This window comes from Microtus pennsylvanicus, chromosome 6, assembly GCF_037038515.1.
Source record: "Microtus pennsylvanicus isolate mMicPen1 chromosome 6, mMicPen1.hap1, whole genome shotgun sequence".
Classification (NCBI taxonomy): domain Eukaryota; kingdom Metazoa; phylum Chordata; class Mammalia; order Rodentia; family Cricetidae; genus Microtus; species Microtus pennsylvanicus.
Window position 1 is genome coordinate 94,964,083 of NC_134584.1, and position 59,385 is coordinate 95,023,467.

The window sequence follows — 59,385 nt, forward strand, 5'->3', positions numbered from 1 at the left end:
AAAGTATGGTTAAATGGACAAGTGGAATTTTGTTTGCACCACTGATGCTGTTTATGTATTATTTTGGAGAGACAGGAGTATCTTTGGAAATTGTGAGTTATCTTTTTCTGATTGTCCAAGTATCAAATGCTTATTGTAGTAGAAAACTGGGCAGATAGATACCAAGTGGCGTAAAGGAGAAAATGAGATTAATTTAAATCTATGGCTCATTCAGTCATTCTGGTATGTCTCGGTGGGATTTCAGGTGAGGTGTTGGGCTTGAGTTTCAGGAATTTATCTGGCAGCTGGGTATGATTATGTGATTAGAAAGACAGGGGCTTAAGGTGAGCAGCAGGGGGTGATGAGAATCCCCTGGGCTGCAGGAGGATTGGCAGGGCTTCATTGGTGGTCAGAAAGGGGAGTATCAGGGCTTGGTGACCCAGGCATGGAGCAGAGGAGAGCATGACAGGCCAGCTAGAGGGATTCAGATGTTGTCATCCATCGTAAGTAAAGAGACCAGAAATAAGGACCGTGAGACCTGGGTTTCCCTTCCAGCTCTGATACCTCTGACATGTGGGACCTCAGACCGGTCTCTTGAACCTCGGAGTATGTGTGTTCTTTCTCACTGGCTTGTCACGGAGGACCTTCGATGACCCTTTGATGACAGGGAACCTGTACTCTCCAGTTCTCATCCTGAAGCCTCAGGTCCACCCTTTGCCTAATCTCCTGCTTCCTGTCTTCAGTCCCCAAGGGATCAAAGTGAACCTACCACCCTCTGGGCAGCTCTTCCTCTCCTCTCCGCATCCTCTCCACAGGATACCTGCATTGCTGGCCCTGTGTGTGAAACTTATCTGAAAAGTCCCGTGTACCGGCAGTCCATTTACTCACTCGTTCACTCATGGTATGTGCCAGGCGTTGTTTAGTGAGTTACAGGTGCCAGAGACACAGAGGTGGGTAGGGCAGACGATGCCTCTGCTCTTCTGGAGCTCAACTGTCATTCAAAGGGAAATGAAATTAATTTTTTAGTTAAGTCAGTGATCTGATGGGGGGGGCAAAGTTTTAGATGCAAGAGTTTAAGGAGTTTCTGCACTCAGACCTGAATAACTCAGATGGAAGCAAGAGCAATTGCAAAGACCCTGGGGTAGCTTTAAGCCTGGAATGTTGGAAGCATGGAAGGATAGGTGTGACTAAGCTTATCTAAATTTCTTCCTGTGTTGTCTAAGTGTCGTCCCTACATTCCTGCCTGCTGCCCTTACTGATCTGGCGTCACCAAATTCCTGTTCTCCAGTGACCACAGCCAGTCCCGGATGGCAGTAGGCTCTTTACACATTGGACTGGGAACTCCTGGGTATCAGTGACTGTCTCCTTGGCTCTCCTAGCTGGGTCTATTTAGACACAGGCAGAAGTTGGACAAATAACTCTGCGGTCCAAGCATCTCACGCTTAAACGAGACAGAAGATGCTGTCGAAATCTCAGCCCTGCTCTTTTCATCCATCCCCTTCCTTTGCTTTACCCACACCAGCCCATACCACACCAGTCTTCTCCCTCATCATATGTGTTTATTCATTGTGTTTCCTGTTTTCCTCTTGCTTCTGGGACTGAACAAACAGCTCTTTAAAGGTGTTGTCCACTTGTGGGAGACTAAAAAGGCTCCCTTGGGCACTTCAGGGCAGGAGGCATTTATAAGGACGAGTATCAGAGCTCAGCCTTACAGAATAGGGTAGCAGACTCCAAGGAGAACAGGGTCACAACCTCCAAAGCCTGCAAGCCTGCTGGTCACAAAGAGAGTCAAGAGTAAAATTCTGGGCCATGACCTTTCAACAAGCTGAGCTGGCCAAAGAAAACTGCCCAAGGGCCGGGCCCTGCCCAGCCTGTCAGCCACCAGTTGCAGGCTCATCTTAGAGCACCAAGTTCCAATTTTGCTGGTAGAGAAAACTCTCACCAAGTAGATTAAGTGGTCTGAGTGAATGACAGCGCTGGTGTCGCTAGGGTGGTGGCTGCTCTCCCTATTCTTTCCAGCCCCCCCCCCCCCCCTTTGAAGACATAGATTCCACTTCTGGGAGTTTGTTGCCCTCTTCCTTTGCTCACAGGCCAGAGCCAGGTGTCTTTGGGAACCGAGTGCGCTATTCCTGCTGAAGAGAGGCAAGAAGAGTGTGAGCCAGGTCCCCACGAGTCCTCTAGAGTCTGGCTCCCGCCACCCCGGAGCCCGTGGGAGCTGCGCCCCCGCCTCTGCCAGTCCGGGCCACGCTGTCAGTCTGCATTAGTGCTAACAGGCTCCAGACCGAGCGGGCTGGGCGCGGGGCTAATGCAATAGGCGCGTTACCTGGGGCACAGGCTACATTACCAGGTCGGCCTCCTCCGGGCGCGGCCAGAGCCAGCCAGCCCGCGTCCTGCCGGCTGCCCCGCGCCCGCAGCGCTCCCGGGGCCCCGCCTGAGTGCCACGCGGCGGAGCTCAGCCTGGGCTGGCGCCTGCGATCCCCGTGCCGCCCACCACGTGAGTGCGCCCTGCGCGCGAGACCGGTAAGTGTGGGGCTGGCTCCGAAGCACCTCTCGAGCGGCTGCACCCACTAGTGTCCCGAAGGCTCCCAGGGCTGTTGGGTTCCGCCTCCCCGAAGCAGGACAGGACCACGAGTAGCCACCGGCCCTGCCTGCAGGGCCCGCAAGAAACTTGCCATTTAGGGATGTGGGGTCGGGTGGGGGGGCGGGTAGAGGCGGAGAATGACCCAGGTAGAGTAGACAGGGTCTTTAGCCCGACCCACAGGGCGGCCCGAGGAGGTTCCCACCTATGAGTTCTGTCCCAGTCGGACGCGCGTCACAACCTCTGTCTCCAAATTTTTCCAACACATGTGCTCCCTTTTCTAGAGGAAGCCGGAGTCCGATCAGCTCACGGATCCCGACGTTCTGGGTTCCCCTGGGTGGTCTCGGTTGGAGCAAACAGACTGCAAGCCCTGGTGACCACTTTTTTCCCTATTATACAAGCAGAACTTTGGTGTGCCTCCGAAGTCCCTCTCTACAGCCGCACCCATGCTTCTGGCGCGAATGAACCCGCAGGTGCAGCCGGAGCTCGGCGGGGCGGATCCGCTGCCTGAGCAGCCCCTACGGCCCTGCAAAACCGCGGATCTGCTGGTGGTGAAGGAGCGCAACGGCGTCCAGTGCCTCCTGGCGTCCCAGGACGGTGACGCGCAGCCCCGGGAGACTTGGGGCAAGAAGATCGATTTCCTACTGTCTGTGGTCGGCTTCGCAGTGGATCTGGCCAACGTGTGGCGCTTCCCCTATCTCTGCTACAAGAATGGTGGTGGTGAGCGCAGGGTTGACTGAGGCTTTGGAGTTGGGAGGCTGCTTGCTCTTGTAGCAGAGGGAGGGAGGCAGGGATACCCATGGAGAAGAGACGCACGAACAAATTTAGTGTTTGGGAAAGAACTCTTTAGGGCGCCGGAAAATAGGATCAGAATACTTTCCATTAGGGAAATTGAGGCAGGATCTTGGAGAGTGGTAGGCACAGAGGCTCAAGGATAGACTCGGGGCACCTGGTCGGGTGAGGAACACGCGTCAAAGGTGCCCCCGCAGAAAAAGGGGTATTGATCTTGAAAGGAATTCCCAAGAGTTTGGGATGTTCCAGCCAGACAGAAGATGTCAATGCCTCCAGCACTCATAGCTTTGGGGCTCGAACACTAGGCCGGGTAAAATTAGAGCCCTTGGATCACCGGAGGGCTACAGAGGTAAGTGCACATAGCTTTTGTGAACTTAGGCCACTAGATGCCAATGACTGAGCTGGGCCCTGAGACAGGAGGCCTGGGAGCCTGGAGTGTTTTTCTTCAGTTTTACAGGCTCTGACTACATTATGGAGTGGGCTACAGGTGAACCTGGAGAAGACACTCAGCAGCCGAGCTCTTTTGCCCTCTTCTTGATGAGCTGTCATTTTCCCATCAGTCCTGGAATGAGAGCACAGAGGTCACATACAGTCCCGTGGAAGCAGCCTTGAGCTCCTTCCTGAAGGACTTGGAGCCTAAGATGCCCAAGTCACCCTGGCCCCCATCATCTTTACTGAGATGGAAGTTCAGGAGTGCCCTGCACAGAACCCAGGGACACTAGCTTCTAGAAGAAGACATTGGGCCATCCCTGGTACTACAAGATAAGGCCACACCTTGCCTTGTAGTAGTTCTGACTTGGAACTTAAAGGAAGTCATTTGGAGGCAGGCTGACGATTTACAGGGTTTGGGAGGAGCGTGTGACTCCCAGAGTCCAAGATACACAGCTCTGTGTTTCTGTGTGCTCTCTGGACACTTGCTTTGGGATAAGCAATACCCAGTATTTGTAAAAAGGGTGTGGTCACCAAAACGAGCACGTGGCTCTGAGTTGATCCTGTTGCATATAGAAGTATCAACTCTCACTGAGAAAGCAAATCAAAGCTAGAACCAATTTGATGAGCAGCCACGTGTTCCCTTCCTGACATGGGTCTGTCACCACTAGATACTCCAGTTAAGGAAGCTGGGACAAAAGTCCCAAGTGTCAGGAGTTGCTTCCTGGTCCCTGGTGGCCCTTGCTACTCTTCTGGCTCAGTACTCTGATCCGTAGTTGCTGGGCAGAGAGGGAAAGCTAAGGAAGAGAAATACAACCTGAAGGTGAAACTTTTCCATACTTCGTGGCTGACGACCTACCAGGGACTCTCAGCAGATTTGAGCATTTGAGCATTCTGGCCCTTTGGGGGGCCAATGGTAGCAACAACATAAAAAGGTAGATTTTCTATATTTGTAGCAAACAGAGAGATGACGAATAAATGACAAATTGGAAGCCCTTAGGACAGTTGCATGTCCTTAGTGACCGTCTGAGACGGCCTGTCCCTAGACACCAGACGCCCTGTCATTAATCAACGATATTTCTCTGGGTTAGCTCAGTGTAAGGCATAATGCTAGTCTCTGCAGGGGTCACCCGGATGTGTAAGCCACCACTCTGCCTGCTGGGAGCATTGATTTCCAGAAGTCATCATTGATATGCTGTGATCCATCCTTTCTATTGCTATGTGCCATTGAAACTAAAGCAACACAGATGGCCAGCTTGCCACATGTGCCAAATAGATAGATATTCCAGGGCTCTCGCTGATGCTGTGTCCACATGGCCACTGCCATGTTGCAGGCAGGGAGCGAGAGCTAGAGAGCGAGAGAGAGAGAGCGAGAGAGAGAGAGCACGCACCTGCTGTGCTGCTGTGTGCTGGATTCCTGGAACAAAGTATAGCAAATTTATCAGATACAAAGTTTTCATTGAAATTGACTAAATTTTCCTTTCTCCAGTATCCTGGTCCTGGAGTGGCCAAGCCTGAGTTGTTCTATAATTTGTCTTTTGTGGCCCTGTTTCCAAAGTGGACTGGAGAAAGCTGAGGGAACAGGCTTAGTTCAGAATCTCCAATAAGGTTCAAATCCTAGGAATGTGGTTGAAGGTTCCTACACACTTGTAATTGAACAAATATATTAATAAAATAACTCCAGCTCTCAGAGACTCATTGCCAGTTTCACAAACCATGGCAGAAACATGGCAGGAACTAACACAGTGATGTGTTAGAGATGATGATGATGATGATGGTGTGTGTGTGTGTGTGTGTGTGTGTGTGTGTGGTGCAGCCTAGACATTAGGAGTCTTGGCTGTAAAGTTATAGACTCCAGTTTCTAACACATATGACTTTGGGCAACTCTCTAGGCCTTCGTTTCCTTACCCGTCCAATAATGTTGCTCAGCTAAGAGGAGGGCCAAGGACCAAATGCCCCCGTGCGTGTGGAGAGTTAGCGCGGCATAGGCCTTAGCGTGCCTGCTACTCTATCGTTATCACTAGGATCCTATAGGAAAGGGATGGGAGAATGACTGGTGTTGTAGAGGTTTCAGGAGGAGCTGTTGAGCAGTGACTCAGGGCAAGTGAGTTCTGCTTGGAACTCAGATTCGCTGGGCAGGGAGGGCTCAGCAAAACAGTATTTTAGCATCCACCTGGGACAGGCTTCGCAGAAGAGGAACTTAGGCTGGCTGGAGGGCAAGCCAGGAGAGATAAGGGTAAGATGCAAGTTGGGGCTTGGCTGCGGAAGCCCTTGCTAGGCTGAGCGGGAAGAGCTACACCGGTGAATTTCCATGGCTGGTGATGAGGTGGGCAATTGGTCTGGGGATGGTATAGCCCTTCATCTGGGAGAACAGAGCCGTCTGATTTTCAGTACACCCATCTCTGTTCCAGGGGATGCTCAGCTGCCCCTGCAGGCCTTGATCTTCCCTGAGACCTTATACTGTTTTTTTGTGAGTCTCTTCTCCTTCAGTAATTCTGAATTAATCTCCAGAAAAGGTCGAGTAGATAGGTATTTCTTGAATCCCAGGAGAAGCCAAAGAGCTGAGTTTGAATTCCAACCCTGCCACTCATTGTAACCTCAGACATCAAAATTACTGCTATAAAGTGACCCAGTCTTAGATGAATCCCACAGTTCCTTGCTCCCCAATAACCCTGACTACAGCTGGATACAAGCCAGGCTTCATCACCCTGCCCTTTAGCAGCCTGGCCCTGGGTCTTTGTGTTCTTCGGTGCCAGTGTTAACATAGAACTCTCCAAGTCTGAGTGTTTATCCTGGCCCAGACGGGAGAATGTTTTGAACTGACGAAAGTGCCAATAGTTTATGCCCTTGGCTAATAGTTTATGAATGAATTACTGTCAAAATCAGCCTGCCTGAACACCTTCCTGAAGACCAGCTGCTGGGATGACAGGCTCTAAGTTCCAGAGGGTTCCCTTGGAACCCAAGACTGGGTCTGTGCTGGCCTCTGGGAAGGAACAAATACGTAGGTGACTGAGTACTGCTTCCTGGAGGTGGTGCCTTGCGGATTGTCCTCTGTGCATGACGCTCTGCATTGAATTCTGTGGCGACTGTGGATTTTTGGGTTTGAGCATACCTAGCTCTGAATCAGAGTTTGATATTTGCTAGAGAACTGGCCTTGGACAAGCCATATGGTGTCTCTAACCCTCGGTTTTCTTGTGCAGAAAATAAAGGGTTTAATTTTTAGCCCTTTCTATAGGGCCAGATAATATCAGACAACATAAAGTACCTGAGATAGTGTCACATAGTATGGGCCCAGTAGAGATGCTACCATTTTGATGTGTTTGGTGATACTGGTTATGTGCTGAACATAGGTGTAAGATGAGGTCCTGATTATTCTGGAAAGAAATTGATGGAGGAGATAAGGTCAAAGAGAGCTCCTTAAGCCTGGGTCCATAGCATAGCAGCTTTAGGAGGCAAAAGCTGAGCTTTGCCCATGTCCAGACAGTGTATAGTGTGCCACTCTAGACGCATGAGATGCTATGATTCTGAGTTCCCAGTATATTTCCCTCACCACCCAAGTGCCTGGGATCCACAACAACACTTATAAGGGTAGCGCTTATATAGACATCAGGGGTTTCTCAGCTTGATGCTTTCATGTCTAGCTAGGACACAGCGACATCCACATATGGATCTTGTTTGGCTGACACATTATTTAGCTCAGATGTACAAGGAGCCAAGCAGCATGGTGCTCGAGCTATGGAGTAAGTACCATAGCTATTGGCACCCCATCTCCCAACTGAAGGTACTGCTCTGGGCTGGTTATCAGCTAGTGGCCCAGTACTGTGAGCTAGCCAGAAGGAGCTGAAGGGCTGTTCCCAAGCAAGAAGGGCCTAATGGAGAAAAATGCCATGTCTTGCCCTGCAGTCTCGAGTCCTATTGCCTACATGAGGATTAAATTCTAGGACCAGTAGAGAAGGCCCAGGGCTTCCACTAGTGGCACCCACCATTGAGTCACTGCAGAGATCTGTTTCTCCAACAGAAACTCATTGGCTAATACCAAACCCTAGTGCAGAAATATGTGGAAGAAAATCCCTGTCTCTAGGGAGTAATAGTCCACTGTAGATATTCTAAAAGTTCATGATGTATTATGCTATATTTCAAATGGGGAAGGTGAGGGCCTACTTGGTCCGTTGTGGGTCACATTTCTTGTAGTGATATCATTCTGAGCATCCCAAACACTTTCAGGTTTATTTCTCTTGAAGAGACTGGAATGGGGGAGATGGGAACCAGATTCCACAAGGACAAGTCAAGTTTGGGCGTGACAGTGCAGGAGAGGGGCTGCAGAAGGAGACGTAGCTCCCAAACGCCCTTTCCCAAATTCTACCCCCACTGACCTCTGAGAGGGGAAGACCCATTCTGCCAGAGTGGTGTCAGTCTTGTATGAAGCTGTCCCTGGGTACCAAAGCTCAGGCAAAAGGTCATCTTAAGCCAAAATGAAAGTGAGCGAGGGATTGTCCCTCCACCCAGCCATGCCCCAGATACCTGGCTCTGGGTTTTCCTAGGCAAATGACCCCAAAGGACCTGTTAAACAATGTGCAAGGCCTTGTTGCTTGTAGTGGTCCAGGAACAGAACTCAGACACAGGATAGAAGAACCCACCGGTATATGCCAGAGGCCTCTTATGTGGCCAATGGAGCGGAGGATGAAGAGAGCTCAAGGCCTTGGCCAGCAGAGTTCAGTCTAGAGCTCTAAGAGCTGAGAATTCCAAACTGGAGTTTTTCACAGAACTATTGCAAAGGTTTCTTGTCAAAAAAGAAAGGAGGTGTGTTTTAATTAACGGCATGGCTAGAGTTGTTATTTTGAACTATGTCTACAAGAAGACTGTGGCCCAGCCCTGTAAGAGTTTAGGTAGCTTGTTGAAGTTAGATATCACCCCCTGAGATGTTACAGGGGCCAAGGCTGGCTATTTTAGGTATTGATCTAGGTATTGCTGGGAGCCTCAGGCAGTGAAAGCCCATAGCTGAGCTGCAGGCCCAGGAAGCTGCTCCGTGCATTTTCACCCCTTGAACACAGCAGAGTTGGGCCAGAATGCTGAAGGAAGCCCATCCTCGGGAGACTGGTCTAGATTTCTGGCTGTAGGATCCAGTGACCACACCCCTCCACCTCGTCCCAGAACCTCAGCCTTGGGCCATCATATTCCTCTAGGTGCCCCTCTACCCTACCCCTAGTCACCTTTCCTCAGACCCTCTCCCCTTCCCATGTGGGTGTCTAGTGATCTTAGTGGCTGCTGGCTTCTCCTCCTGATGACCCAGCATTTACATGGAAAATTCCAGACCCTCCTGTGCCAACAGAGTTCCTCTATAATGGTGGGCTATCTGGCAGTTTACACTGGCCCTGAGAGACAAATGCTTCTTTTTTACTAAATCTATCCAAAGACCTTTGGCTAGAGTCTCTTTCTCAACGGATACTTCCCCTTGTAAGGTGATGTGAACACGTGTGTGTGTGTGTGTGTGTGTGTGTGTGTGTGTGTGTGTGTGCACGCACACACAAAGGTCTACTCCTAGCATTGCATAAATATGTATGGGTTTGTGTTGGTGTGAAGTCATATGTTCTGGGGGGACTTCCTAGAAGTTGATCCCTCAGGGAGGTACATACAACTATGGTTTTTCCAGGTCTCTTTGCATGAGCCCTGCACTTTTACAACAAGGGCATTCCAGAGCTGTGACAGGATTTTGGATTTTCAAGGACTGTGTGAGGCTTGTGGCAATGCATGGGCACACGAGAGACATATAGGGACACAAGGACAGACAGTGATGGCCTTTGTAGACCTGTGCATTCATAAGCAGCTTTTAACTCCATGATGCTGCTACAGGGCTGCTTATGGAGTGATGTCTTCAACCCACCACAGCTACCTTGACCTCTTCCTAACTCTTCAGCCACACTGCCATCTTTTTTTTTCTAAGAGAGTTCATGCCAGTGTGCTACTTAACGTCCTCTTTTAGCAGAGACAGTGGACCATTGGATGTTTCCCATTTTTCATTTATACTCTTCATATAACTATTAAGGCTTTTTAAATTAAAATATAATTGCATCATACACACCTCTATTCTCACCCCCCCCACACTTTCCATGTCCCCTGGGTCACCATTCTCGAGTCTGCTGGCATTTGCGGCCCATGAAACTTCTGAGTGACTCACTGTGGAGAGCTGGGGCTCGTGCAGACCCATGGATGTCTGTGCTTCCTCACTCTGTTGTGACCGTCCATCAGCAGCAGGGGAGATGGGCTTCACACTGAGTGAGTTGCTGGGTTGGAGGTACCCTTTGGAAGTTCATTGCCTAAAATGGACCTGTGATGGGTTGGCTGGGTCCTTTACCTTGGCCAGGTAGAAGAGGACGTGGACTCTCTGATGGCGAATCTTAGAACTAACATCCAAGCACTGATACCTGACTCTTCCCTTCCCCCTCTCCACTTTGGATGCTAACTTCAGCCTCCAGGTCTACTCAACTGTTTAGGACCTAACCTCCTACTCCGATCCAAGCTCCAGGTGCCCCTGGGATGTAGCAAGAGGCAGCGGAGTGGTACCCAGGCACACTAAACTTTGAACCTAGGTTGTAAATGTTCACTAGCATGGAAAAGCAACTTGATTTTTCTAAGCCTCAATGTCCTTGCCTGTAAAGCAGTAGTAGTGTTGATTATCTCTGGGGTGGTTCTACATGAATAGTGTGTGCAGCCTGTGTGGCCTGGCACACACCGGGACCCCATTAAAAGACACATGTTATTTTTACTAACCCATGGCCTCCCCCACATCAGCACCATCCTTATCAACATCACCCCTGTCAGCTCTGTGAGAAAATGCCAGGAGGGCCCTTCTTGTGAAAGATAGGGTTAGGCAGAAGTTCAATGGAAGAAAGGAGATCTCGACACGCATTTCAAAGAATTCCATCCCGGAGCAGACTTTGGAATACTGGGATAGCTTGGCGTGTCCCAGATCCACAAACACTCCCCTTCCCATGTCTTATTCAGATTCATACCCTTTATCTGCACTAGAACATTTTAGAATCTTCAGGGTATGTTGGCAACAAGCCTAGAACTCAGAAGCCAGGCACAACCGGACCCAAATTCTATATCTTACCAGATACATAAGCCTGGGCAGCTCACTTGAATTGACTCTGAGTCCCAGTCTCTTCCTCTGGAGAGCAGTCACAGCACTTGTTTCTCCCAGAGGGTTCTGGGTAGTATCTGAACTGGGATACTTAGTGCTTGCATGATATGCATGATGCGGATATGCAGTAGTTGTTGCTACTCTCCACCCTGGACCTGAGTCTTGCTGCAAACGACCCAGGTCTTGTAACAACAGGACCAGTACTTCGTGCTTTATACTTAAAAGCCCTAGGCTTTCCACATGGGAGGCAGACACTGAGTCGCTGGGTGAGCTTGACCGTGGCTACCATGTACCTGCTTCTGCTCCAGCTCTTTTGTAGTGAAGAGCTTTAGTTTGCACCCGTAAAATGGAGTTAGCAATGATCTTAGCTCGGTAGAAAAATCTGTAAGGCTATAATGAGGTTGCATGGAAAGCACCCGTACCACACTAGGAGCTTGGCCAGAGTGAGCTGCTGAGCTATGTGTTAAAATCATCAGTATTGTCATCATCTTTATGCACCCCCAACTTGGCTCATTTTCCTGGTGTGTAGATGGGTCAGAGATTGCCACGGTTAGAGCATCTTGGTCAGATGTCTACGGGGAGTTTGGTTTTACACTGGCTGTGCCGGGAAAGGAGTGACTGTTTTGGTTTGATCTTGCCGACATGTCACACACACACACACACATCTATATCTATCTATCTATCTATCTATCTATCTATCTATCTATCTATCTCTATCTATCTATCTACCTATCTATCTATCTATCTATCTATCTATCTATCTATCTATCTATCTATCTATCTACATCCCTGGGTCATGGCACCGGAGCTCTTAGTCCATGTAGTTCACCCAGGGTGTCAGGGCACACAGAGACTTGGCCCTGGCACTGAGACTTGCCTCGTTCTACCAGGAATGTTCCCTGCGGCCTAGGACCTCCTTCAGGTTCTACTCTGCCTCAGTGGATAGGCTTCTTATGGCTCTTTGTAGCAGCTTTTCCGTTAGCAGCCTACAGCAGGATGAGCCCCATGGACAGGAAGGAAGTCTAAGGAGAATCCTTCTGTCACTTATCAGCAGTGCCATCAGGAAGCACGGACTTCTCCCTCTGCCTAGCAATGTCCCCCAGGGGTCACAATAACCCTGATTACATCATTTTCTCATGGGTTGCTGTGGCACTCAAGGGGAATGCAATAAAATCAGGTTTGGGGAAGCCCGGTGAGACCACCAATGATATCAGTCACGCTATCTCTCCCTGCCTGGTCTCATTCATCTTGCTTGTGAAAGGAAAGGCTGGCCTCGCCAGGGAGGATCCAGAGTGTGGCTTCTTCATGAAGGGAAAGGTTCGGTGTTTAGATGAATTTGGTAGAGGCTGTATCTTGAGGTGCTTCATGATAGGCACCGTGCACCGAGGGCTGAGAAGCGGTGGAAACACAGTTCTTTAGCTTCAGCTCACTCAGCTTTTATTCATGTGACTGCAGACTGCATTTTTATGGTTATGAACACTATGACCGTCTTGCTTGCTGATATATGCATTTCAAGTATTCTTTGTAAATCTATCGACAGAAGACACCCCCAGGAAAGCGCCAGGTGAAGCAGATGAACAAGATCCTCACGGCTATTGCAGAGGCTTGACTGTAGCCCTTTAAAGGGCAGCTGTCCTGCAGGTCTAATGCTGTGTTCATGGTTTGCAGGTGCCTTCCTGATCCCATACACGCTCTTCCTCATCATAGCTGGGATGCCGTTGTTTTACATGGAGCTGGCTCTGGGGCAGTACAACCGGGAAGGGGCAGCCACGGTGTGGAAGATCTGTCCTTTCTTCAAAGGTAGGAGTGATCTGAGGGAAGTCAAATATTTTCTCCAAAGTCTTACTTGGTGTCTTCTGAAGAATCTGCTTCCAAGGTGAGACTTACTGTCTCAAATGGGGCTCACAGGCGTGGACAAGGTCAAGATTGTCCACTATTCCAATTTACACAAAGAAGCTAGGTTACATCAAGAGTAGCCTTAAACTTGGACTCCAGGCTGTGCCCCACTAGTTGAGTGAAGGACTAGAGAGTATTTTTATACATGAGACATATGAGGATATCAGGGATCTCAGCACACAGACCTCTGCTCTCATTTCTTGCTCACGTGGCAGGCATGAAAAGTTGAACACAGATGCCTTCAAGCTCCAGCAGAAAGTTGCTTTGGAAAGCTAATACAACAGCCATGGTGGCTGTAAGATGAACTTGTACTTCAATTTAGAACAGGTCTGTGGGAAGTTACTATGACAACTGCCATTCTCCATCCCCTAGACCTTTGGGCGAAGGGTGTGGAGGAAGTCCAGTATTTCTCAATCACTGGTTAGAAAGATGGTGACAGTGAGGACAAATGTGTCTTCCTCAGTGGCAAGAGTCTCTTCAGCACCTTGTATAGACTCAGTTCACAGTAAGGACAGGCTGACATAAAAGTCTTACGAGATATGCGGATCAGCATATTTCCTGTTTAGTCAACTGAAATCCAACTCAAAATGGCTTTATTTTTGTATTCTTTTTTATGTTTTTACAAATTTTGACTAATTTATAAAGTTAGCATACAAAGTGATGGGCTTCATTATGGAATTTTCATATATATGAATGTGAGTCAAATCAAACCAGTGAATGTTTCCTCTGGGTTCTTTAAAGAAGCTATGAGTGTATAAAGGATACCCACACACACACACATCATCCCCCCTTTCTCCTTCACTCCCCCCCCCCCATTAGACTTTGATTTATTGGCTTATGTTAAAATCTAGGGTCTGGTCAGGTGCAACTTGATCCTGGTGCTCAAACAATACTGTCTGGAATCTTTTTTCTCTTACATTAGCATCATTCCTAACTCTATCTTATCAATTGCTAACAAAGATTGCCATTAACTGCTACAAGGTTAAATTATGCCAGCTTTAACAGTTGAAAGCAACAAACACGGGCAAACAAGAAACCCTTATGTACTCATGACGTCACTAAAGACCCAGAGGACTGAGTCACATGACTGCCTACTAACCAATCAGTGTAGCTACCAGGAAGCAACAGTCTGATTGGCCAGGCCTGTATCATGAGGCCTTCGCTACACCAAAGAAGCTGGGATTACTCTATCAAATCTCACCACTAAGAATTACTGAGGATCAGAGGGTGTGGTGGCTCACACACCTTTAATTCAAGCTCTTTGGAGATACAGGCAGATGGATCTCTATGAGTTTGAGGCCAGCCTGGTCTGCAAAGTGAATTCCAAGACAGCTGGGGCTATTAAAGAGAGAAATCCTGTCTCCAGAAAAAAAAGAACAGCCACAGCTATAACCCTACGGAGCTTTCTAATCATTCTGTCAGCGTGCTGGTGTAGGGCACAGTTGATTGGGGCTAAGACCCTGTAGGCGGGCACACAGTGCTGAGAACCAGTTAGGGAGTGCTTGGCTGGCGCTTCACCAGGAAGCAGGTCCTGGGGAAGGATTAAGTATAAGGAGTTACCAGGGCAAGTGAGATGGTCTTAGAAGCATCCGTTGGAGAAGGGAAGGAGTCTGTCACTGGCCAGTTCCACTGCAGGAAGGGAGAGAGGTGTGAGACACAGCCCTGTGTTGTCCTGTTTGAGTGACAAGGGAGCTTCCATCCAACACCTGATGTAACATTAAGGCCCTGGCACTTCTATTTCCCTGATAAGTGGACCAAGAAAGCTACAGTGGCAAAAGATTATGAGTGAGGCTGTGATCCAGTAAAAGAAGGTGCAGGAGTGTGCGGTGGCTGGAGCCCACTTCCAGGAGTGAGGGAAGAGCTATGGAAGTGGATGGACCAAAAGCCTGACCTCTTTGTCCCTACACAGGAGTAGGCTATGCTGTGATCCTCATTGCCCTCTATGTTGGCTTTTACTACAACGTCATCATTGCCTGGTCACTCTACTACCTCTTTGCGTCCTTCACCTTGAACCTGCCCTGGACCAACTGTGGCCATGCCTGGAACAGCCCCAACTGCACTGACCCGAAACTCCTCAATGCCTCGGTGCTGGGAGACCATACCAAATACTCCAAATACAAGTTCACACCGGCTGCAGAGTTTTATGAGTAAGTCATGGATGCCTCTCCTCACCTCTCCTCCAGGTCTGGGCAGGAGCTAAACCAGGCACTCAGGAAAACCACAGACCAGCCAGGGGCATGGTAGTCAACATTTGAAGGATGCAGGCTTGATGCCAAGTCAAGAACAGAGGAGACGGGAGTATATAGGGCACCAGGAGGCTGGGAGCCAGAAAGCCAACATGTGGACAGGAAGCAAGATGTAAAAGGCACTTTGGAGAGAATAATTGCCCTTAAGAACTAAAACTAAGTATGTGGGAAGGACAGCTGCTCAGAGAAAGTGGCTGTAGAAACCGACAATATCAGCCAAGAGAACACCCAGAAAGAAGTTAGTTGGTAGATGATGGCTCCGTAGCTGGAATCTACATCTGTCTGGTCCTAAAGCTGTCCTTCCATATACCCCATGCTGGGAGCTCCCACATGGAGGAAGCAAACCAGTTGTATGCAGCTTGGAGACAGTGTATTTACAGTGTGTGTGTGTGTGGGGGGGTATGGGCTGGTGGAGTGAACAGAACATTGTTAAAAATATATACAACATTTCAATTGGAGTAATTTCAGAAGTAGAAAAGTTGTAAAAAAAAATAGTACATGGGGCCTTTCCACCCCAGCTTCTAAATGTTGACATTTTGGGTAGCCACTTTGTACTAAGGAAATCAGAAAATTAATGTTCACATTATTAGCTAGTCTACTGAAGACCTCATGTGAATTTCACACTCCTCCACTGATATGTTCTAATATTTAGCTGTCATATCTGCTTAGTCCCCTCCAATATGGATGAGTTCTTTGAGCTTTCCTTAGGTTTTACGACCTTGACACTTCTAGAGAGTATTGGCCATGTGTCTATGAAATATTTGTCAGGATGGATTTGTTTGTTGTTTCTCACATTCTGATTGAGAGTCTACACCTTCGTCAAGGGCACCAAAAAGGCACAGTGGCGCTTTTCTCAGTGAGCCTTGTCTGGAGAGCATGATGCCAATCTGTCTTGTTACCTGTGATGTCAACCTTGAGTGTGGCAAAGGTGGAAGTTGCCAGCTCCTTCCTGGATCGAGACATTTTTACTTTGGTAATTTTTGCCTTTCAAAGAGGTACTTTAAGGGTATGCAAGGATATTGTTCCTCATACTTTACAGTGCCTATTATTAATTTTTGTAAGTAAGGATTTCTGTCATAGCATTTAATTGTCCCTTGCTATTCATCATTCCTTCTAGGATAACTGAATAGAGTTCTCCTGTAAATGCCCGCTTTCCCCTTCATGTATTTAACCCAATTTACATACAAAGTCCGAATGGGATCCCAAATATTTATTTTATTTGTGGTTGACTCCTGAGCCATTACTATTCACTCTGTTGGCCTCTTGGTCTTGGCTCTGTTTTCCTAGGTCTTGGTGAAGGGCCTGGCTGCTTTGCTTGCAGTCACCTGATTTAAAGTGTTTGCATGTTTCTGTCCTCAGAGGACAGCCTCAAGTGATCCTTTCTACATAGGTGAGCCTCATTTGAGCGATGCCCTATATATGCTAGTGGTTGAGCACAGAGTCCATACCGCATCGCGGAACTTGACGGAGTAAACCCCACTGCACTCCACCCTCAAGGCTCATGTGATCCATTGCCGAAGCTCCGCACTTTGCTAAATGGAAACACAGATGATATGTTCTGAGGCTTTGGGGTCACTTATGTAGATTTATCTCCCAGATCATATACAAACCCCCCAACAGATGAAAAGGACAGATACCATCAAGCCCAGCTTGATGAGCCATGAGTTTTATTGGGGTTATCTAGAGGGAAATGGGGTGAGGGGTTACCTACTGGAGCCGAAATGACTCAAAGACAGTTGTATCACCAAAGTCCTCCCCAGCATGAGCGACAGCTCACAAAAGTTGGGAGCCCAGAGCAGCTCAAGAGGTTGGACAGTGTCCTTTCCCAGCGTCTCTGGTCTAAAGCTTTTCCTGCCTATCAGCTGGCTTCTGCTTCTTCCAAGCCGCTGAGCTGGTCTCCAAGTCTGAAGACTTTCTTCTGAGAGTCTTCTTGGCAAGCTCTCAGAGTTTATTGCTTACTCTGGCATTGAGTGACCTAGTTAATCTGGTCAGTTTTAAGGACTTCCGGCAACTGTTTTGAGTTCTTTACCTTTCTGCTTTAATTGGGGAGCTTCCCATGAAGAGGGAACCTGGTTAATACTATCTTTTCATTATGACCACTGGGATCTAAAATGTTGCTTGATCTATGAATGAGGAAATGAGAACGAATCAGCAAATGCCTCATCCCAGGTCCCCAGTTCCGGAGTAGCATTGGAAGGGAGTTTGTCCTCTGCATGGGCCAAGGATCAAGTTCTTAGTATGGTGAAGTCAAATCCTGGCTAAACATTGCAATTACCTGGGGAGTTTTAAAAGTTACTGCTGCCAGGATTTTACCAGCCTGAATACAGCCAGGGCACATGGACTTTGGTGATCTCCCCAGAGCCATCACTGAAAGCTCCTGGATTAGGCACTACAGTTCCCTGTCCTGTGGGGGTCTCATGTCACAGAAAATCTAGGGTCTCCTTCATTCTTCTCTAGAGGAGCATGGGTTCAGACCCCAGAGCTGTAGCAGAGTTTGTGGGTGAAAGTTCTGGGCATTTCTTCACATTTTATGAGTGTGGTTTGGACAGAGAGACAGTGCAAGATGGGGGGATGGGGCGGTCCTGCTGATCCATGCTTCCCAGCATGCTCCTCTCACTGAGCAAACAGCATTGTCTTTCTTTAGCTCCTGGCGATCATTGTCCTTATAAATTAAAGTGGTAAATGAAAGCCCCTCATCTTGGTTTGGTTAGTATCTGATTCCTCCCCTTAGTGACCAGCCAGTCTAGTCCTGCTGAGATGCACAGCAGGAGGCAGAGGAGACCTTTTGTTGCAGAGCTAAGTTTCTTCCAAGCCCAGCAGTGGTAGGGTGTAGGGTGGAAGAACATTCTTGTCTAAGGTTACAGGGGGGCTTGGGGACCTGCAGGAGAGAGCAGATGGTGGGGAGACTGTCAGAAACCTTCAGCTCATCTGTCCCTGGCTCCCACAAGCCCTCCTAGCTACCCTGAACTGTGTTCTGAGCGTTCTTTCATAACCGAATCCTACCGTATTCTCTCCATCTCTGGAGGTGAAAATGAGTTGCATTGTCAAACAGGAAAATAAAGTCCGACTTTAGGCCTGAGACAGAGCTGGGCTCCACTTTCTGCCCCAGGACTCTGGTCTCATAGGTCTGGCTCAGGAGTGCAGGGGCCTTTGTTGGTAGATAGCTTCCCAGAGCACAATATTGACATGGCTGTCTCTGGATTTTGTATAGTACATGTCCCTGTTATTGAGCATTGAGCTGCTTCTGCTTCTAAGACAGCTCAGCTCTGTCCGGAGAGCCAGCAAATGTGACTCCCAGTGCCAGCCCTGTGGAGGTTGGGTAATTCCTTCTTTTCCCCGGGGCACCCTGGCCAAGTCTGTTGCCATCTTGTACTCATTTAGGCTGACAGACTGAACATATCCTTCAAGGGAACAAAAGTGTTGCTCTTCCCAGGCTCTGGGCCTGAAGCCACATAAGTGTCACTGCGGACAGCCACTAAAGTTCTAGCTTTATCTGTAAAAGACACCTTCGGTGACTGTGTCAGGATAGAAAATTTCTACCCATGACACCCCTGGCGAGGAAGGGAATTCTCCCTCCTTGCTAATACTAAAAATCTTTCATGCTTAAATGTCAAGAGAGGAATGGAGTCATTTTGGCCCACGGGCTTGGAAAACCTGGATGGTGCCCCCAGTGATGACTCACTTCCATTAAGCTGCCGGAAAAGGAATACAAACCCAAGTTGCTTGTGCCAACTCCATAGCTTAGGAATTTGGCCCTCAGTTCTCTTCTCTATGATCAGCTCTGGAGTCTGGTTCTTCAGATGCATCTGGGGAAGCATGTTCCATGGGAACACTTCAGTCGTGTGACTAGACATTAGGGCATTTTCTCAAGCCTCAGACAAGCAGGGGTGATTCCCTACAGTGTGTGTGTGTGTGTGTGTGTGTGTGTGTGTGTGTGTGTGCGTGCGCATTTGTGTGCACACTAGTGCATGTATATGTGTGACTTTTAAGTCAATTAGCCAAATACAGTTGATACATTTGACCCATAAAACTATAAAATGAAGCAGAATTAAGAAGCAAGTGAGGCTATACTACTTCTTCTCTTATACTTATTCTACTTCTTTTTGGTCATATTCAGCCATTCTTTCCACTCCATCCTCCCGGCCCCCTTCCCCCCCTTTCTTCTCTTCCCTTCTCTCCTCTTTCCCTTCCACCTTTCATCATCTCTCTCTCTGGAAATAATAGACTATAAGTCACAGAACCACTTCCGGTCTGAGGATAGCAGGACTCAAACATTGGCCAGGCTGACAAATTGGGGTGGGAAATGTATTCTAGGATGCAGGAACAGAAGGTCCCAAGACCCTCCCTTAGGATCAGGGGAACATCTCAAGATGCAATTGCCAGGAGCAAAAGGCAGATGCAGCCGGCGAGGGAGGCATGAACTTGGCAGTGGTGCTGAAAGCTTCCTGATAGTGAACGGCTTCTATCTCCCATAGCTAGACTTCACCACTTGATGTGCATAACTTTCTGGGGAGTGGAGGAGGGGTAGTCACTGTCCTGTATGCTTGGCAGTGTCCTTGACCTCTGCTCAGTAGACACCAGCACCAGCCCTTCCCCTCCATGTATAGTATACGAGATCCAGACACAGGAAGTAGTTGTTTGTGACGAGGCTGGACCCATGTACGCGTGTGTCATCTCCCAGGAGTAGAGAGTGGATTTAGGAGAGCCTGTGTGACGCAGAGAGACCAGGATTGAGGGAACTACGCATATTCAATAGCAGAAGGGAGAGAATAAGGGGCCTGGTATGGGACAGGTTAGTGAGAACCAGAGTCAGGACTAGGAAGGGCCAGATACAGGGACTGTTGCAGGAGGGTGTGAGACATGGTGAGTTGTATGAAGCCAAAACAAGTGACCTGGGGATCCCAGAGACTGGCTAGTTGGGGGTAATGTTGGTCTTTGTGGGTCTCAGTCACTTACACAGCTTCCTTCCTCTGTTTCACAAATGCTCGTGTCTTTGTCTGCCACCTCTGCACCTGAATACCTGCTGCCAGCTCACCCTGCACTCCACTGGCTCCTAACAGTGTGCTCACACCCTGTGGAGCCTTGGGAACGCTCCTCCTCAGCTTTCTTTGCAGCCTAGCCCCAGATGCAGGGACGGCTATGGCTGCTCTTTGTGGAACATTTCCTGGGCCCAAGTATGGCTCACATTCTACAGTTGAATCCTCATGAGAGCCATCTGCTAAAGAGGAAGAAATCTCAGAGAAAGAGAGAGAGATTGAGAGAGAGAGAGAGAGAGAGAGAGAGAGAGAGAGAGAGAGAGAGAGAGATTTACCAGAGCCTATTTGCATTGCTCCTATCCTGGGATGGAGTTTCACGAATGCTCTCATTACCAGCGCCTAACAAACAGCCTAGAGCTACAGAGAACTTGGGGCTAGGCATGGGATCAGGTCAAACAAGATCCAGGAGAGCCCGGACAACTTCTGTGCCACATTCTTCTACTTCCTTTCATGTTCTTGCAAATACTAGACACCTGGTACGAATGAAAGAATTACTGGCTGAATGAACGCAGCACACAGCATTGTGTGGTCTTCTCACCTTCACAGGCCACTCACAGGTGTTAACTCCTCAGGGCCAGGCTGGAGGATCTCCAGGCTGGGAGCAGACACTCATCGGCACCCAATCAGATTTTTTGAGCTGGTCCAGTAAAGGTGGTTCAACTCCCCATTACTGTTACCTGTGTCTTCCTCTAAGCACCCAGGTTTCCAGGAGAGTTACAAGCCCACTTTCCCTTCCTCAAGTACGGAAAGCCAATTGTATTTTGCCAAGAAAGTAGACAGTTTCTGGAAGGCTCAGTTGGTCTAACAGAAGCCTGTCATTTGCATAGACCTCTGACTCAGTAGGTTCAATCTCCGGCTGCCAATCAAAGGCATTATTGCCCAAGTACCAACTCCCAGAGGTTCTGACTTAATTGGTTAAGAGTGAATAGAGAGCAGCAATCTCTTTATGATATAAAACATCCTTTAAAAGATTTATTTTTGTCTGTTCTAGTGGCTCATGGGAGACCAAAGCAGGAAGGTTGCCATGGGTTCCAGGCCAGCCTGGGCTACATAGTGAAACAGAATATCTAACAGCCACAAGAAAGAGAAAGGTTTATCTTGACCTTAGACAATTAATACTAATGTGTGAACTGAGAATCCTGTTCCCGAAGGGGAAACGTGCTCAGAGATGGGGCTGCATGCACAGCTGGTGCTTCTGGCTGGTTCTGAATTATATTCAAATTAAAACCCATATTTCATAATTCTCTTTAAGTGGAGGTGGAAGAAGAGAAAGAAAACTGGGGGGGGGGGAGAAGGATGAGAAAAGATTGGGGGGATGTAGAGGAGGAGGGGCAGGTAAGGCAGATATACATGTATACTTAAATATTAGATACATAGATAAACAGTTACAAATATTAGACAATTAACTATCTTTCAATCAAAGATGTTTAAGTTTTTGTCATCAGTGTGTCCTTTGGAATTAGTGTTTTATTCTAAGGAAGGATAGTGCGTGGACCTGCTGCTGGCTCATATCACTTCAATATTATTTATAACCAGCTTCTCTCAAAAACGGAACACAGATATTTGCAGAATGACACACAAGGAAGTGAAGACCCTCTGTGGGGACATGGGAGGTTGCAGTACAAAGGATCCAGAGAGCTGGGGCTTTACCCCAAGTTGAAGGAGGACTTAAGGAGAAGCAAAACCATGTTAGGGACTCACCTTTTTCTCCCTAGCTCTCCCTGGAGTGGTTCTGGGTTCTCATTTTCTGTTAAGGAGAAGCTAGACTGTTTGGGTTTAGCTATAAGAGTTGAGGACGTTTGTCTGTTTTGAACCTAAGCTGCCAGGCCTGGGCTGAGCCCTAATGATCCAGGAGTGATTTATCTGCCTCTCTTTCCCAGAAGACCTTTGTGCAGTGAACCTCTGTATCACACCGTGAGAGATGTGTCTATTCTGAACAGGTACAGACAGAAGTTTGTGGCTTGCCATTATCTCTGCGGTGATACAGAACAACACTTGTACGGAGACCGGGTTGTTAAAGTAATCTAAAGATGATCTAGAATATACAGAGGGACTGTGTAAGAAATATCCAACACAATGCCATTTTTATCTAAGGGCCTTGAGCAGTCCCAGATTTCAGTATCCATAAAAGGTCGTGCAATCAATTCCCCAGGGACAGCTATGCAGCCAGCCTGGGTGTCTCAAGTAGACACTCTTCTGGCCAATGAGTCAGCCATGGGAACTACAAGGGTTAAATATTTACGACAAGGGTTACTGGTGAACCCTTCTGGAGGAAGCGACATTGGAGCAGACTATACCAGCTGCCAGTCCACTATGGCCTTTGAGTGTGGCACTCAAAGGCAGGTAGATGGGGTCCATCCGGGGGGCCTCCTGCAGCTTCCTGACTACTCACAACATATGCCCCTCTTTTTTTGTGATTTCACACTTAAGGCTACTACCCATGTTGGATATAACTCTACCAAAGCCGGGACTGTATGTATGCAGTAGCTTCTCAAGTTTGTCTAGGGCCCAGATGAGCTAATCTGTAGTCAATCTTTCAAGAGGAAATGCTTGACATAGGTGCAGTCAAAGTCCTCTTTGCTTGACTTCCTAGGATGTGGAATTGTTGGTGAACCTCTGTACCATGTGGGACACCCCAGTTCCTGGAACCTGATCTACCATTTTATCCATTTGTCTTAATTGACCATATCACTGAGTGACTTTGGGTTCTAAATTAGCAAGTAGTCATTTTGCTGACTGCTCTGCTTTTCATTCCCTCACTGTCCATGGTATGTGGGGGTCTCGATGGCCTCAGAATGCTTATTCTTTGTTTTCAATTGCTTAAAAAAATGCGTTTTATTGAAGAATAACCTAGCACAAAGAAATGCATATCCCAAAGGGCCAGCTCAGTGACTGTCACAAACTGAATGTAACCGTGTGACCAGCACACAGCCCAGCAAGCAGGGTCCCTAGAAGTGCCCACAGATCCCTCCTTAGTTGGCAACATCACTTCCAACCAGAGTGACTTCTAACCATCTAGATTAATTTTCCATGTTTCACAGAACTTCATATGATTGGAGACAGACAGAAAATGCTCGTTTGATTGTCTGCCATTGCCGTAAGGTGTGAAAGGTTTGTCTCCATGGCTACAGATGCTGCATAGTATTCCACGCTCTGTCCATTCCACCAATGGCAAATTTTTGGTTGTTTTGTGTGTATGAACACTAATTCTACTAACGGTGGTTTTTACCACTTAGGGGTTGCTGTGTGTGTGAACACTGTTCTTTCTTTTATTGAGAACTGCTAGTTTAGAAAGGGAACAGTAAGTGGCACTTCAGCAGGCCATCCTGGGTGTAGGCCTTAGCTGCTCAGAACTGGCCCACACAATAGCTCTAGAGTTTGGGGGAGTGGCGGTTCCTGTCACCATCCCTAGGCGTTTGGTCGTCCTCCCTGACGCTGTCCTCTTTCCTGCCTACAGACGAGGCGTCCTTCACCTGCATGAGAGCAGTGGGATCCATGACATCGGCCTGCCCCAGTGGCAGCTGCTGCTCTGTCTGATGGTCGTCATCATCGTCTTGTATTTCAGCCTCTGGAAGGGCGTCAAGACGTCGGGAAAGGTGAAGTCTCTCTGCTTCTTCAGCTGGGAAGTTGGCCTTGGAAATATACATGTCTGGTTTTGTGTTCTCCGAGCTGCAACCATGTGGTTGGCGCAAATAGGGTGATCTAGGACCACAAGTTAGGGCGTACCCTCAGCTCTGCCACTATGTGGACAAATCTGCTACCTAAACCTGACTCTGCCAAGCAGCAAGGTAAAGGGGTGTAAGTAGATCAGACCTCCTCATATTTTCTCTTGAAAGCTTCCATAATAGCAGTGACCGGGGGCTTGGAGCATCACCTAAAGTCTGAGACCAAGGCTAAAGATCTTTGACCTTGCATATAAGCATCCCACTCAGAAAATTGAGAATTTGCTTTATTATAAAATCAATAAACCCATGCTGAATTTTTTGGAGAAAAATGTTTTGAAAGGTAATTAGATGTGTGTTTTGGTTCTAACTGTAGTTGGGCACCCCCAAGTGTCTAGATACTTTGGAGAAGAACACAGGTTAGCTAGGCAGTGAGGACAGCATTCTGAACTTGGATGATGCTGCCTCCTGTGGTCAGCTCTAAGGGATGGCGTGTATTTAGGGAATGGCTCCAAGTGATCCTCAGCTTGGGGAGAAACTTGAAGATAACAACCCTACTGGGACTCCATGTGGTCTAGAACTTGGCTGTAATTAAAGACAACAAAGTTAGGAGGTGTCCTTTCTAGTGTTTTATTTAGGTAGGGCATTGGAAGAAGCCACACCAAAATACAGTGAGCTAAAATAGTAAATATTTTATCATGTCTCACAGTTCTAGGAGTTGACTGGCTCAGGTAGATGGTTCTTCTTCTCTATGTAATGTTACCTGGGCCATGTCTGGAGACTTGACTGGGACATCCTGGTGGCTGGGCCTGGCTAGGAGCTGCAGTCAGAGCTGTCGGTCTGGTCAGAGGGTTCAGGATCATTTCCATGTAGATTTTCTGTTGTTTCCTGGACATTTTACATTATGACAACTGACTTCCCAGACACTCTCCAAGCAGGAGAGACCCCCACGTGCAGTAGCTCTTCCAGTCTCTGCATGAATCCTGCTTGCTCTTTGTCCCAGTGACAAAACCAGTCTAGGATCACTATCGTCCTGATGGGTGGTACATAGTAGGTCTCTGGTAAATGCTTAGAAATAGGTTGAAGGATGGGTGGGTAAGTTTAGGGGACTTTATTAAGCTCGACTTATTGAGCCTTTATGGGCACCTACTATGTGCTCTCCTAGATGCCAGGAGTAGCAGCACACAGATAGAAGACAGATTATTTCCTTAGTGGCTTTCATCAGTTTGTGTTCCTGATGGACTTGGGGTCAGCAGAGGTGTCCAGTATTTTCAGTCTCTATCCAAAGGTATCTGTGTGCAGCCTCCTTCAAATAAACACCTCTCATCACGAACTGCATTTAGATTATTATTAATTTTATCTTAGAATAATTTCATATTAGGTAGCCCAGCTGTATCTTGATAAAAATGTAAACTGTTATTAAGCCAGCTTATCAGGTAGCCATATTTGACAGGCAGATGTAGCCGCTTGTATGTTAACCTGTACTTTGACGAGGCGGGTAGTAGTTTTCCTACCAGGCACCATGTCTAAGATGCCACATTGGTGGACAACGGATGCTTTTCTCAGCCAAGAAAGTCTGCAAAACCACGGGGAAGGTGATATTTGTGCTGTACCTGTTAGGATAGGCATGGGCGGAAGTGAGGAGGAAGGAGACATTTCTCACCAGAAGAAACGGTGTGAGCAAAGTCACCAAGGTGTGGGAGCCCTAGACAAGCCTTGCTTGGGGTTCTCTGTGTGCACCTGGTACCAGGAACAGGCCTCACAGCCCATCCAGAGAGCTGCAGAAGATGGCTGTGGGGAGGGGGGTGGCATTAGAATTCTAATACAGCAACCCAAGCTGATTTCTCAAGGTCATGAGCAGACCATAAGCTGCCAGGAAGGAGACAGCAGGAGAAGGAATGGCTGAGCATGCTCAGTTCCTTTGGCCAAATGCACTTTCTGAGGTGAGGAGGAATGTTTCCCCAGGAAAGCACCCTCCATGTGGAAACCTGAAGAGGGGTGTGAGAGGCTCTGCAGGGTCAGCTGAAGCCAGGGTCCATTTGTCTACGTCCTCCGGAGTGCAGAAGTTGGAGTACACAGAAGCCCCAGGTGGTCCTCCGCGGAGGGTATTTCTGGACTTGGCCTCACTCGGGACATTCCAGTGACAGTGGCTTTAATTGTCTTTGTAAACTGACTGACGAGGACTCCAAGAGTATTGCTATGTCTTTCCAGAGCAGCACACTAGCTTTCCTTAGCCAGCCTCTGAGGGGCCTGGGATGAGTCAAACGTGCAAGTGGCAAAGGTTTGGAAAGATACCGACTGCTTGGCTCTTGGGAGGGTGGGAGCCTAGTCCGAACCAGGGAAAGGGGACACTCCAGACCACACACTCAGTGACAGCTGTGTCGGCCCAGGGAGTGCCTCAGAATAGAAGGAAGTCAGAGGGAGTCAGAAGCAGGGCTCACCTCCTCCTCTCCTGAGTTCCTGCCCACTCTGTTTGCACACTGCACTGAGGTTGAGACACTTCAGAGGCCTCTCTCTCTTCCAGGGACGAGATGAGATGGCAGAGCTGTCCAGGGCCAGCCAGTCATTACCCACCTCACTGCTGGCCTTTGGGCTGATTGAACAGTGGGAATATACAGACTGTGTTCTGAATTCTAGCAAGAGGTGGTGGAATTGGGAAGAGAGAGAAAGCCCGAAAAATTTAGGGGTTGAGTTTTAGAATATTTAATAGATGAAAAGCTTTTTTGTTTGCATTTTCATTTAGAGTCAAGTCCTACTTCTAGGCTTCTTCCCACTACTAAGTCAATAGACAGGCGGGTCTGGCTTACCTTTATGTCTTTACTAAGTCATGAACTGAGTGACTCAGGACAGAGTCATTTGCATATGATCCAGGCTTACACCATACTATGTGTAGTGTGCTGTTTTCTTAAGCAACATTAGTGTTATGCCATATCCTATACCTTCTTCTGTATAGGAAAATGATCTTGGAACTCAGTTCAAAGACCACAAATCCTAAATCTGGGAAATTTCACAGAGATACAGTGTAGATATTTACTTTATTATTTAATTCTTTTTTGTGTGCACATGTGTGTTTATATGTGTGTGGAGTGCACATATGTATTTGGGTGTGTGTGTCCATGTGCAGGCCAGAGGGAAGACTACAGATTGTCATTCCTGTGCACTGTTTGTTGTTGTTGTTGTGGTTACTATTTGTTTGTTTAAGAGAGGGTTTCTCACTGACCTGCAATTGTCAAGTAGGCTAGGCTAGCTTGGCCACAAACTGTAGGGAGTTTCCTCCCAGCAGTGTGGGTCCAGGGACATGCTGAGGTACCATTACTGAAAGTATGTAAGCCTTGCTATGTGTTTAGACATCAGGCCAAGAACGTTCTTGTTCAAGGTGAGGTCCATGGGCTATTAGCATTAATGTTACCCAGAAACTCATCAAAACTGGGAGCTCTTGCCCCACCCACACCAAAATAGAATCTCTTTAGGAAGGACCAGGAATCTTGAGCTTTACTATGGTGCCTCTCTGGGTATTCTTAGACCTGCAGTTGGAGAAGCTCTGTGGGTGTTACTCTCCAACACTGAGAATATAAATAACCACACCACGGGGAGGAAGCTCTGCCCTCTGAGGGTCTTCCTTTTATGAGCCACGGTTGTCTTTATTTTTATGCTCAGCCATTGGTTTGGAATTTGTTACTGTAGAACTTTATAAATTATCCACAGACGCATTTAAGGGGGTAAGAATTTATGTTTAAGCGTGGACAAGGTGGAACATGCCTTTAACCCCAGCATTCAGGGAACAGAGTCCGAGGTCAACCTGATCTATTACAGCAGGTTAGCCAGGGCTACCTAGTGAGACTCTGCCTCAAAACAAAAACAAACAAAACAAAAAGCAAAAATAGTAACAGCAGCAGCAACAGCAGCAGCAGCAACAACAACAAAAACCCCAAACCAAAAGCTACGCTTTAAGTGACAGAACAAAGAAAAAAGCGTTGCTCATTTTGTTCTTTATCTCATGTTTAAAATGAAGCCTGGGATGGAGATGACAGAGTTCAAAGGGCTCGTCCTTTTTAGGGGCACAGGGCACACATGGGTGCGAGGGAGCTGTCCTCCAGCTTTCGAAAAAGGTTCCAGATGGCTGAAAATGCGTTCGCCTCCAAAAGCTTTAACTCTGAACGTAAGGTCAAGGGGAAAAAGCAGCTCTTCCTTAATGCTTGACACTCTCACAGTGGGCTCCATGGTACCCTGATGCCTTCTTTGGGTAAACCAAATCCATGTGGAGCCTCACTCATGGCCAGCGCAGGACCACCTCCGTGCCTCATGGGAGACTTCTTGGAGTCAGAACATTGGGTGCTGTTTCCACAGGAGGAGTGTGGTCACACCCAGCCTGTAGGGTAGGACGACAGTGCAGCTGGGCCGCAGCTGTTGACAAGAGTCGTAGGAGACTGTTAGAATCAGGGTAGATGACGACTCTTCTTTGTTCCAACTGCCAAGGGTTGAGATCCGTTTGTCCCAGCTGGACAGACTGAGTCATCCGAGACCAATGCGAGGCCACCCAGATGCGGCGGCTTCGTGTTCAAGGGCATGTTTCTCTCCCTATTTGTTATCAAGTGTGCGCTCTGTATTTCTGCATCCACAGCCTCTCAAGGAACACAGAAGCCAAAGCCCACATTCTAAGACATTTATAGAACTGGGGAGCAACTACCTGGATGGTATCAAACAGGGGAACCTTCTCTGGTTCCCTCTGGAGCAGATGTGCCCACCAGTGATGGGTTTTCTCACCCATTCATTTTTCTCTTCCTTTCATTCTTTCTTTGACTGACTCTGTTGTTCACTAACCCTCTGGCTTATGATTCACCTGCTCTTGAGTCCATCCATCTCTCCACTCAACCATCTGCCCACTTAGCTACCCATCCTTTCATTTAACCAAAAAAAAAAAAAACAACCCAGCTCTATATCCATTCATTCCTTTTTTTGTTTTTTTCCGAGACAGGATTTCACTGTAGATCTGACTGTCCTGGAACTCGCTCTGTAGACCAGGCTGGCCTCGAACTCACAGAGATCCGCCTGCCTCTGCCTCCCGAGTGCTAGGATTAAAGGCGTGCGCCACCACCGCCCGGCTCATTCCATCTTTTACCTCAATCTTTCATCCTTTCATCTATATGACAGTTCATTCATTCACCTACCAAATATTTTAAGGACCCATACAGACCAGGAATAAGGGAATAAGGGAGATCAATTCCAGTTTCTTAACACAAGTGTGAAAAATGGGTGAGTTTGTCACCAATATATCAGTCTTTGCTTTGAGCCCATGTCTTTCTAGGCTGACAAAGAACGTTACCCCCAGTCATGTCTTCAGTCTTCCATGTTCTCTCTGGGGTCGTGTATGGACCCTTTAGGGGGCAGAGTGCTTGAGCTGTAAGGGGAACCCACCTGGTCCTTAAGCTATGTATTCGCTCACGCTCCAGCAGTGCCTTCCTTGGCTCTGACTACCTAGCCCTGGCTCACTGTTCTGTTTTGGGCCCAACTCCTCTGCCTAGAAAATGCGACAGCCCACAGCTGCCTCAAGAATGAAGACATTTAACCCTGGCTACACTTTCACATCAACCGAGAAAAAATACTAGAGTTGAGGCTGTACCTTAGGTCATTTGAACCAGAAATCCCAAGACTGGGACCTCTTCCACATTCTTGTATATAGCTTCCCTGGAGTACTGCAGTGTATAGCCAAGAGCATGAAGGATCAGAGAAGATGGCAAGCCTCTTAGTCACCTCTTTCTCTGTCCCTCCAAGCTAGGTAGGGATATCTGTTCTGATTCTAAAGGTAATCTCTTTCCTTTGTGTTTCTGCAAAGAGAGTTTGTCATCTGCTCCTACTGAGATGGAGTTTTTTTTTTTTCTATTTTCTGTCCAGTGATATATACCACACACTTGAAAGAATGCACCTAAATGTGGATAAAGAAAAAAGAAGCTAAGTGTTTTGCACACGTCTCTAATTCCAGCACTTGGTAGACTGAGACAGGAGGATCATGAGTTTGAGGGATTGTGGGCTACAAGTGAGCCAGTGTCACATAAAATCAAAGTGATATCTCTGTGGGGTTGTGCTTGCTTGATGTATGAAAGGCTCTGGGTTCTATCTTCTACGCTGAAAGAAATAAAAGCACATATACGAAAAAGAGAAAATGTTAAAGAGGAAGGAGAGATAGCAAAAGAAGGGCAGGAAAATGGAGAGAGAAAAGAGGGAGAAAGACTGGAAATTTTAAATAGCTTGCCTGTAAAGTTGAGAGCAACAACCAATCCCTCTAGTGTGACGGAAGCATAACTGACTGCCAGGGAAAGGGCGAGTGTGCTCAGTTCTGTACGAAGTAGACTAAAGAGGTCGGGAAAGACAGTTGTGGAAGAGGCATCAGGGGCTTTGAGAACCTAGTTCTTGCCCTTGGTGATTGTCTTTTCTGTCTGAGTCCTATTTTCTAAGTGACTGACAATGAGTTTTGAGTTTTTTCAGGGAGCCCTGCATCTGTTCATTGTTCTGTCTCCGGGGTCTGACCAAGGGACTGGCCCTGAGATGAAGATGGTGCCTCATACGCTAGGAGAAGGAAGCTGAGGGAGGGCATGTTTGGCCTCTGGGAAAAGACCCTGTGTCATGGCCTTAGTACATCCCCAGGTCACAGGCAGAGTGAGAGTCTCACAGCTGTTTTTCTGTTGTTCAGGTTGTGTGGATCACAGCTACCCTGCCTTACTTTGTGCTATTTGTGCTCCTGGTCCATGGTGTCACACTGCCTGGTGCCTCCAATGGTATCAATGCCTACCTGCACATCGACTTCTACCGCCTCAAAGAGGCCACGGTGAGTGCCCAGTGGTCACCTAGCATCGGGCTGGGTGGAGGGAGGCTTCTTATGGGCACATGATGGTGGGTGCAGTAACAGGATTAAGAGGGGGTACATTTCAGTATGTTTCTTTCTTAGACGAGTGTCCAGCCTACCACTATGCTATAGAGCAAAGACCAAGAAGCAACCTCTTTCTTGTGTAACTCTGAGAAAGAGGAACCTTGTGAAGCAGAACCGGCTTCCATGGGTTCTGCACCGGTCATGCTGCTCTCAGTCACTCAGATATGTAGATACTGAGTCCTTAGTGTCATTTCAGTGAGTGGCACTGCCTTCCCCCAGTGTAATGGGAGGTTGGGGAAATCCAGAAGAATACAAGGAGAGATGTGGCAAGGCAGCATCACTCTCAAATACCTTAGTTTAGGTCCACTGGATATCACATACATACAAAGACATGTATGTATGGATATTATATGTATATACATACATATACACACATGCATGTACATACATATAATATAATATTATATATATAACATACATATATTATATATTATATGTATATATAATATACATATATTACATATATTAAATGTGTATATAATATAAATACACACATTTAATATAATATACATATGTATATATAATACATACATATTAAATAATATACATATGTGTATATATGTATGTGTATATGTGTGTGTGTATATGTATGGCTAGCATGGATGCTGGAGAAGCGAGACTGACTAGAGCTAAACCATGACACAGAGATTGGAGAAGGACTCAAATCTTTAGTCCACCAGCTATATATACTTTTGTCACCAGGGAGAGGAGACTGGAAAGGAAACTCCGTTGTCTTCAAAGGCCCCCATTGGTGTGGTTACTAGTGTCTACAGCTTGAAGTGTAGGAGAAATCCTTATCTTCTCAAGATGTCATCTTCATAACTCCTGAGATGACCAGGACCCTTTGGTCTTGCCCTGACAGCCTAGAATTTGTAGTTTATCAACTTTTTTGAAAATGTGAGTGTTAAATGGCTTCACTGGGCTCCCCCAGGACGTGATTGCTCTGTTACCCAAGGCCAGGAGATGCTAGGGAGATTCCCGCCTGTTATTGTGCAGCCCATGTCTGCTTCAGACCACATTTGCTAGTCTCTGGCACTCTCAGGGAGTCAGTGCCCTTCTTCGGAAGCAGAGATGACAATGACTTTGTGTTCACTGGTTTCAGGTATGGATCGATGCCGCGACTCAGATATTTTTTTCCTTGGGGGCTGGATTTGGAGTCTTGATTGCATTTGCCAGTTACAATAAATTTGACAACAACTGTTACAGGTAAGCCCCCTTTTAGAGCTCGCCAATGCTTTGAATCCCGGGGTTGGTCCTTAGAGGAATGGAGAGGGGGCTTTATCTAGACAGGAAACCACCTGTCCTCTGTGGACCATCCTGGCCATTCTGGGAACCTCAAAGTGATCAGTCTATGGGGTCCGAGGAGCATATTTCACTAGATGACATCTCTTGGGAAAGTTGAGGCCAGCAGCTATGGGAGCCTTTGGGGAGGATTACTGGGACAGAGGACCATGACATGGCTTCCAGAGAAGATGGAGCTGCCTGACTCTGTCCATTAGGTACTCTGTGAGGCAGGGGCAGAATGAACAGGCTGGTGAAGGCTGGCTGGGTCAGAAGTTAGATGTCAGGGCAGATAGGGCACAGAAGAGACCACCTCCAGTTTGGATCAGTGAGCACTGAATGCCACCTCCTGCAGGACCTCAGAGGTGGGACAGATTTGGGCTCACCTCTCTCACCCTCTTTAACAATCAAGGTAGAATCACTTTCTTTGAGTCAAGAAAGAACAGGATGGGTGTGCCACCAGGAGAGATTTTAGAGAGGTCAGGAAGTGGGATGGCCATCCCCTTAGTAGGGTGCTGCCATTAAGAGTCTGGAGGTGAACTTGAGGCAAGCCGGGGAGGACAGTTGAGGTTACGGTAGGCAGGTGTGGTACAGATGGCCTGTGTCCTAAGGCGTGGCATGGACAAAGACAGAGAGGCTGTGTGTCAGAGGATCAGCGAGTTGCTTGTTTTATTGTTCCAAGAGTATATACTGGAAGTCATGATAAATAAGCCAAGAAGGAAGGGTGGATCATCTTAGCAACGCTCTGAAATGACAACACAAGGAGCTAGGAGACAGAGTAAGCCGCGGGGAGTTTACTTAAGGGGAGAAGAACTCTAAGCCCCAAGAGTCTACCCGTGCCTGTGGTTGGCTCTTGGCTTCCACACTGCTGTAGCAGGCACTAACCTAGCGGTGGTGAGGCACTGGGGTCCATGTGACAGCAGGGCAATGGAAAGAAGGGGTGGCCTTTGAGACTGGGTGTGACTGAAGATTCCACAGGTGGCCAGCGGTTCGTGAGCCGAGTGGGGGTGGAGTCAGGGGGACCTGCATTGCCAATAGCAGCCTCTCTCTCTCTCTGCCAGGGATGCCCTGCTGACCAGCACCATCAACTGTGTTACCAGTTTTATTTCCGGGTTTGCCATCTTCTCCATCCTTGGTTACATGGCCCATGAACATAAGGTCAAGATTGAGGATGTTGCCACTGAAGGTAGGTGGCCAGACCCCTTGTCTCCAGCTAAAGAAAAACGGACCGAGTTAAATCCTAGTGCCTCTAAGATTGGAGGCCCGTGAGGGCTGGCGGTGGAGGTTTTTGGATGTCCATCTGTTGGCCTTTCCCTTGAGGCTATCATGAGCATTCCTGACAACTGTGGCCCCTAAGTATATAACAAAACTTTCCTCTTAACAGCCTAAGAGGAGCAGATTTTGGGTTGCCCCTTCTGCACCAGTCTCTGAGCTAATTAACTAATAACCAGTACCAAATCTGTTTCAGTCCTTAAGTCCTCATAGCGCTGGGTCTGCGGGAGGCAGCATAAGGTGCTCATACTGGGCGATTTATGCACAAAAGATCTTTAGTTGGCTTACCCCTCTGGAAGCCCAGAGCGTCGAGATTGGTTGTCCAGTAGACTTCTAGTGCAGGTCATACACTGTTCATCTTATTATAGAGAAGACGAAGTAGAAATGCCTGTGTGTCAAAAGAGCCACGCTTGTAGGACAGCCTTGATTTATAACAACCCTCTCCATGAGATTCCCCAACTCTTAGAGAGGAAGACCTCCTGGAAAATGGGTTAGTCTCACTAACATCTAACTGTAGCTTCAAGGTTCTTAGCCTTTTCACAGTAGTATATAGGGGAGCAAGCCTGAGCATGCATTTCAGTGGGGCCAACTATGTTCCAGACATCCCAGCGTACCTCCACTGAGCTCTCACAAAGCTGCAAGGCAAGGGTCAGGAGATTCTCTTTGAAGATGAGTGATTTGAGATTTAAGTTCAGTATGGGCTACTGAGCAGTGGCACAGCATTTGGCCCTTGTCAGAATCTCTGGCCTTCTCTATGGCCTTCTGTGTTCTTCAGGCTGCAGGGAGGTTGAGACAAGGGAAGGGCAGCCTTGGATGGACTCTGAGGATCATGAGTTTCTGTAAATCAGAGGAGAATCCCACAGAGTAGAAAGTGGATTTATCACACGTGGCTCGTAGCTATTCAGGCAAGCTTCTGCTCTCTCTGCCTGGTTGTTCCATGCACGGGCTGTGTTCATCTGCTTTGTATCACTATGGACAAAACACACAAGAGAACTGACTTATGCAGAGGATGGGGTTTGTTGACTTGCAGTTTTGTGACGACTTGGTATTCTTACTTTGGGGCCTGTGTTGGGCCCACATAGTGGAACAACCTTTTCACCTAATGGCCAAGGCGCAAAAGGGATAGAGAGAAGAGGAGCTTGGGTCTCCACATCTCCTACAAAGGGGTCTTCTCAATAAATGGAAGACTACATTGTCTTGAAGTTCCCACGACTTGGAAACTGCACCAACTGGGAATCAAGGCTTCGACACAGGGCCTCTTGGGGGACATTACAGATCTCAACAATAGCACAATAATGCTGTGGCTCCATCTCCTGTAATCAGTTCCTGAGTCTGCTGCCCACACATGCCTGACCAAGGGTCCTGAGGATGCCTGGGGCTCCCCTGCCCTGTGCAGCCCCAACTGAACATCCATCACTGATCAGGCCCTAATATTTCTTACAGGAGCTGGCCTTGTGTTTGTCCTGTATCCAGAAGCCATCTCCACTCTGTCAGGATCCACGTTCTGGGCTGTCCTGTTCTTCTTGATGCTTCTGGCTCTGGGTCTGGACAGCTCAGTGAGTTCACCTCTCAGAACACCCTTCTCCACCACTGTAATCCATACCAGTCCTCAGCTTGTGGGGCTACTGCGGTCTGGGGTCTGTTTCCAAGGGTCCTATTTTAATCCGGACAATGAAGTGAGCCTTCCTTCAAAATGATAGCCTAGGTCAAAGCCAGAAACCTACAGGAACTCCGGTTGTACTGGGCCTCAGACAAGCCAGCCTAACACTCTGCTTCTGTGGACGGGGAGCCAGAAGTCAGAAAGGACATGAATAGAATGTTCTGTGACCTAGAGCTCTCCCATTCATTATATTTTATTACTGACATCCAACCCAAACATTTCGGACCCTATTATTACTAGATTCCTGGTTTTTTTATTATTATTTAGTTATGTGCAAAATTAAGTTCCTGCCATCTTTTTGTGTCTGCTTCCACCCCTCATTCTCCCATGCCTAGGGGAGGGGCTGGCCAGGCCAGCAGATCTCGCTGTCTTTGGGTTTACTTGATGGGTCTGCCAGAGCAGTGTGGTGGAGAGTTCTGAGGCCGATTCCAGACCCCAGATTGAGGTTGATTAACAATGTCTGCTAAGAGCAGTGGAGAGGAACAAGGGACATGTGTGATTATCGTCTGTCACAGCCGTGGCTCATGAGGCATAGACTCAGAGTCCATACTTAAAGTGACCACGTTGCTTGGTGTTTAGAAAAGCAGTAAGGATGGGAGAGTGTAGAAGGAGAGGGGAGGGGAGAAAACTATGTAGCTCAATAAAAACAATAATAAAAAAAAAGGCGGTAAGGAACCCTTGCCATATACTATGCTATGAAACTCCCATACTGGAAAGGTTTTATTTGCACATAAATGTATCATCTGGGCAATATATCCATCCCTTGGTTCTCTATGTCTCATCAGTATCCACTCAGGCTGAGTGAGTCAGGGGCTAGGGACCCATTGTGGAAGCAGGCAAGAGTTAACTCATCCCATATAACTTGAGCGTGGTTGAGATTGGGGCAGAAAAGAGGGAAAGGATGCTTGGGGGGAGGAAGGCAAGGCCTGCCAGTTTCCAGAGAGCCTGATGTATCCGAGGCTGATCCCGACCTACAGGAAGCCTTTCACTCCTGCCCCTCCCTCCTGCTTCTCCACAGATGGGAGGCATGGAAGCAGTCATCACAGGGCTGGCGGACGACTTCCAGGTCCTGAAGCGACACCGGAAACTCTTCACCTTTGGTGTCACCATAGGTACCTTCCTTCTGGCCATGTTTTGCATAACCAAGGTGAGTCTGGGCGTGGGACCATCTGGGTCTTCCTATGTCCTCAGCTTTGTTACTGGGCTGGGCTGGGTGGGGGCTGAGCACAGGGGTTCTACTATCCTGAACCTTATGTTCTAACACGGTTGCCTCCCGCTACATCTGGGGCTGATGGCTTCCAGGCACTTTTATTTACTACAGATTGACCTGGGGCCTGCAAAGGTCCCCTGGAAGCTTACTGTGCTGTTTATCAGTCATGAGTCTTTAAGCCAGCAGCTCCTAGAGCCCTTAGTTAGAATGCAAACCCATTTAGTCACAGCCCTGACACCTGTGTTTGTAAAACGGGCTCTGAGCATGTGGGAATGGGGACAGGTAGGATTTATGAGCTAGGAAGGACAGTCGGTGATTGTTTATAACAGGAATGGCTCAAGCCCTTTTTCTCTGTGCCCCAGGGAGGGATTTATGTCCTGACTCTGCTGGATACCTTCGCGGCAGGCACCTCCATTCTGTTTGCTGTGCTTATGGAAGCTATCGGAGTTTCCTGGTTTTATGGTAAGTGAGGATGACCCAAGCCTTTGTCCTCAGAGCTTCTGGAGTCTGTCTACCTGGAGAAGGAAAAGGGCTTTTCATGTCCAGGACAGACACCCAGATCTCCAGAAGGGAGCAGCTCATGTAATAGGTATTAAGTCTCTTCAGTCCTTAGCTCGCTGAGGCTGCAAGGCCTGGGAGAGAGCCGGGGCCAGCATCTGAAAGAGAACCAGTCGTGAGCTGCAGACCACTGTCACCAAGCCTGACAGGGCAGTTATCAGGCTGAGCAAACAAAACAGGATGCCCAGTTAGTTAACCTTGAACTTCAGATAAATGATGAATGCACGTTTTTAGATAAGCATGACCCAAATCCTGCATAGAATCTCCGGATACTGATTTTTTTCATTACGGGTCTGAAATTCAAACTTAAATAGATTCTCTGTATTTTGTTCCCTGAACTCTTCGGGAGCTGGACTGTGATATCAATTGTCAAATGTGTCACAATTGTTCACTTCCCCTTATGTGACAGTAGTAGGTTAACCCTGTTCTTATTCTTTCTGGAAGAGGTTGCAGTGTGAGCGTCCAATGGTCTCTTTTAGATTATGGTTGAGGGATGTCATGTGTGGAAAGACTGACTGTTTTCACAGGAAGGGGACAGAGCCAGCCTGGGGTCAAGGTACCTGGCTCCTCAGCCTAGGTCAAGTCCTCCTTCTCTGAGCTCTGGCTTCCCTCTTGTAAGATGATCAGAGTGATACCTGAAAGGGAATTCTGTCCCAGAATTTGTCCTGTCTCGTGTTTGCCATTAGCAAGGTGCCCATCAGGTCTCCTGCATTCCAAGGTGTCAGTCTCTTGTCACCTGCCCTACCCTCTGCCAGAACGCCGTGTAATGGCTTCAGGGGAGGCCCCGGTTCTACATCTGTGGCTCTCGGTGACAGGCTTGCCCTCTGTGCCCACAGGTGTGGACAGGTTCAGCAATGACATCCAACAGATGATGGGCTTTAAGCCAGGCCTGTACTGGAGACTGTGTTGGAAGTTCGTCAGCCCTGCCTTCCTCCTGGTGGGTAGGGTGTGGCTGGGGTACCTGTAGAAGGGTTGCTGAGTCCAGGTTGGGGGTGGGGTGGGCAAATTTATTCCCTAGGGGAGGAGGTTCTGGAATCTAGAAGCTGGGTCACGTGGGCAGGACTCCTTAGTAGGGGTGGGGGATAATCTGCCTTAGTGAGTCATCAGCCAGGAACACCCCCCCACATGCTGTTGCGCTGGCTCCAAAGTCACTTTTGTTTCTTCTTTGTTTTCTTTTTCTATTGTCTTTGCCATCTTGAATCTTTGCTATCGCTCGCCTCTTGGTTGCTTCTTTCCCATTCCTCCTATGTTCATCTCATTTTGTTTCTATCCCTTCTACTCTTTTCTCTCTTTCCTCTGTTTCTCCCGCATCCATATTCCCCCCCCGCCCCCATCCTTCCCTCCAGTTTGTCGTGGTGGTCAGTATCATCAACTTCAAGCCACTCACCTATGACGACTACGTCTATCCTCCCTGGGCCAACTGGGTCGGGTGGGGCATTGCCCTCTCATCCATGATCCTGGTACCCGCCTATGTCATCTACAAGTTCTTCAGCATTCGAGGCTCCCTTTGGGAGGTGAGCTCTGGGATGGCTACTGTGGGATGAGGGGGGGGAGTGGCGTGCTTGTTGGGGTGAGGGAGATAAGAGAATACTTAGGGTCGGCATACTCACCTCATTTACCGAGTGGTGATCTATCCTGAGCCTCAGTTTCCACATCTGTAACCCGAGAATAATACTGTGTACCTTGGAAGAGAAAGACACTTGGATGCTAAATAAAGAATCTGGCCCATGGGAGGTGCTGCTGGTCAGGGCTATGGCTGTTTCAGCCGCTCCCAGGAGAAGGCAAAGCTCAGCTATGCCTGTCCCCTTTTAACGTGTGTTATGTCCCCAGATATCCCATCTCTCCTTGTCTGAACCCACTGCCATTTTTCTAATTATAATAATATGGTGAGCCTAAACCAGGGCTTTCTGAAATGATTCCTTTTCCTTTACACATATGCATCACACACATACACACACACACGCACGCACGCACGCACGCACGCACGCACGCACGCATACATGTAACAGAAATACCTTTTATTCTGAAGTTACATCATAACTTTTATTTTGCCGCACAAACTAGTGGTGGTAGTCTTTCCAAGAGTTCTTACTTTGTAAGGCAAAGACCTCACATCTGAGTTCTTTGATCACATCTGAGATTGAGGTTCGGTCCACTAAGACTCACCCCTGTTCCCCTTCTTCACAGAGAGTGGCCTACGGCATCACGCCGGAGAATGAGCACCACCTGGTGGCCCAGAGAGACGTGAGGCAGTTCCAGGTAGGTGAGAACTGACCTGAGGGGTGGCCGGGCAGGGCAGGGTGGGTTCTGGTTGTTCTCCGTGGAGTGCCCAAGCAGGATCACAGCTGGGAAGAGCTGAGTGTTTGGATAGCTCCCGCCTAGGGGCTAAGGTGGTGGGTGCCCAGTCAGCCAGCTGAGGCTGCTGCTTCCTAGTCCTGGGATACCTGTGCTGGGATGTTCCCGTTCTAGACTACCTCTGAGTCGTCACATTAGCGTCACCAAACTAAGCTGAGCATTTTCTAATCTTGAAGGCACAGCTTCAGGGCATTAATTAAAGCTTCTGGCCCCATGGATGTGGGTGGTGCCTGCTGAGCCCCCTCTTTTGGGGGGGGGTCATTTGCATCCAGTCTCAGGACCAGCTAAGGACGATGTTCTGGGTTTGTGCTGGGAAGGAGGCTGTTTGTTTTGTCTTCTCTTTGCTTCTTGTTGCTCCAACCAGCTGGCCCCTGTCCCCCAAGTCCCCGCTAGCTGTCTTCAACCATATTGGTCCTGATGTCTATCATTGCAGCTGCGGCACTGGCTGGCTATCTGAGCCTGACCCCTACGAGGAGGAACCCATGGGTCAACATCCGGGTCCAGGGCATCTTCTTCACCCTCGTGTGGATGCCGCCGTGGGATTCCTCTCCGGGAAGAACCCTTCCCATCCCTCTTGTTTCCCCAGTTACCAATGATTCTGTGACTCTGGTTTTGTTCACCTTCTGTTCATCGGGCCTGGAGGCAGCGAGTGTGGAGAACTCTAGTTAGCCTCGAGGAGGAGGATGAGAGGAGGAATGGGGCGTGGCTTCTGGAACTCTGGCTGGAGGGCAATCGCAGTGTAGCCTGAGCTGAAGTCCACGGCTCTGGCAGAACCCCTTCCTGAATTTGTACTTCAGATCATAGAAGAAACCTTCGGTTCATCGAGAGCAAGAGAAGATTGGCTTTTGGCTAGATACCAAAAGCCCAACCAAAACCTGATGGGGTTTGTGTGGGAGCCAAGGTTACCCCCCTCTTTCCACCTAGCACCACTCTGGTTTCTGAGCCTCTGTGTGGGAGCTGGGTTTATTTGGCACCTAAAATGTGACTGGTCATGCAGGGCTTTTCAGCAGAAACCGTTACCTAGCTAATCTGAGGTTGGTTTAGGTATATTCCAGAATATTACTCTAGTTTCTGCTGTTTGGATCGTCCCAAACTGTGACGTGACGGGAAGGATGTAGCCGGACCACCAATGAGGAAGTCACCAAGTGAGATACTCCAGAAAGGTGGTAGGGGCAGCTAGATGAATCACCCTTGACAAGGCCACACACTGGTCATGCTCTGTGTGACACATGGATGATTCCAGAGACTTTCCTGGGGATTGAGGCATAGCAGATATCTCTGTCCTGTGGGGTTAGGTGGGTGCCTGAGGACAGCCTGATAGGTGGCCATGGTTCTTTATGGTCCACAGACACTTCCTAAGCCTCCTCCTGGAAACCCAGCAGGCAGGAAGAGGTCCTGAGCAGGGGGAATCTATTGGCTTTGAAAAGGACATGTTTCTTCATTGACTAGAGTTGGCACCTGAGGGGCACGATGGGACCTACCACATCACAGCACAGCTCCTCATGTTCTGGGAGGATAGTCTGCCCGGAAAGGACAGGTTGGTGGGGGTCAGGAAATTTCTAGGTTCACTTAGTGCCCTCTGGTGGTTAGTTCTGGTTCATTGTGGGGAAAGGATGGCTTGATAAATCCATGGCATTTCTTCGGGACTTGTGTTTATGGTTTGAGTCTCCTATGCCCCTATTTGAAATTTAGAACCATAGCTTGCCATTGTGATAGTGTTATTCCGTGCTGCAGGTGTGTGTGTGTGTGTGTGTGTGTGTGTGTGTGTGTGTGTGTGTGTGCGTGCGTGTGTTGAAAAGGAAAGACGAAGTCACTGAGCTCACTGGGGTCGTACATGTAGGAGGCACACGGAAAAACTAGCATGTCCCAATGGAGTATGCAAGAGGTCAGGTGAGGCCAACGGGGGATGGGAAGATGTTTTACTCTGAAGACACAATATTCTGTGCTGAGTCAGGGTCCTTGAGTCATTCCTTAGAGGAAATCCAAGGACTTTGGATTCTCCCATGTTAGAAGGCAGGCTCAGCTCAAGACTCAGCCCCAGTGGCAAATGTCTTGGAGCGCTGGAGAGGGGGAGGGTCTCCCATGCGCCTGAGTTATAGGTGCAAGTCAGAGCCCGGTGAGCAGATAATCTCAACGTCTCTGAGGAGTAGCAATTCCTTTCCACGTGTTACCTTTAAAGACATTTTATCATCATTTAAACAAAACACTTTCGCCCACACTGCCTCCCCGCTGGCCCATGGGAATGAGAAAACAGAGTCTGTCTTGCTCAAGGTATCAACTCCCGAGGGACCAGGGTGGACCCTCTATTCCCATCCTGTCTTCACAGCCCAGTGCACCAGGAAACTCCCTGTTCACCCCACCCTGGGCTGTCCCCAAACACAGAGTACACAGAGTCCCTACTAAGGAGGGAAAGGGGCAGAAGAACGGTACTCATCTTGCCCTCCTGGCTCCCTGAGAGCTATTGTCCTTTTCTTTGATGCCATTTGTCAGTCTTTAAACAGGGGCCCCAAGAAGCGAGTCCACCTTAGCTGTCACAAGTGCGCACACTCAGAAAGCTGGGGTGCCTGAAGTCAGCCTTGGCCCGCCATCCTCTCATTGCCGTCGGCATGGTCCCTCCTCCTGCAGACATTGTCCCTGGGGTGAAGTTGAGATGTGGTGCTAGCTGAATGAACCCCAAACTAAAGCACAGGTGCTGTTCTGTGGCAAAGCTGGCTCGTGAGACTGGGACAAAGGGTTCTTGGTTCCAAGCCCAGGTGCTCTGATGGGGGAAGTAGAGTGGAGCACCCTGAAAGCCCCTGGAGGTTCTCATGGAGGTGCTAGGAGGTCACTGCACCCACCTTTCCACTTAACAGATGGGGGTTGATGCTTTATCATAAGTAATGCTTGGTTTCTTTTTTGTGACTTTTTTTTAAATAGTGGGGTTCACCCAGGACCACTGTGCTCCTGAGTACTGTATATGACCCTTGACACTTTTTATATTTCATCGTATTTTTAGGGAATTACTTTCTACGAGCCGTGAGATGTTTGTTTAAGAACATTGATGTTATTTAACCTCTTTCTGTCAGTCTTCACTCCAGAGTCAAGTGAGACGGTGGAGAAAAGGGGAAGGGGATACCAACTCACCCCAGATACCCCGCTCAGCAAAGGACCCTACACTGCCTTAATTTTCAGAGGGTGCTCCTGCCCATGCAGGAGGCAGTCCCGTGCCATACAATCATCCAGTCTAGACTTTCTAGATCTGGCAATGTAAGACTGACATGTTCTTACCAAAGAAGTCATTTCTGCCCCATGAAGCTCACTACATACGTTCGTTTATTTATTTTGAGAACAACAGAGGGGAAGTGATCAGAGTGGGTGTTTGGTGTGGCAGAAGCAGCACAGCATGTAGAGTTGATAACCATGGGTCTGCAGCGAGTTTGCTGTGGCTTGAGAGAGAAGCTTGATGTCTTTGGGTCGCAGGGGGGGGGGGTTGTCTGAAGATTAGGAACTTGATCAGGTGACCAATTGAAGGACACATTCTATTAAAAGCGTAAACAACAATGAAGCACAAAAACACGCTTGTGCTGAAGTTACAATGGAGAAAGCGTGTCACTTACGGCAGAAGCTTCCCAAAGTGACCCCATAACTGACCATCTATTGGGCTTAGAAACAGAGAATTCTGGCCTACAGAGCTTTGATATTTCTTTATGTCTGGTAGCTCCTCTTTCTAGGATATTTTTTTTCTGATAATGCCAGAAAGACTTGGTATCTGAAAAGAAGTCGAGTCCAGGCCTGTCAATCTGACACTTGGGTGGTATTGAGAAGGCAAAGGGTATCGCTCTTCTCTGTGTTTGCAAGTCTGGGTACCCACAGCTCTGGCCAGAGGCAGCGCACTTGGCCCTGGCTGGTGAATGTGAAGTCGTGGGGTTCCTGTCCTTGTCCCACTGTGTCTACTTCTGTGTAAATAGGATTGTTTCCATCGCATCTTCTCCACGTCACGGACTGTTCAATATCAGGCACAATTCTGCTCCTGCTTTGGGTTTATTTTGAATGTTGTTCTCTTCATGGAAAAAAATAAGTGTACAGTATAATAAAGGACATTGCCTGTGCTGTGCTTTCTGTCTGGTTGTGGGGTATTAAGTGCTGTTCCGTGTGTGTGGAAGCCGTGAGTGATACAGGGCAGGTGATGCCGTCTTTGATGAGCCAACAACTAGTAAAGAAGAGATTCTGGATGCAGGAGCCCACCTTTTGTCAGGATGCTCTGAGAATCCATGGAAGAGACAGGAACAGAGGGGGTTGAGTGTGTAATGTTTGTTCAAAGACTGTTTCTCATCTCCTCCCCTCCTCTCCTCTCCTTCCCTCCTCTCCTCTCCTCCCCCTCCCCTCTCCTCTTCCCCTCTCCTCCCCTCTCCTTTTCTTCTCTCCTCCCTCCCCTCTCCTCTCTTCTCTTCCCCTCCCCACTCCTCTCCTCCCTTCCCTTCTCCTCTCCTCTCCTCCTCTCCCCTCCCATTTGCTCTGCTCTCCTCCCCTCCCTTCCCTTCTCCTCTCTTCTCCTCTCCTCCCTTCTCTCTCCTCTTCTCCTCTCCTCCCCTCCTCTTCCCTTTTCTCTTCTCCTCTCTTCTCCTCTCCTCCCCTCCCTCTCCTCTTCTCCTCTCCTCCCTGTTTTAGTCCTTTCCTTCTATTTTATGCTCTGTTCTCTGGTACTTGGAATCAAACTCAAGTCCCAGAGTGCACTGAGCACACTCTCCCCTGCTGAGTTACACCCCTGGCCAAGCACACGTTTTTGTTTAAATGCAAAGTAGACGCCATGGGACAACATGCCTGGTGTCTAATTTTGTTTTGTTTGTTATTCCTAGGCCTGGGTTTCTTCAAAGGAATCAGAATCTCTGCTGGATTAAACTGGATGCACAATTTAGTGCAGATGTGGACTTTTCTGGGCAGAGGTTACAAGTCACATTCAGACCCTTGGAGCCCATGTTGCCTTGTTTGGGGGAAGTTGTGAGCTCAATATGTACCCCCATTTTTATTGAAAATAGATTTTTGTTACATATATCCTGATTATGGTTTCCCCTTCCTCTACTCTTTCAGTTCCTCCCCACCTTCCCTCCATCCACACCAACCCCCGTAAGGTCTCTACAGGATAATAACAAAATGAAATAAAATGTGATAATATAGAACAAAAACTAACACATTGGAATAGGACAAAACAGTCAAACAAAAGGAAAAGAGCCCAAGAGAAGGCCCAAGAAACGGGTATAGAGGCAGAAGCCCAATCATTTGCACACTCAGGAATCGCATAAAAACATTAACTTGGAAACTGTAATATATACCCAAAGGACCAATAGGGTAAAAAGAGAGGAAAAATATACAAACAAGATAAAAAGCAAAGCCCTGACATGCCATCATGAGATAAGGGGCCCTCGATGATGCTGTCGAGTTTGGTTTTTGTTGGCCATCTACTTCTGGGTACGCAGCTTACGCTTAAGAATATCCCCAGTGAAACACCCTTGGAGGAACCTGAGTTTTCATTTGCAAATGATTATCAAATGGAGATTGCATCTGGCTTAGGGATGGGGGCATGTGTCTACTTTTTCCCGCTCTAGGACCCCACTGGTGCAGACCCATTGCAGGCACAGTGCATGCTGCCTCAGTCTCTGTGAATCCATAGGCTTTGATCGTGTTGATTTAGAAGGCCGTGTTTTCTAGGTATCCTCTGGCTCCTCTTCAGTGGGGTTCCCTGAACCCTGAGAAGAGGAATTGGTCAGAGACATCCCCTTCAGGGTGAAATGTGTCAAGGTCTCTCCCTCTCTGCACAATGTCTGGCTGGGTGTCTCTGTGTTTGTTCCCAGAGCTGCAGGAGGAAGCTTCCCTGCAGATGGCTGAGCAAGGCAAGTATCTATGAGTATGCAGAATGTCATTAGGAGCCATTTTATTGCTATATTTTATATCTATATTTATGTATTTATGTCTCTGTATGTATATATGCATGTTTGCATCTATCTATCTATCTATCTATCTATCTATCTATCTATCTATCTATCTATCTAGAATAGAAATATTTAGTTTTATAATGGCTTCTTGAACTATCTAGTGTCAGATTCTTGGTAGCCCAAGCAATGTCAGATATGGGTTCCATCTCATGGAGTGTCTTACTAATTTGCCTTCAGTCCAACTGGATATTGGGTAGTTACTCCCACAGTGGTGGAGTGCTACCACAACACTAGTGTATTTACAGGCAGGACACCATTGTAGACCAAAGGCTTTATGGCTGGCTTGGTGTTTATGTTACTTCTTTGGTAATGTGTTTAGTACCTTCCTGCACAGAAGCCAGTAGGGGTAAAGGCTCTATGTGGGGATCAGTTTGACTTCGTGTTCCATGAGTTGTGTAGTGATGTCTTCAGCAATGGGTCCTTGCCATTAGTCTGTAGAGAACAACCTATAATCTCAGCAATAGCCTCAATTATGTCGGGGTTCCCACGGGACCCATTCGGTCAACATCTCAATTAGATGTAACTTAATCCTAGTGCTGCGAGCTTCATTTTGTGACAAGTATGACCAGTTGGGGCTCTGTTTTCCCAATTCTGGTTCTGGGTCACCTCAGTAAGGATGATTTTTTTTCCTAGTTCAATCCACTGGCCTGTGAATTTCTTAATTTCAGTTTTTCCCTTTTTGACTGAGTGATATTCCATTGTGTAAATGTTCCACATTTTCTTTATCCATTCATCTGTTGAAGGACATCTAGTTTCCCACTATCTGGCTGTCAGGAACAGAGCAGAGGTGAATATGGCTGAGCAAGCATCTCTGTGGTAGAAAGAAGTGCCCTTTGCGTATATGCCCAGGAGTGGCATAGCTGGACCTTGAGGTAGATCAATCCCTGTATTCTCGAGGAACTGCAGTATTTATTTCCATAGTGGCTATTCAAGTTTGCGCTCCCACCAGCAATGGATGAGTGTTTCCTTTACTTCTCCTCCTCGCCAGCATGAGCTTCCGCTTGTGTTAGCCATCCTAGTCATTCCTGTGAACTCACATGGATCTCAAACTAGTTTTGATTTGCACTTCCCTGATGACTAAGGATATTGAACATTTATTTGTCTCTCAGCCACTTGAGTTTCCTCTTTTGAGAAGTCTCTGTTTAGATCTGTATCTCATTTTTAAATTGGGTTGTTTTCTCGATAGTTTTTTGAGTCCTTATTTATTTGGATATCAGCCCTCTATCAGATGTGCAGTAGGCAAAAATCTTCTCACATTTTGTAGACTGCCACTTTGTCCAAATGACAGTGTCCTTTGCCGTACGGAAGCTTCTAGGTCTCATGAAATCCCATTTACTAATTGTTAATGTTGGTGCCTGTACTAATGATGTTCTGTTCAGAAAGTCTTTTCCTGTGCCAATGAGTTCAAGGTGATTCCCTATTGTCTTTTCTATCAGGCAACATGTTTGTTCTTAATGCAAACCGTCCAGTAGCTGATCTAGAGGATTTGGTGTCAAATGAAGGTTTAGTCAGGATGCACCCTCCCCATTCTGTGAAGGCTGATAGAGAATGAGCACTAGGCCCCGGGAGCTGAGTGGAGTTTAATAGTAGGAAGACAAGATGATTGCTTGCAAGGTTAGCATCTTCGTGACCCAACTACCCCTCAACAGCACCACTATCTGGGGAACAAGACTTTGGAGAGCATTTCATACCAAATATTCCATCCCTGGATGCTTAACATTCATGAGAATATCATAATTCAAAAATATTTTCAGTCCATCTCCAAGAGTTACCATTGCCTTAACAAGTCTAGCGCTTCTCCAAAGCTCGAGTCTGGGTTGTTGAGATGGCTTACGAAGTTATGGATGCCTGGCCCCAAGCCTGATGTCTGGAGTCAATTCCCAGAATTGAATGGGAATTGGGAACTAAATTGGAGGAGGGAACTAACTTTTGAAAGCTGTTATCGAGCCTTCTCACCTGCACACACACACACACACACACACACACACACTCACACACACACACACACACACACTCACACACACACACACACACACACACACACAGAGAGAGAGAGAGAGAGAGAGAGAGAGTAAAAGAAAAAAAAAGTCCAAAATTCCACTGATACTCAAAGCAACTTTTAGCTGATCACTAAGAAAGAAGTATATTACATAGTCCCAGCATAAAATAGTGGGGCAAGGCAAACATTTCCATCCCCAGGAGCAGCATCAGGCCCACAACGCAAGACCAAACCCAACAGAGAAAACATTAAATCCTTCATTCAGTACCTGGAAATGCTGTCAGGAAGTGGGTTTCAGAGACCCTGGGCATCCCAGTTCCGGTGATGTCACCAGATGGTACTCATGTGGCCTCTCTCCTGGGCTGGCTCTGCTGGGTGCCTTTGGTTTTCTCAGGCAGTTACTCTGTATGGTTGGCAACTGTACTTCCTGGGGGTCTCCACTTCATCGATGGCTTCATTCCCACAACTTCACTTTTAGCCCTCTCAGAGGGATACTGAGCTTGGTACACAACGCCTGACTTCCTAGTCCTTTTGTTAAAATTTTAGTGGAATCTCCCAGAAAGCCTTGACTTTTAAAGAATGCAAGTCTGTAATACCCGTCTCATGTGGACAACGCCAAAGTTTGCTAATATTTCAAGCAGCTGCAGCATTCCCTGGACATAGTTCAGATGTCCTCCAAGTGTCTGCATGGCCGAATGTAAGAAACTGTTTCCTAAGTAGCTCTGTGTAAGCATGGTACCCCAAAACTCTTTTTACAAGGCAAGCGAAGTTAATTGTTCCCCCATCTCATTCTGGAATAGGGTATCACTATGCAGCCCAGGCTGGGTGTGGCTTTTCTTCTCCTCTCTCCTCCTCTCTGCCTTCTCGTTTTTCCTCATCTTTGTTTTGAGATGGCCTCATCCCGGGCTGGCTTTGACCTCAAAGACTCACATACTTCCTATCCCAGTCCTCCAAATGCTGGGATTACATGTGTTGCTTCTCCCAGAAGCAGTCTTTCCAATGAGCTTTTACCTTTACACGCTTGAACATATGATGGGTAGGTATCTATCTATTTCTTGAGACTCCCCAATGATATCTCTCTCCTCCCCTTTTCCTAGGCTTTCCCTCATTCTTCCCCTCCTTATTTTCCCCTTTGCTTCTTAAGGATTTTGAGATGCTCTGGTATATAGCTCAGGGTGGCTTAGAACTTGCAAGACAAGACTCAGACATTCAAACACTGAGATTGCAGGAATGAACTACCAAGCTTAACTGTGGTCTCTCTTTATGGGCACTAAGATATTTAGAAACCACATCTCCCTTGGCCTAAGCTTTGACAAGTCTCTTCTCTGGGGACGCTGTAAGCTTTTCAAATCCTCCCGCTCTGCTTTCAACTCCCTATTCACACTGCAAATCTGGCTAAAGACAGCCAGTAATACCCATGATAGCTGTGTTGTCTGAAAATTAATTAGATTGTCACCTTTAAATTCAGGCTTCCACAAATTCTTGGGGCATGGAACAAATGTTGGCAATGCCATCGTCAAAATGCAGCCTGAGTGGATTCTAGTTCTGTTCCTGAGAGATTCTCATTTCTATCGACCCTGTTTCTGGTCTCAGCTCTCCGTATCAGCTTTCCACAGCTATGACAGAATACCTGAGTAACAAATTAGAGAAGGAAGGTTTATTCTGCCTCATGGTTGCACACAATGGCTGCTGTTTTGAGGCCAGCGGAAAGGCTGCTGTATCCTCACAGTAAAGAAATGACGGAGGGAACCTGCTTGCCTCATGGTAGCCGCCAAGCATGCAGAGGTGGGAAGGATCAAAGAACAAGATAAATTAGGCATGCATGCCTCCAGTAAATCACTTCTTTAGACTGGCTTCCATCTCCTGCACCATTCAGCTACGAACGAACCAACAGAATAATCCTCTCGCGAGGTTAGCGCTCTTAGGATCCAATCACCTTTCGATAGCACCGAAACCTGGGGACCAAGCCTTCAACAAGCCAGCTTTTTCTGGGGGCATTTCAGACCCAAGTCAGTCCCTGGATCTCCACCTTGTTCCATCATGCCACAGCAGGAAATCTGGTTGCTGTGGAGCTGTGGGTCTGTCTAGTCTCTGGTAGACCTTGATCTGACTCTCCAGCTCATATCAAAGGCATCCCAGCTGGATTGCTGGGTTTCATCTGTCTATAACATGGTCTGTTCTCATTTCCTTTAAGTTCTCTTTTGAGTGGTGCCTTTGCTTGGGTAACCAAATCCTAGGTTTTCTGGATCCACAGGCATGTGACTACCTGGGTGTTGGGGGAGGGGCCACTTTTTGTCCTGGCTGCCCAGAACTGAAATAACCACATAGAAATTGTATTAACTAAATCACTGCTTGGCCCATTAGCTTCAATTTCTTAATAGCTAACTCTTACATATTAATTTAACCCGTCTCCATTAATCTGTGTATCGCCACATGGCAGTGGCTTACCAGGTAAAATTCCCAGCGTCTGCCTCTGGTGGCTCCATGGCATCTCTCTCTGACTCCGCCTTCTTCCTCCCAGCATTCAGTCCAATTTTCCCCAGCTACCTAAGTTCTGCCCTACCAACGGGCCAAGACAGTTTCTTTATTCATTAATAGTAATCACAGCACATAGAGGGGACTACCACACCACCTGGGCATGAGGTTAAGCCACAAGGTATACCTGGGTCTTGCCTCCCTCTTGGATCCTGCTATCTCACAAGGTCTCCACTACAAGCCCCTTAGCCTTGCTGGTAAGGGAGATACTTTCTGTGCCGGCGCTGATGTCCACTGCTACCAAAAGCGATGGAGAACAGAAGCCTGCACCTAGAGACTACTCAAGCAGCCAGCTGGGGTCTAGAGAGCCATTATCAGCTGCCAGTTTTGTCAGCTTCTGGCCTGGGAAAGCGTGGACTGGGCGAGAGCATCAGGACATGAGGGTGAGTAAAGGCTGGGCTGCGGGAAACGCAATAAGGCCACCCCTGCCCCCAGAAAAGGTACCAGTGATGCTATGGCCTGGAACTACCAGGAGCACAGATATATGGCATCTTCCGCAGAGGGCAGCTAATTGCTCGATGAAGAGCATCCTTTGCATGCCTGTAGCACCAGGCTGTGCAAATTGCACCAGTCCTGCGCCAGCTTCCTGGATGATGGACCACAAGCTGTATTCTGTAAAGCTTCTTCCACCCCAAGTTGCTTTTGGTCATGGTATTTTATCACAGCAATGGAAAATCAACTAACACACTGGCCATGGTCAACTCAGTAACAACTTACCTGCCTGGTGCCCCACTCTGCATTTGTTCCTAGGACCCCACTGGATTTCTCATATTGTACCACGCCCACTTTTCTTGTAATTGCTACTGAATTTCAGTCCATCTCTACAGCCACTCAATCGTCCCTTGTCCCTGGAGAGGACACCTCAGGCGTGCTCTTTCAGAGTCTGCAGCTTTGGCATATCAAGTGGGCTGCAGAGTTAGATCAAGGCGTACTGGGGAGCCAACAAGAGACCTACAGCTTCACAAGTACAATTATAAAGCCAGCTCCTTATGCTTTGGAACTGGAGGGGGAGCATGACACAAGGATGCTGGAGTTCATTTTACGCCTCAGTTAAGAGAAGGAGCTTAGGTCTAATCAGTGGGTCCCAGGAGGACAAGTCGGGAGCATCTGCTTTCTTTAATCTACCCCAATTACATGTTCTGTGGGCCTTTATTCAGATGGATATTCTGTCTGGGTTCATTGCCAGGAAGCAATGTCTGTCTCTCTGTCTCTGTCAGTCTGTCTGTCTGTCTGTCTGTCTGTCTGTCTGTCTCTCTCTCTACACACACACACACACACACACACACACACTGATGTACATAGTTGTATATAGCATACGCACACATACATATTAGAGTAGAAAGTGACTATGTAAATAGAAAGGTAGCGATTATTTCTCAACAAAAGGGATTCCCTCAATCTCTTGTAACAATCTGTTGTAACATAAGCTCTTGTAACAATGTCTTCTAACGGGCAGTGGATCAGAGTGATGATCAGTGCCACCTTGACAGGATCCTGAAAAGCTTAGGAGACAAGCACATCTGTGAGGGATTACCGACGACTCACCTGTTTTGCAATAGATCAGATTTGACGGTGTCTTATTTGCATACAATGCATTGTGGTCACATTCTCCCTCATGATTTTCTCTTCTCCCTCTCCCACACTGGTTGATGTCCTACTTCTTCCCAGTTTATTGCCCCTCTACCTTCATGCACAGGTGGTCACAGCCACAGTGTGTTCCTGATGACTGCAACTGTGTCCCGTGCAGAGACAGCATTCTTTAGTGCCCTTTCCTGACCTCCGGCATTTATCATCTTTCCACTCCTACAGTATTTCCTGGGCCCCAGTGTGGTGAAATGATGGTCCACCTGGCGATGAGTGCTCAGTAGTGCCTTACTCTCAGTTTTTTGGTACTGAGCCTACGCTTTGCATAGATGGGTAATGAGGGACCCTTTGGAAAGCATCAGGGACTCAAGGACCGCAGAAAAAGATCCTTAAATTTACTCTACCTTTTGGGATCAGTTACTCTAGTAATTGTGAGGGGACTCAGGGCTCAGGTCTTGCAGGTCTTGACAGGGCTTGTAGACATACCTGGGGTGCACTTACAGAGACCCCTCTGACCTGTTGAGTGAGTATATCAGCTAAGCAAAGCATTTCTGTTCTCTCTAGCTCCCTCCCTGGCAATGAAGAGAGCTGGTTAAAACGTTATACAGCCACTAGGTGGCACCAAAACACACTCCCAAGCTAAGTAGCAGCTGAAGGAAGTCTAGAGCCTGAAGTCTCCCCCCCCCCCCCCACCTGATTCTTCTCAAAGTTTGAGTGTAGAAAATCAGTTATTATCTTACCTAGACACAAAAGATCAGTTGTTTCCACACTACTGTGTCTCAGGGGAAACCACTAGTTCATTTATTCACTGATGAGATTCCCGGTTTGTATAGGCACAGACTAGTATGGTGTTTCTCAATCTGTGGGTTGTTACCCTTCTGGGGGTTGGACAGCCTTTCACAGGGGTCACCTAAGGTCATCAGAAAACACAGATGCTTACAATTCACAACAGTAGCAAAATTACGGCTATGAAGTAGCAATGAAATAACCTTACATTTCCACAGCATGAGGAACTGTATTAAGCAGTCCCAGCATTAGGAAGGTTGAGAACCACTGGTCTAGGGAATCCAATGGATAAATAAACCTTGCCTTGAGATCCTCAACCTGAGAAGGCACTAAATGGCTCGCTGGCAAGGACGCACTATTGAGTACCCGCAGAACACCCATTTACATCCCTATAGTGCTTCCTATGGCCGGACTATAACTGTAGAAGCTGAATGAAGTGAGAAAACATCTTAACACTCTCCCTGGGATGTCAGCACAGGCCCAAACCCATGATGGGTAAGTGACAGGGAACGCTGGCCCCAGGCTGTTTAGTCGGAGTCCTTCCCAGGAAGCAAGTGCTGCTGTCTGTCAACTGGCCACCAGAGGGCAGCAAAGAGCTGTCAGCGGAACCGGCGCCTTGGAAATGGACCTGTGAGCAGGGCCACAAGGCAAGATTGCTTTGCTCTCAAGGACAAGCTATGTATGCGTGGACGCTTCTAGACTCATATTCAAAGTCTGTCCTTGGGGCCCCTCTGTGGTTGTGACACCTCTGTGGCCACAAAGCTGTGATTTTAGAAAGCAGCTGTTTTAATACTTTATGACTGCTGTCTTAAAATGTATAATTTTAAAATTTATAATGATAATATTAAAATCCTCCTTCTACCAATAATGATAATCATGTTTCAGCTTTATGTTTTGCATGTGGCTGGTCCTGTCACTCACTAGTAAACTTTCCTTGGGCCTTGTGCTCCCTTTCACGGGAAGTGAGCAGCCACTCGTTTCTCAGCTTTGGAGAAATATGTGTTGGAGTGTCTGTGTCCCACCTGGAAGCCACGCAGGAAATGAAGCAGCTGTGAGCATGTGGTGGGCAGGCAGCAGAGTGTGATCAGAGCAGGGATGTCATGCCCACGTGCTGTGAGTGTGACTAGGCCATGTGGTTATAGAATCCAGCGAGGGAGAGGGGACTCTGTGTGTCTTCATTGGCTTTGGCAATGACTTTGGCTCAATGCCTTACGATGGCTCAGTGGCCTCCTTGCTTTAGTACAACGGACACTGTTCGTTCTCTGCCCAAACCCCTGCTCGCTGTTCCTACACACGGGGATGCTTCCCTTCCAAGCTCCTGGGATGAGCATCTGCAGTGTCTCATGGGATCGGGCACAGGCCTGGAAAGGGCTGTAAGCGAGGGAAAGAGGTTGGTGTAGAGATACCGCCTTTGAGCTCTCCTGGAGGAGCAGCGCTGAGTCTGTCCTATGCCCCCTCCTGTTGGTCCCCCGTGGAAATGGTTCAGTTTCCACTAAGCAGCCTCTTTCCATAGTTGCAGGAGCTGGTTCCCATCATGGTCTCTTTCCCTCTCTTTCCCAGTGCTTTTGTAACCACCACCCCCTCACACACACCCAGTATGACTGCTCTCAGGGTTTACTCTTGGTAAGGCTAAGCTGGGCCTGTGAGATTCTATCAGCTGTTGTACATAGTAGATCCTCTTGGTGAATTGACCCACCGATATCTATAAACCTCTCTTCCTTGGTACCTCTGACTCACGGACTATTAATTTATCCACCCAATTTTGCCTTTTGAGCATCTGCATTGTGTAGTGTATCTTTCTCCTACATTAAATGTAAATATAAGCATATAAATGTGTGTGTGTGTTTACATTGATGCTGCACAGGGTTTTCTTATATACACAGTTGAGGTTCAGGGCAGATCTCTCACTCAGATCTAACAAGGCCTGAAGGGCAAGGGTTAGGACTTTTGTGGTGGGGGTGGGGCCAGGGCAAGGTTTCGAGGCTGAGCTCTCTCTGGCGCACCAAGGGAGGAAGTGCTCAGGCTTTCTAATCAGCTTCTCTAGATAAAGGGCTAGAGGGGAAGGCTTCAGGTGAGGTCTGAAAGCTACCAGCAGTCAAAGGTCGGGCAGTGGAGCCGCGGTCCACACTCTACAGCAGGGACTTGGGTCCTCCTTTGAAAATCTGGCCTGACAAATCTCCTGGTTAATACTCTCGGGCATTTTAATTTCATGTAATTATTGGTATGAGTGGATTTAAGATCTGCTAACACCCCCTTCTGCCTGTTGATGTGTTGTTCTGTTTTTCCTGCTTTGGTACTTGCCTTGGCCTCTATGGCCTGTCTTCCATACCTCTCTAAGTGGGCTTTAGAGTTGGTTATGAGTATACAGTACACATCTATGTTTAACGCACTACACTTTCAAATAACACAACAGTGTTAGCAGCCACGACAAGGAGACTCTCTCTTTTTTTTTTTCAGGTACAATTTTCTGGTGAATGTTGTATGTGCCAAGAGGTACTGCTGTCTGTCATCTTCATGACTGGGGCAGAGGAGATGCCAATGCCTTCCTGTCCACCATGATAATCTTTCAAACATCCATACCATGACCTTGAATGAGTCATGCTCCAAAATGTACCCGAGATCTTTTCTTCTGGAATCATCCTTACATTGAGCACGCTCAGCAATGTGCTTCTTAACTGAGCATGCTCAGGAAGTGCTTACCTCTAAAGAGATTCTTTTATACATAAGTATGGGTTCCCTGAATAAAATTCCAGCCTTTCCAGGAGAGCACTTCTTTGGAAATGACTCCCAAGCTCCCCTTGCCTTCTGCAGGCAATAAACCTTTCTCCATCTCTGTTCTAGACCCTGCTTGGTTTTGACTTTGCACTCAGCAAACTGAGACTCACTGCATTCAGATCTAGTACCAGCCACCCTGAGCATAAGGACTCCATAAAAAGAGTTGGCATTCCTAGTTCCCATCACCTGTATGGTTTTTTCTAAGGATGTATTTATTTGTGTTTTATGTGTACTAGTGTTTTCCCTACATGCATGTATGCAGTCCCCCCCCCCCACACACACACCTGGCGCCCATGAGTTCAGCAAAAGGATTTGGATCCCCTGGTGGGAACTAGGGTTCTGCTGCCGTATTCTAAAGAATTTACCCAACGGCCACAAAAGATGTCAAGGCACGTACAGAACGGGTAATAAAAAAAAGTCAAGGGACTCTAAAGATTGGCCCAAGATAAGTTGGCTCTAGCCTTGTAACATTCCAACCTCTCCACATCACTGAAGTTCCAATCTGTCAGTCAGCACTGTAGAAGGCTGATTGATTGTAAGGCGTGATTCTTTCTAGGAACTTTTACTCACAATAGAAATCCGCCATGAGTACCCTCCATGATACAGGTACAGGAAGGACTTGCTGATGGGATTCTCTCCACTCAGGACTAATGCCAACAACTGACAAATGGGACTTCATAAAACTAAAAGGCTTTTATACAGCAAAGAACAGTCAATCTAGTGCAGAGGAAGTATACAGAGCAGCAAGAACCTTTGCTGACTCTACATCCCATAGATGACTACAGTCTAGAATAAACAAAGAACTCAAAATACCAAAGAATTAAGAAAACAAATGACCCTTTAAAAAATGGCCATGGAACAACAGAACAGGGAGTTCACAAAAGTCTTAAAATTGGCCAGAAAATATCTTTTAAAAAAAGTGTTCAATATCCTTAGCAATCAGAGAAATGCAAGTGAAAACTATCTGGTTGTTTGGCCTTACCCCAGTCCGAATGCCTAAGATCAAGGAAACAGCTGACAACGCTTGTCGGTGAGAATGTGGGGCAGAACCATGGCTCACAGTTGGTGGGTGAAGGCAGATTGGGGCAGCCACCATGGAAATCAGTGTGGAGAACTCTCAAAAGGCTAAAAATAGGTCTACCTAATGACCTGGCTATACCAATCCCTGGCACATATCCAAAGGACTCAGCATCCTAGTCCATAGACGCTTGCTCAGCCATGCATGTGACTGCTTGGAAATAGAAACAACCTCAATGATCTTCATCTGATGAGTGGGTAATGAAAATGGGCTACGGATACACAATGAAATATCATTCAGCAGTAACAATAGTGAAATTTTGCCTAGCAGTGGTGGCGCACACCTTTAACCCCAGCACTCAGGAGGCAGAGGCAAGCAGATCTCTGTGAGTTCCAGGTCAGACTGGTCTGGTCTATAGAGCTAGTGCCAGGACAGGCTCCAAAGCTACAGAGAAACCGTCTTGAAAAAAACAAAAATTAATAATAATAATAATAAATAAAACAAAATAAAAATGAAAAGAAAGAATAATGAAAATTTCAGGTAAATGGATGGAACTGGAAAATACTGACTGAAGTAACCCAGACGCAGAAAGGCAAAAGTCACATGTTCTCTCTTATTTTAGGTGCTAGCTCCAAGTCTTTGGTTGCAAGTGGGTAATCTGGAGTACCTGAGAATATATGCAGAAGCCAGGAAAAACAGCAAGGGGTCACGGGGGAAGGAAGATCTCTACAGAGAGAGACAGTAGGGTAAAAGTGCCATGAAGGGGAAAAGGGAAAAATAAAGGGGAGGGGAGGTAATATGAAGGGAGGAGGAAGAAGGAGAGATAAATAGCAGTAAGGATGTTTGAAAAGGCCACAGGGAACACTATTTATTGTAGTAGGAAAATGCTTGTTTGTTCCTGGCTGCTCAGCCCCGAAATAATGGCACAGAAACTGTATTATTTGCGATACTGTTTGGCCAATAGCTTAAGTGTATTTCTGGCTAACTCTTATATCCTAAACTAACCCATCTTCATTAATCGTTGTATTGCTACATATCTGTGGCTTACCTGGTAAAGTTCTGTATCTGGCATCTGTCTCTGGTGGGGCTACATGGCTTCTTTTGACTCTGCCTTCTTTCTCCCAGCATTTAGTTTAGTTTTCCCCGCCTACCTCTGTTCTGCCTTGCTATAGGACCAAAGCAGTTTCTTTATTAATCAATAATAATCACAGCATACAGAAGGGAATCTCACATTAATTTATAAGCTTACTTAAACACATATCATATTTATATTAAATGAAATGCATATAATATAACATAATAAATGCATACACTTAATATGTGTCATATCTAATATAATAATGCTCCTTCTAAAACCTATACTATTTAAAATCCCAGTGCTGAGCCTGGGAACCCTCCCTTCTAGATGTTGGTCTTAGAAAGCTATTTATAGAGAACCCTAAAACAACACACACTATTTCCATAGCCCTTGTTAGCCTCCCAGAATCTGAAAGTAAGACCCTACTGCTGAGGACATTTGGACATAAGACTTGGAAGCACTGAACTGGATATGACCCCTAGTATCTCCCTAACTCTCACAGTGTCTGAAGGAGCTGGACAAGTTACCAAGGAAGAAACATAGTTAACAGTCACACCTGGCCATAACTCATATGAACTACAATAACAGGTTCAAGTGTACTTCCCACTTTTTCTTCTATAAGGTTCAGTGTGCTTGGTTTTACCAGGTATCCCCCTAACCTCAAAATGGCTCTCTATCAAGATAACTCTTTCATCAATCTCCCTCTCCTCCCATCTCCAACTCGACCAATCAGATCCCTCATGTTCCCATTCTCCCATCCCCCTCTGACCCCCACCCCAAGTTTACCCAGGAGTGTAGTGGGTATTCATTATGCCCATAACCTTTTGCTATCTGGCCCAATGTCTTCTTGTTTGCCTACATGACTGCTTATAAGGAAGGAGGGCAGTAGTCACTCTTTCTTGTGGGGTGAAGACTGAAGCAGGCAGCGTTAAGTAGTGTGTGATCAGGCCCCAGATTTCCAAGAATGCTGCAACTGGGTTTAACATATCCTGTATTCATGAGCGTATTTCCCCTTTTATATCTTAACAATTCCTTGATACCCCTTAAACAGATGCCTGTGGTTTTTTCTTAACAAGCTGTGCCCACTGTGGGACATGAACCCATGATCCTGAGATTAAGAGTCTCATGTTCTATCCACTGAGCTAGCTAGAAAGAGGTGGTGCACATCTTTAATTCCAGCACTCAAGAGGTGAAGCAAGTGGATCTCTGAGTTCAAGACCAGCCTGTTCTACAGAGCAAGTTCCAGGACAGCCAGGACTACACAGAGAAACCCTGTCTCATAAAATAAAATAAAATAAACCTCATAATTGTGAGATAAGGTATATGCATTGTTAAGAGAAATCCATGTGCATCTATTTAAGGGGTATCAAGGATTTATTAATATATAAAAAGGGGGAAATGCACTCATGAATACAGGATATGGTAAATCCAGTTGCAGCGTCCTTGGAAAGCTGGGGACTGATTGTGTGCTGTTTCATGCCACCTGCCTAAAATTTGATCATTGAAGAAAGAACAATCACCCCTCCTCCTTCCTTATAAGAGGTCATGTAGGTAGACAAAAAGCACCTGTCAGGCCAAATAACCCAAGGTCATGGGCAGAGCAAATACCCACTACACTGGAGATCTCTTATATTTCTCATTTCCAGGGAAATTCATGCATCCCTTATGGGGTCCTCTTTGTAACCTAGCTTCTCTGGGGCTGTGTATTATAGCCTGGATATCATTTGCTTTACGTCTAATATTCGCTTACGAGGAGTACATACTATGTTTGTCTTTCTGGGTCTTGATTATCTCACTCGGGATGATTTCTTCTAGTTCTATTCATTTGCCTCAAATTTCATAAGGTAATTGCTTTTTACTGCTAAGTAATATTCCACTGTGTAAATGTATTGTAGTAATATGGAGCGGCGGCGGGGCTGTGTCCCCGAAACCCCAGCCGCTTGCCCGGCTCGGCTAGCTTATGCACCGAAATAATTACACAGACACTGTATTCATTTAAACACTGCTTTGGCCCTTAGCTCTAGCCCTTACTGGCTAATTCTCACATATTAATTTAGCCCATTTCTAATCATCTGTGTAGCGCCCCTAGGTGCGCTTACCGGGAAGATTCTAGCCTAAGTCCATCCTGGGTCGGAGCTGGGGCATGGCGTGCGTCTTCCCTGGAGCGGGTAGCATGGCGTCTCTCTGAAGGCGTCTGCTCCGGAGAGGAGAGCTGTGGAGTCTGAGCCCACTTCCTCTTCCTCCCGGCATTCTGTTCTGTTTACTCCACCCACCTAAGGGTGGGCCTATCCAATGGGCCTAGCAGTTTCTTTATTGCTTAGCCAATGAAATCAACAGATTGATATATGACACTCCCCCATCAATGTATCACATTTCTTTACCCATTTTTTAGCTGAGGGGCATTTAGGTTGTTTCTAGATTATGACTATTATGAATAATGCTGCTATGAGCATAATTGAGCAAGTGTCCTTGTGATACAATTGAGTATTTTTTGGGTATATGCCCAAGATCAGTGTGTCTGGGTCTTGAGGTAGATTGATTTCTAATTCTCTGAGAAACTGCCATACTTATTTCCAAAGTGCCTGTACAAGTTGGCACTCTCACCAGCAGAGGAAAAGTAT

At 47.3% G+C, this 59,385-nt stretch overlaps 1 protein-coding gene across 1 annotated transcript; it reads left to right on the forward strand.

Moving 5' to 3' along the window:
• The first annotated feature begins 2,967 nt into the window (after window positions 1–2,967).
• Slc6a2 (solute carrier family 6 member 2) lies at window positions 2,968–43,113 on the forward strand. The gene is made up of 14 exons (XM_075977909.1): window positions 2,968–3,277; window positions 12,588–12,719; window positions 14,725–14,962; window positions 23,555–23,693; window positions 30,448–30,582; window positions 31,787–31,890; window positions 33,027–33,151; window positions 34,681–34,793; window positions 35,916–36,044; window positions 36,470–36,569; window positions 37,502–37,602; window positions 38,012–38,179; window positions 38,853–38,924; window positions 39,454–43,113. Exons 1-14 carry the CDS (start codon window positions 3,004–3,006, stop codon window positions 39,475–39,477), a joined length of 1,854 nt encoding a protein of 617 aa, XP_075834024.1. The 5' UTR covers window positions 2,968–3,003; the 3' UTR covers window positions 39,478–43,113.
• The last annotated feature ends 16,272 nt before the right edge of the window (window positions 43,114–59,385 follow it).

Bases quoted from the DNA above. Each gene is read 5' to 3' on its own strand.
- Slc6a2 (XM_075977909.1), top strand. From the start codon at position 3,004: ATGCTTCTGGCGCGAATGAACCCGCAGGTGCAGCCGGAGCTCGGCGGG. The intron at 34,794-35,915 runs GTGAGTTCACCT...GCTTCTCCACAG, and splicing joins CTCTGGGTCTGGACAGCTCA to ATGGGAGGCATGGAAGCAGT. The intron at 37,603-38,011 runs GTGGGTAGGGTG...CCTTCCCTCCAG, and splicing joins TCAGCCCTGCCTTCCTCCTG to TTTGTCGTGGTGGTCAGTAT.